The 72,089-nt window shown below is 41.2% G+C and overlaps 2 protein-coding genes and 1 long non-coding RNA gene across 24 annotated transcripts in view; 1 reads left to right on the top strand and 2 right to left on the bottom strand.

Moving 5' to 3' along the window:
* Positions 1–8,316, bottom strand: part of LOC138746983 (uncharacterized) — a 10,176-nt gene extending 1,860 nt beyond the window's left edge. The window contains exon 1 of one of the 2 annotated variants that reach the window (XR_011347222.1): positions 7,825–8,316. This is a non-coding gene — a long non-coding RNA (uncharacterized lncRNA). The remainder of the gene's footprint in view (positions 1–7,824) is intronic. The other variant, XR_011347221.1, reaches the window with a different exon arrangement.
* A 21,046-nt stretch (positions 8,317–29,362) lies between these two features.
* LOC138746976 (zinc finger CCCH domain-containing protein 10-like) lies at positions 29,363–40,353 on the bottom strand. Of its 2 annotated transcripts, XM_069905736.1 has the most exons (3): positions 40,300–40,353; positions 38,860–38,919; positions 29,363–34,250 (listed from the first exon to the last, which is right to left on the bottom strand). In XM_069905736.1, exon 3 carries the CDS (start codon positions 34,200–34,202, stop codon positions 32,565–32,567), a length of 1,638 nt encoding a protein of 545 aa, XP_069761837.1. In that variant the 5' UTR covers positions 34,203–34,250; positions 38,860–38,919; positions 40,300–40,353; the 3' UTR covers positions 29,363–32,564. The 2 variants fall into 2 exon arrangements, with proteins under 2 accessions (XP_069761837.1, XP_069761838.1); XM_069905737.1 differs by lacking the exon at positions 38,860–38,919 and having other exon boundaries at positions 40,300–40,331.
* Positions 40,354–40,356: 3 nt separating this feature from the next.
* LOC138746977 (zinc finger CCCH domain-containing protein 10-like) lies at positions 40,357–60,755 on the top strand. Of its 20 annotated transcripts, none has more exons than XM_069905743.1 (8): positions 40,358–40,605; positions 41,818–41,945; positions 44,109–44,314; positions 46,630–46,794; positions 50,013–50,175; positions 51,622–51,802; positions 53,095–53,228; positions 56,430–60,755. In XM_069905743.1, the coding sequence occupies exon 8, from the start codon at positions 56,477–56,479 to the stop codon at positions 57,677–57,679; it is 1,203 nt and encodes a 400-aa protein (XP_069761844.1). In that variant the 5' UTR covers positions 40,358–40,605; positions 41,818–41,945; positions 44,109–44,314; positions 46,630–46,794; positions 50,013–50,175; positions 51,622–51,802; positions 53,095–53,228; positions 56,430–56,476; the 3' UTR covers positions 57,680–60,755. The 20 variants fall into 20 exon arrangements, with proteins under 20 accessions (XP_069761855.1, XP_069761853.1, XP_069761856.1 ...); XM_069905742.1 differs by lacking the exon at positions 40,358–40,605 and adding an exon at positions 40,639–41,107; XM_069905754.1 differs by lacking the exon at positions 41,818–41,945 and having other exon boundaries at positions 40,357–40,627; positions 53,095–53,178.
* The last annotated feature ends 11,334 nt before the right edge of the window (positions 60,756–72,089 follow it).

Genomic DNA, 72,089 nt, shown 5'->3' with positions numbered 1-72,089 from the left:
TTAGGGGTGTGAGCGCTCCAATGGATGTTGAGGATGGAGCGGAGACAACGCTGGTGGAAGCGTTCTAGGAGCCGTAGGTGGTGCCGGTAGAGGACCCATGATTCGGAGCCGAACAGGAGTGTGGGTATGACAACGGCTCTGTATACGCTTATCTTTGTGAGGTTTTTCAGTTGGTTGTTTTTCCAGACTCTTTTGTGTAGTCTTCCAAAGGCGCTATTTGCCTTGGCGAGTCTGTTGTCTATCTCATTGTCGATCCTTGCATCTGATGAAATGGTGCAGCCGAGATAGGTAAACTGGTTGACCGTTTTGAGTTTTGTGTGCCCGATGGAGATGTGGGGGGGCTGGTAGTCATGGTGGGGAGCTGGCTGATGGAGGACCTCAGTTTTCTTCAGGCTGACTTCCAGGCCAAACATTTTGGCAGTTTCCGCAAAGCAGGACGTCAAGCGCTGAAGAGCTGGCTCTGAATGGGCAACTAAAGCGGCATCATCTGCAAAGAGTAGTTACACATGCCTATAAACTCCCCTTTGATTCTTTTTGCTGCTTACCTATGGCAAAGAGTGGTCAACCTACCAGAACTACTTTGGGAATACAAGAAGAAATCAAAGAATCTTGAACCCAGGACCCTGGAGCTGATAGGCAGCAGCACTTACTGCTATGGCACTGCACAGCCCTCAAGGGCCCTGTCAACCTTCCCACAACTGTTCTGATGTAGGTCCACAAAGTCAACATCAGCCAAGGATTAAAGTTGAAATCCTACTGGTTACTGGGCTCAATAATTATAAGCACAATATTTCATTTAATATTGATCCTTAAGGATTGCAGAATTGGACTAATGATTAGTAGTCTTTGCAAGATGAGCAAGGGAATTATGGCCACTGAAGAAATGAAAAACTTGCAGCATTATTAGCTCAACAGCTCACCACTGTCACCATTGGCCCTATCCACAAGCTATCCTGGAAGCACTGCAACAATCACATAAATGTTCCATGGAAGAATAAGTAGCTAATCTACCATCAAATCAGAACTTTTCTATTTCAGCAGTTATTCCCAGCAATACTAATAAAAACCTTTAAGCAGATAATAAATCTTAGGTTGCATTCATAAATAATCTATACAGCAGTTGAATGATACGTCTGCTTAGAAATTAATTTACAATTAAATTTTATTCCTTCCTTATAAAAAGATAAATTAGGAAAAAAAGCTATTGAATAACCCAAGGAGAACTTGTTCTTTCCCTAAAACATGGAAAGCACATGATATCAGTGTTGGAGGAATGGAAATCAAGTGACTTGTAGCAGCCTGGATAAACCACTTAAAATTAGTTTTAAATGAACAAAATTGATGCATTTTCATAAAACAGCAAGAATAGTGAGAGAAACCTATGAATTTTTGTTGATGCTTGCTGAAAGCACGCTATCATTTTCAGGACCAGTCAGATATTGCAGAAAAAAAATTTGCGCACATGACGTTTAGTTCAATTGATCAGTATATTAAGCAACTTTCTGCATTGTGATAGTAAAGATAAACACAAATGCAACTTATTTTACATAATGCCACCGTTCTTAAAACTGTTAAAGAAGGTAAAATGCCAGCTGTTTTGAGAAATTCCAATTGACCACAGAACACAAGCAGCACTAATCCAGCAATGCATGAAAACCTGACACACCATTTAGCCTAGTAATTTGGGAGTACTGTGGCAGTTGCAAGTTGTTTCACTTCAGACCTTGCCAAATCTAATCTATAAAAATATTTTGATGGAACCGCACACATATAATTTCACTCGATTCCAATATTTAACTTTCATTGCAAACAAGACAAAAAAAAGTTTTGTTTTAAACAATAACTTTGCACACCCAAAAACCAGATCTGAAGATTACAAGCAACAATGAAAGACATCATACAAAAGAAAAATACATTTCAGAAGTGCAGTCGTCACTTACCTGCACATGACATTCAATAGAAACACACAATTTAGATGAATCATGGCAGGATCATACTTGCAATCCATTCTCCATCCCCAACTACCCTACAATTGTTTGGTGTATTGTTCCCAAAAGAAACCAATACAACTCACAAGAGGCACAGCCAATTTATACCAATAACTGTAACAAATGACTGCAGATTATGGTAATGAAAGCAATTTCCTGTGGAGCTGCTCAGTCAGAAATTATTTTTTTTATATAAAAAAAGGATATTGGAATGGGAAGTGCTTCACATTTCCACTGGGAAAAAATGTTAACAATTAAACCACAGCAAGCAACAAACTTTTTTTTGACTGGTTTCCCCTTCACACAAGACAAAGTGGAACAAACAGACAGAAATGGTAAAAAAAAAGCAAGCAAGAAGCACACAAGAGCCTCTCAAAATTAAGTTAGCATGAAACTCTTTCCACACTACTACCAAAACCACATTTTGCCTTAGGGATCATGAGACTTTTTTTTAACTCAACATAACTTTAGTGGAAAGAGCAAAGGGCCAAAAAGTTTACTTGCAATTTAGCTCAAATATATTTATCCAGAGGCAAAATAGTTATTGATGCAAGCGTGGGGGAGAAAAAAAGCCCCATTTTTAAAATATCATCCAGGTCAGGGGTGGGAAACTTATTTTTAAAACTCACATTTCCACCATAAGTATTCCTTATGCCATGAGTGCTCTGTGATGAGTAAGGGATTGCTCGTGGGTGGAAATAAAAAGTTTGAAAACCACTGTTTCAATCGTCCCTAATTGACTCGTTATGTGCATGGTTTCATAACTCCAAAGGAAATGGACCAATAAGAATTTTTCTCAAACAAAATATTTCAGTAACAATCGGGTCTAGAGCAGTGATTCTCAACCTTCCCTTCCCAATCACATACCACCTTAAGCAATTCCTTACTCATCATAGAGCACCGATGGCATAGGGAATAGTTAAGGTGGAATGTGAGTTTAAAAAAAAATTGCCCACCCCTGATCTAGGCCCTGAAAAGATGTGGCCCTGAAGTAAAACCTTCACAAGGCATTAGAAAAATGATTGAACAAGTTTAACATCATTGTAAAATCAAATTTATAATTTAGTTGAAGCCGCACAGATATCCTATAATCTAGTCAGCTCCTCAATGCAGTTCCAAGATCCTTAACATTACATCTCAGATAACAATTTAAAACAAACTTGAGGAACAAAAAAAAAATCATATTACTCCAGGACTGCCTCAAATCTGACAGCATGAACATTGATTTTTCTCATTTTAGATAATCTTTACTCCCATCTGATTCCACCATTCCCACCTCTTCGTTACCTACCCTTGTACTTATTTTTCCCACCACCACCCCTTCCTTGTGGTTTCTCCCTCTACCTATCTCTCCATTTTGCACACCTTCTGTCTAATACTCTATTGCCTCTGGGTCCCTCCCCCAGCTTTTATATATACACACACATACATATAGTCAAACCACTGTAACCGGCAACCTCAAGCAACCAGCAATAAATAAATAAATAAACAAACAAACAGATAGATAAATAAATAAATAGATTGAAATAAGTTTAAAGTTGTAAAAGTAAATGTTCTCTAAAGTAACACATAAACCTTGGGTGAAGATGGGAGCCAATATCCAGCCAGCGGAGGGAGATCCTTGGTCGGGCTTTGCTCGTAGCAGCTGTTTGAATAAAGTTGTGTGAAATAGTAATGGGGGTCGCCCAAGATGAAGAGCTGGTTAATGCCGCTCGCCTTTGGGGTGACTCTCTTAAAGTGTCTCCTTATCTCTGCTGAGTAAGAGTCGCCCCAGTCAGAGGCTTTATCTGTAAACTTGGGGGATGGTGGGGAGATTAATTATCTATAATATTATTGTTCATCTTTCCGGCAGTTTCTTGGAGGGGGTGGAACCTGCAGATCCAGCAATGGTTAAATGTTTTCAAAGAATGTGACTGAAAATAAAATGCTTTAAGGTTTATATATTCATGCAAGTGCAGTTTGTTCAGTACAAGTTCAGAATAGTATTTGTCTTTGAAATTGTTTATTCTTAATGCAGATGTATTAGTTAGGCATTGTAGGAGCAAGTCTCAAGCAACTGAAAAAATTCACTTATCCCCATAGATGCCGGATACCAGTGGTTTTACTGCATGTAATGTCACCTATTCTATATCAGTCTTGATAAAGGGCTCAGACCCAAAACACTGATTGACCATTACTACTCATGGATGCTGTTTGACCTGCCGAAATCCTCCAGCAATTTTTTGTTTGGTCATGATTTCAGCAGCTTTTTGAGTTTCTCTTTATCAAGGACCCAACTGCTTGTAGGGGAGCACAAAAGTTCACATTTGTGACATTCAAGAAACTACAAATTCTTCTAGTAACCAGAGCAACATTGTCTTCTCAACGAACATAACCAAAAGAAGATTATTTGATCTCATTACTGAAATCTACAACTTCAGGTAACTCAATTTCTCCTTGTATCAGAATTGGCCACCTCTATTGTAATATTAACTCCAATTTTCCTTTCCCCAGTAGCATAGCTTGACCTATCGGGCATTTCTTCCATCTTAGCATTTCATATTTTATATATCTTAGTTTGTATTTTCACTAACTGCACTTATTTCACTTATTTTATGTTCCACAGAGAGTATCCTGTCTAGATGCATCACAGCTCAGATCAAGAAGCAAACGAACTCCACCAACTGTCTAGATCTCCCACTGTCTTGAGAAAGCTATTAAAGGATCACACTCCAGTCTCCCCACTTCCAGCAGGCAAAAGATACAGGACCTTGAAAACACAAACCTCAAGATTCAATGAGTTTCTTTCCTGCAGATATCAGACTCCTAAATGGACCCCTCATTGGTAAAAAGATACCTTTGGACTGTTTTAACTACTTTTCCCCATTCCCTGCACTTTTGTCTTTGTAAAATTATGCCTTGTACTTTGACTTACCGCAACATTATAACCTTCACTTTTGTTTTACTAGTGCTCCTCATCTTACAATGGGGTTACGTTCTGGCAAACCGCACCTACCATTTTTTAATGATTAAATTTTGAAAATCTTTACTCCACACTGAAGAAACCATTAATGTACACAGCTGAAAGCACACTGGGCATGAAGAATGTTTGAAGCATTGAACTAATATTAATTGCTGGATGGTGGGGATGCAAGAGAGTAGCTTACCGCATAATTATAAGCATGGGAACAGATCGGAATTCAAAATTGAAAGTAAAGCTTCAAAAAAAAAAATTGCAAGTTGGATGATTGTAAGTAGAGGAGCACCTGTATATTGCATTATCTGCTCCAAGTACAGGTTCATTTGGTAGATTGCATGCAAAATGAAGCTTTTCATTGCATATTAGCACATATGACAATGATACTCCCACCTGCCCCCCCCCCCCCAAAACAACTGTCCACATTAACTGCTAATCAAATATCTCTGCAGCAATCCTGGTCTCACTTTATCAGATTACTCCTTCTGGAACTTTCAAACATGCTGGAATCTATAGCAAAAAAACAAATTGCCATAGGAACTCGGTGCATCAACCAGTATCTGCAGAGACCAGGAAGAAAGTCCCAATGCAGTCTCAAATTAAACTTAAAAAAAAAATTTAGACATACAGCACAGTAACAGGCCCTTTTGGCCCAGAAGTCCGTGCTGCCCAATTTACACCCAATTGACCAACAACCCCTGTACATTTTGAACAGTGGGAGAAAACCAGAGCACCCTGAGGAAACCTTCACAGACACAGGGAGAGCATACAAATTCAAAGAAAGCACCAGATTTGAACCCATTGCACTAAATCACTACACTAACTGTGCTTCCCAAAGCAAATAGCAACAATAACCCACTACCATCTTGACCCAAAATATAAATTATCCCTTTGACTTAGGGTGGCATGGTTGGTGTAGCGGTCAGTGGAATGCCAGCAATCAGGATTGGGGTTTGAATCCAATGCTGTCTGTAAGGAGTTTGTATGTTCTCCCCGTGTCTGTGTTGGTTTTCCCCAGGGTCTCTGGTTTCCTCCCACTGTTCGAAATGTACTGGGGGTGGAGGTTAATGGGGTGTAAATTTGGAGGCACAGACTGCGCCAAAATAGGTTGTTACCATGCTGTATGTCTAAAAAAATTTAAATTTGACTCCACAGATGTTGGCTGGCCCAAGTTCTCTCTCAGTTCCAACAGTCACCAACCTTCAATATTTACTTCCCATAGCTACTGAGAGTTTCCAGCATTTTAAAATTATATTTGATCGTAAATTTATTCATTTTTCAAAAATAACTTGCTGTTATTTCAAAAATAACAGTTTATGCTGTACTAAGTATGTAATTAATTGTCTTGAAAACACGTGCAATTTTCTTTCTATACCAGTGGATCAGACACTTCCACTAGTGCTTGATTCAAGGTTTTACTCAATGTGGAAATGCTCACAGGTCCAACATAACAACCATAGGTGAAATTAAGTCATCATTTTGTAAGCTACTTCAGTCTTGTAGCCTTTCTTATGCTGTGGACCTGTGAATAGTCTCAAGTGGTTTCAGTTTTAGAGATACATTATTAAACTTTCCTATAGTTTTTCTATGCTTAAAATGCCATCATTTAAAATACTCAAGTTAATTCACATTAATTCCAAAAGAGAAATCACCGATGAAGTAATCAACCAAAAATATTGGCTTTCTTTCTGCACAGATGCTGCCTGATCAGATCATTTCCAATGTTATTTTTTAAATTTAGCATTCACAGGTTTATCCATTTCAAATACAACTAAGTTACAACTCCCATCATGCTACAACTTCTAGAAATTGTAATAGGCAATATTAGCATATCCAGTGTTTTAAAACGTTGATCTTCCCCCTTCCAACACTCTTAGTAAAATTACAGAAACATCTGAAAACACCAAGAATACAGGACTGCATTCCATAAGCATTTTTGCATTTCTGCTTCACATTTTATAACTTTTTAAATCAAGTGAATAGTTGTAAACTGCAAATGGTTTAAAACTAAGAACTAGTAATTTGTTTAAAATTAAAAGCTTTTAAATATATTTGTACCAAAAAACCCCACCAATTTAAATTGTGCATGAAGACTCAAACATGCAATTAGCAGAACTTGCTTGTCTTGTGCACAGGGTTATTTTCCAGTGTAATTTTCCTAAATTAACACAAAAGATTGCATGTTGCAAAAATAAATTCTGAATACCGAACATAAAATTTCTTAAATTTGAGGTGTGGATGATTAGAAGCAAAAAGTTTACACCTCCTTGTCTTTATTCACCTTAGTGGCCAAAGCTGAAAGGGAAAACAGTGGGGCTACAGTATATGGCTAAATACTCTACCAGAATGAAGTGCAAGGATGACAGGAACTGCTGCATATTTTAAACATTCACTTTGGGAAGAGAAGTTGTGTTCACAGTTGCACAGCATGGTCACAACAACTGAAAATGATGGGATTACACTTACAAACGCAGAAGGTGCTTCAACTTTTAAAAAACACAAAGAAAGAATTGTGGAACAAAAGGCAGTCAATGCAAGCCTGTGACACAGTGGGAAAGATGAAAACAGAGAGGGAGAAAAATAGTTAGAACAAGATTTAATGAGCAACGCCAAAGGAGATCACCTGTAAATGATAGGAACTGAGAATTTACTCCCATTCTAAAATAAATACAAGTTACTGGGGTCTTGATTTACAGTTTTGGATATCCCAATTATTGCATCCTTCCTTCTTCCACTATCAACAGACCAATAGAAAATAAACTGCATTCGAAAATTAACAATTAAATGGAGTTAAACCCAATTATTTGCAAGATCGTGTGATTTGCCAATCAGGACTGAATCCCTCCAGATTGCAGCTGTTAGAAGCAGCAGGAACCTCACCAACGCGCTCCCTGCATTTCAGGCTGTAATGGCGCCTTTAGGCCTCGGCTTCCTGTTCCCAAGTAAAGCGCCTCCCAGCCCGTGAACAAGCCCGGACTCTGTCCGTGCAAGGAACACGCAGTTTCACAGCATCACCCAACCCAGAAGGTTAACGCTCACGAACATTAGAGCTCACAAACCAGGGATGGGTTTACCTATCCAGCACAGATCAGCTCCGTCCCTCACGGCTCCGTCACAAAGAGGTTCTACGCAAGTCCTCCCAGTCAAGGGGAACTTGGTGACAAAGACCGTCAAACCTGGTCCTCCGAGCCAAGAGAGGCTCCAACTCTCTCTCTCGCTCTCGCTCACTCACTCACACAGAACCCGGTCAATATCAAACAGCAAACGTTAGTTTTCAGTTGGAACCGGACGTTTCAGCGGACTTGGCACCGTTTGAGGAAATGCACCATTCTCTCCAAAGGACTTTCCAGTAAAATTATTAACCTTTGCATTTTATCTGGCGCTTTCTCGAGACTAAGATTCGAGACCAATTCATTTGGAATAGGTGATAAATTTACCAAAGTGCTTTTGTACACAAAATATGAAAACGTTGAGTAGACTTGTGGGAACCAAGGAGTTAAGTAATCATGGAAAAGTACAAAGAATGTCAGAGTAGAACAAAATGGATAAACCACATTGGTAGGAATGATGAGTCATAAGGGTACACAGGAGGTGTTGATTAGAACAGAAGATTATGGCCAAGACGAGAACAAAGAAATAATTGGAAATATCTGGGGTATGGATTGACTTCTGATCAAAACAACAGGATGTTCTGGCTTTGGGGATTAAGATAGGAGGTCTACACCATAGATAATTGCAGAGCAGGAAATTGCTTGAGATAAATCTTATGCAAGGAGCCTATCAAAGAAAGCCAACTCTTGGTTGGTGTGACAATGTTGATCTTTCTATATAAACAGAAGAGACTGGACGGTAGGAGTCAGTCTTGGGAAATAGTTCACTGAGAAGGTGACCTATGAACTAACGACTGAACCTTTAAAGCTCTGTTAAGCTTTATTCTTGTGCTATGTAATAAACTGATTGTGAAACCGAATACCTTCTCCTATCACTTCATTCACTGAGCACACTCAGCTGACACGTAGACCAAGTTGAGGGTAGGGTAAAGCTAGAGTCCAACAATTTGGTGATCTTGACGTGATGAAGATGGAGAAGTGATGGAAGAGAAAGAGACGAAACAACGGTCAATTGTGGTGTGGCGATAACAAGTGGCCACTTGACAAAAGGAGGTAAGCAGATGCCAGTTTAAACGAAGTTCTGCTATTGGCAATGATAAAATAGTGTGTTGTCACTACTCTGCAAAAGTCCTAGTAGAAGCCAATGAATAAAGCATAAGGAAATACAGGGGTTAGAGTCCCCTGGAAGGGAAAATGGGGGTTAGAGTCCCCCGGTAGAGACATAGAGGTAAGGGTTAAAGTCTTTTGCCAAATAAGAATTAGTTAACATATTGTATAACAGTTATTTGTTTTAGTATTGTGCAAATTTTTTCTTTTGCGTTTATGAGAAAGCGTGAAAGTTCAGGTAGGTTGACGGGCGGCGAAATTCTACCAGGTGAGATAATCATTAAATTACATACGAGGTCTGAAGGGGAAAAGTTTGGAACATAAGATGGAAGGAGAATTTGGGGATGACTGTCAAGAGTATGGGGGATGTGGATGGATTCCTCCATCTGTAAACCAGCAGTGGGGGAAAAAACAAGGAGTCAATTGGTGGGAGGCCTACCAAAGGGAGAGGAAGTAAAGGCTATGAGGCGATATGATCAGATATGGAAGGAAATGCAGAGTTAGGGGAAGGTGCCGCCAGGATTAGAAAAAATCAGGCTCGTTTTGTACCTAGGAGAAGCTGAAAGGGAGGCGGCAAAGGAGGTATAGGAGCATGAAAGGAATGGACAAGGGTCTATCTTAAATAGAAGAAAGATTAAACAAAAAAGGGAAGTGAAGGAAGAGAGGAGGGCAAATTTACATAATATGACATTGGCTTGCATGGCTGTGGAAACAAACCTTCAGCATGCTACTAAAAAGGGATCCCCTATCCAAAAGGAGAAAAAGGGGGAGGAGGAGGTGACAGGCGAGGTTAAGCCATCAGCCCCGCTCTATCCAAAGTTACCAGAGACGTTGCCACCACCTTATCCGATTTCCCCAGATGCCAATGATGCAGATAAATGAGGAAATAGTGAATGTCACTGAAATAGGAGGTCAAGAACTCCAGGGGTCGAAGGAGAGACTTAAGATATTTGTGCAGGAAAGTGTGGAGGCAATGAAGGAATTGACGAAGGGAACACAGGACAATGTAAAGTAAGGGAAAATAGCATGCGACTGGAAAGAATAAATAAGAGAGAACAAGCACTTGAGAATGCCTTCTTGTTAGGAATGCTAGAGGATCACTCCACCCCCCATAATAGACAACAGGGGGAAGGGAGAAAACAGGAAGAAGCGGAGGCAATGAGGGGAGGTGACCCAGTGAGTGTAAGATGGCAGCGGGAAAGAGTTCGGGATGAGAAAAGTGAGATAGCGAGAGTGGAGAGCGAGGATGAGGAACAGCCGGTCACCATTAGGGGAAGAATGATTACACACAAAGGACAGGGTCAGGGAAGAGCTCGCTCCCCTCCGAGATATGGGTGGCGAGATCGGGATGAATTATGTCCTCCAGAAAGGTATGGACAGATGCCGCTAATCTATAAGGAACCGCAAGTTAGGGAAAGGTATCGTTCACCGAAATGAATTGTGTTTTGGATAAAATGCCACCTCCTACGGAGGGTGGAGGAGCATGGATGGGAAAGTTTTGCTAACATACGATGGGACACAAGATTGCAATGGGAGATGGGAGAGCATTATTAGGAAAACAGTTGGGGTTATGGGAAATACAGCAGGTAGAAATGGTCGCAGGAATCACCATGTGCCCGGATGCTGAGCCATTTGCACGGCACGCTACGGCAACTAGGAGGGGCCATGAGGGATAAATTTCCCGTTCGACCTGGAACTATGCAATCATTGACATTCTCTATTAAGAACAATGAGGAAGTTTCGACTTTTTTGAGTCAGTGTAAAGAGATTTGGACGAATAAGGCAGGAGTCCACCCAGCCACAGGACCTCTACAGACGACGTTGTTTAGGTTAGCTGTAATGAGTGGTTTACAGGGAGGCATTAGAAAATAACCCTGATATTCCTGGTTGCTTGACTGAGCAATGGGAAAAGCATTTGACCCATCACATGAAGCGACATAGGGCTAAGCAAGAGGAGGACAAACAAACTATGGAGTCTGCACAGGTGCAACTCCTTAAGCTCCAATTAGAAGAGGCTAGGAAAAAGGCCAATGAGGCAAAAAAGTTTCCCTCAAAGGGTGCAAACCAGGTGGTTCAGCAACCGCCACAAGGGAATAATACGAATTGGCACCCGGCCCCAAATTGGGCACCGGGTCCCACCTATGGGGGCAGGACTGGGGGTCCAATGGGGGGATTCCGAGGAAGAGAGGTCGGGGTGTTCCACGAATGCCGCCATCCTTATGTTTTGCATGTGGTCAACCAGGACACTAGAAAAGAGAGTGCCCCCTAGAATGGGGTCCTCAGGGCACTAGGGGAAGGGGATATGGACCACCACAATATGAGCCTTGGATCCAGCCCCAGAGATCGTCAGTGCCACCCCCGGTACATCAGGCACCCCATGCGGCTATAGCTCTGACGGGACATTTCCCATTGCTGACGGAGGAGGAGCAATGGTACCAGCAGTGACGGGGCCCAAGCACCCAGGAGCAGGCTGGGTTGGCAGACCTCTTCCTGCAGATAAAAGTGATGGACATGGAAGTATCCTTTTTAGTAGATACGGGTGCTAGATTTTCGACTTACCAGCACTAAGTTCCAATCTAAAATATCATCCCTTAGCATCCAGTTGATAGGGTTCTCAGGTACACCAGAAGATCTACCGTTTTCTACGCCACGAGTCACTTCTGTGGCAGGACAGACTTTCGCACACCAATATATTTTGTTGGCAATGTGCCCTAATCTTTTGGGCAGAGATCTGCTGGTCAGGTATGGAGCATCGGTCCTTTGTGGACCCAGCGGAATAGAGCTCACCTTTCCAAATGGATATTCAGTGAACTGTTCACTAGCTACGCTTCGTTCCGGTTCTCAGATGTTGTTGTCAGCCGCTGGAGGATCCGCGTTTGAGAGACTGTGGGCTGACATTTACTGGGGACTGCTGGAACCAGAGGACCCACAGAGGGGAGGGGTGCTAACACTTTACAATCAATGGAAGCCGTGGATCCAGATGTTACACCCGTATACCCCTCTCTCGGACCCCCTCCATGTTACACTCTTTTACGAAAGAGATGGGGATGAGATTTATCGGCATGCCTTTTATGAGGAAGTAGAGGACATGCAATGGGAAATTAATTCGGACTACATAGTGCTGGGAAAGGAGGGAGTGGCTGCTTCGGTTGCACTGACATCTGAGCAGCTTGAGTGGTATGCGATGGCCGGTGAGGCCGTCCCTCATGTTACTCTTGCAATCGGCACTAATCACCAGGCAAAGGATCTGGGACCAATGTGTTGGAACTTGATGTTCTTGAGGGACTGGTCCGATACTCAAATACCGACGGTGCAGTTTTCTCCATTTGGTTAGGCGAACAGGATTTTGCACCCTTCGAATGATAACATAACATAACAATTATAGCACGGAAACAGGCCATTAGGCCCTTCTAGTCCGCACCGAACCAAACACCCCTTTCTAGTCCCACCTCCCTGCACAATGCCCATAACCCTCCATCTTCTTCTCATCCATATACCTGTCCAACCTTTTCTTAAATAATACAATTGACTCCGCCGCCACTATTTCTCCCGGAAGATCATTCCACATGGCTACCACTCTCTGAGTAAAGAAGTTCCCCCTCATGTTACCTCTAAACCTCTGCCCCTTAATTCTTAACTCATGTCCTCTTGTTTTAATCTTTCCTCCTCTTAACGGAAATAGTCTATCCACATCCACTCTGTCTATCCCTTTCATAATCTTAAATACTTCTATCAAATCCCCTCTCAACCTTCTACGCTCCAAAGAATAAAGACCTAATCTGTCCAATCTCTCCCTATACTCTAGATGCTTAAACCCAGGTAACATTCTGGTAAACCTTCTCTGCACTCTCTCCACTCTGTTTATATCCTTCCTATAATTAGGCGACCAGAACTGCACACAGAACTCCAAATTAGGCCGCACCAACGTCTTATACAATCTCAACATCACCTCCCAACTCCTATATTCCATGCAATGATTGATAAAGGCCAGCATACTAAAAGCCTTCTTCACCACCCTATTCACGTGAGTTTCTACCTTCAGGGAACGATGTACCGTCACTCCTAAATCTTTCTGCTCTTCTGTATTCCTCAATGCTCTCCCATTTACCACATATGTCCTATTCTGATTCTTCTTACCAAAATGAAGCACCTCACATTTATCAGCATTAAATTCCATCTGCCATTTTTCAGCCCACTTTTCTAAGCAGCCCAAATCCCTCTGCAATCCTTGAAAACCTTCTTCATTATCCACTATTCCACCTATCTTAGTATCGTCTGCATATTTACTAATCCAATTCACCACCCCATCATCTAGATCATTAATGTATATAACGAACAACAATGGGCCCAATACAGATCCTTGAGGCACACCACTGGTCACCGGCCTCCAACCTGACAGACAATTATCCACTACCACTCTCTGGCCTCTCCCTTTCAGCCAATGTTCAATCCATTTGACTATCTTAAAATTTATACCTAAAGACTGCACCTTCCTAACTAACCTTCCATGTGGTACCTTATCGAAGGCCTTACTGAAGTCCATATAGACAACATCCACTGTGCTACCCTCATCCACATTCCTAGTCACCTCTTCAAAAAATTCAATCAGATTGGTCAAACATGACCTTCCTCCCACAAATCCATGTTGAGTGCTCCTGATCAGACTCTGTCTATCCAGATGTTTATAAGTACTATCTCTAAGAATTTTCTCCATTAGTTTACCTACCACAGACGTCAAACTTACAGGCCGATAGTTGCCAGGCTTCCTCCTTGAACCCTTTTTAAATAACGGAACCACATGCGCAATGCGCCAATCCTCCGGCACTATCCCCATATCTAATGACATTTGGAAAATTACCGCCAGAGCCTCTGCTATTTCCTCCTTCACTTCTCTCAATGTCCTGGGAAAGATCCCGTCTGGTCCCGGAGACTTATCCACCTTTATATTCTTCAAAAGCCTTAAAACTACACCTTTTGTAATCTCTATATTCCCCATATTTACCCAATTTGCTTTTTTTTTTATCTCACATCTCCCAATATCCTTCTCCTTAGTGAATACCGAAGAAAAGAAACTGTTCAATATCTCCCCCATTTCTCTAGGCTCCACACACAGTTTTCCGCTCTGATTTTCTAAGGGACCAATTTTGTCTCTAGCTTTCCTTCTACATATTTGTAGAACTCTTTTGGATTAGTTTTCACCCTGCTTGCCATAGTTTTCTCGTACCTTCTTTTAGCTTTCCTAATTCCTCTCTTAAGATTCCTCTTACATTCAATGTATCTTTCAAACATCTCCTTAACTCCATGCTTCTTATATCTAATGTACGCCTCCATTTTTCTTCGAACCAAGTTTCCAATATTCCTTGAAAACCACGGCTCTCTCAAACCTTTTGCCCCTCCTTTTAACCTAACAGGAACATAAAGCTTTTGCACTCTCAAAATCAGGTCCTCCTCGAGCAGAGACAGATTGAATGCTTTCATGGGAGAGAAAGGATGGATCATCCCAACTCTGCCCCTATGTTAGATTCTCTCCCTGAGGACCTTTGGTCAGTGGGACCAGCAGACGTGGGTTTTTGCCAGCAGGTTGATCCCATAACCTTTGAACTTTCAGATTATACTCCCATTTGGCAGACACAGTATCCCCATGAACCCGAGGCTGAGGTGGGTCTGGCAGATACCATTGATGGCCTAATGTATTCAGGGGTGTTGGAGCATTCGTGTTCGAGTTGGAATACGCCCATCTTACCTGTTCCAAAACAAGACACGGGCAAATATCGGATGGCCCATGATTTAAGGTGCATCAATGGTGTTTTGCGAACACCCACATTTCCCGTACCAAACCCATATACTGCCATGACTGCTTTAACCCCTGACCACAAGTGGTTCTCTTGTATAGATTTGGCAAATGCTTTCTTTTGCTTACTGCTGGCCGAGCAATTAAGAGATGTCTTTTCCTTTGTGTATAGAGGTTGTGCTATACTCGACTCCCGCAGGGCTTTATCTTATCCCTAGGGATTTTCAATCACGTTTTGAAAGAACAACCGGGGGGGGAGGGGGGGGGCGGGGGGGGGGGGTGGGTGCTAGTACTTCCAGGTGGGGTTGTTCTGATCTAGTACGTAAATGACATCTCATTGGCATTACCTGATCATGTCTCCTGTCTGGAGGCTACAAGGTTCCTGCTAATACAGCTGTTCACGGCAGGTTTTAAGGTCTCTCATTTAAAGTTGCAATGTTGCAGACAATTGGTCTCCTTTTTAGGAAGAATGGTCTCAGGGAATGGTCTCAGGGAAAGGTACAGGGTCGCGAGTCAGCAGGCGGTTAAAAAGGTAAATGGTATGTTGGCGTTCATTATCAAGAGGGTTTGAGTATAGGAACAAGGATACCTTACTGCAGCTGTACAGGGCCTTGGTGAGACCACACCTGGAGTATTGTGTGCAGTTTTGGTCACCTTATCGAAGGAAGGATGTTCTTGCAATGGAGGGAGTGCAAAGGCGATTCATCAGGCTGATACCTGGAATGGCAGGAATGACTTATGAGGAAAGATTGCGCAAATTGGGATTGTACTCCCTGGAGTTTAGAAGATTGAGAGGGGATCTCATAGAGACATATAAAATTCTGGCAGGACTGGACGGAATGGATGCAGATGGGATGTTTCCAATGATGGGAAAATCCAGAACCCGGTGCCATGGTTTGAGGATAATAGACAAACCATTTAGGACCGAGATGAGGAGGAATTTCTTGACCCAGAGGGTGGTGAATCTGTGGAATTCATTGCCACAGAGGGCAGTGGAGGCAGGTTTATTAAATATATTTAAGAGGGAATTAGATCTATTTCTTCAGTATAAGGGTATTAAAGGTTATGGAGAGAAGGCGGGGACGGGGTACTGAACTTTAAGATCAGCCATGATCTCGTTGAATGGCGGAGCAGGCTCGAAGGGTCGAATGACCTACTCCTGCTCCTATCTTCTATGTTTCTATGAACAGCGATACTACATCATCCAAAACCAAAGACAGTTAAGGAGATGCTTTCGTTTTTGGGTTTGACGGGTTATAGTAGGCAGTTTATCCCATCGTATGGTGAGTTGACACATCCACTGCGAACTTTGGTAAATGAGCAGGGGATGAGGAATCTGGGGGCTACACTTGATTGGACTGCACCGGCCGAGATGAGTTTTATTCTACTTAAGCAAGCTCTTACAACCTCCATAGATTTGGCGATTCCAAATTATAGAGACCCTTTCTTTTTGGATGTTTCTGAAAAAGCACACACAATTAATGGTGTCCTTTTTAAGAAAAAAGGGGGTGGAAGATGTGTGCTCATGTATGTGAGTATCACACTGGATCCGACTGAAGACAGACACCCACCATGTACAAGACATGCGGTGGGGATTGCAAAAATTTTACAAAAGGTGGCACACATAGTAATGGGACATGCCCTGACAGTATTAACAACACACAGTATTGTGGCATTTGTGAACTCGACGGCGTTTACAATGATGTCACTGCGGCAGACAAGACTTGAGAAGATCTTGAATGCTCCAAATATTACGTTTACCCATGAAGGCATTAACATGGCAGACAATATGGGAGAGGGAGAACCACACTGTTGTGAGAAGAGGGTAGTGAAGGATATTAAAATAAGACCTGATTTACAGACCACACCCTTGAAAGAACCAGACGAAATCTTATTTACAGATGGTTGTTGTTACAGACACCCCAAGGACGGATTAAAAGCAGCCTATGCGGTAGTACGGAAAACTACAGAAGGATTTGAAGAAATTATTACAGGGACAGTAAGAGGAAAGGAGTCAGCACAACTGGCCGAACTACAGGGAATGATAGCAGCATTAGAATAGGCAGAAGGAAAGGAGGTAAATATATATACAGATTCGGCATATGTGGTAGGGACAATACAGTTTGAGCTTAGAAGTGGGATTTTAACAGCAGCAAGGACCCCAATTAAACACGAGAAGGATGTTAGGAAATTAGCTGAGGCCCTCCTGAAACCAAGGGCAGTAGCAGTTATTAAATGTAAGGGCCATGATAAAACGGATACGATGGTAGCTCGGCGAAATCAGGAAGCGGACACGGCTGCAAAAAGGGCAGCAGGGTACAGCCCTCAGTTTATTATGCAGGCAGAGAGAACAGCACATGACTTATTGCCGTCTTGTGAGGTAGGAGTAGTAATTCAGGAAGAAGTGAAAGCCTCACCCCAGGAAATGATGGTATGGAAAGAAAGGGGGGCAACCGAAGATCAAGGACTGTGGAGATCAATGGATGATAGGCCAGTATTACCATTTGGACTCATGAACCCCCTCCTGGAGGAGGCGGATGGGTTAACCCACTGCGGGAAGAAACAGATGATAAGGTATTTGATACATTGGTGGCACCCCTTCCTGCCAGCGATGGTGGAGAATCATATCAGAGAGTGTACCTCACAAGGGACAGTTTCCGTTGCCTAGGTTACCAGGACAGGAAATTATAATTGAGGGTAAGGGGATATCGAATCCTCTTAGTAGCAGTAGATGTGTATACATGTTGGCCGGAGGCAATCCCTGCCGAAAGAGAAGATGCAAAGACGGTAATTAAGTTCCTAATAAACCAGTATATTCCTATACACGGATTTCCTAGGAAGATTAGGTCAGATAATGGGACACATTTTAAGAGTAAAGATTTACAGGAGGTAGAAGCGGTGTTGGGATTAAAACACACCTTTGGAACGGTGTATCATCCACAATCCCAAGGGAAAGTGGAGAGGATGAACCAAACAATAAAAGGTAAGATCGGGAAAGTCCAGGCACGGACCAAATGGGTGGATGCGTTGCGATGTCAATAAGGAGTTCGGTAAGTTCTGTGACAGGATTTACTCCGTATGAACTACAAATGGGGCACCAGTTTCCTGGACCTGGAGCAGGGATTCAGACCACGAAGGAAGAAGTAAGCCCCATGAGATGTAAGCTTTATTATGATAAACTAACGGCTCTGGTATCAGCTCTTTCACAACAGGTTCCAAGTACCGAATGAAAAGGTGAAACCCCCGATACCATCCGTTGCTGAGTGGGTTCTGCTGAAGGTGATTAAAAGAAAGTGGTCGGAGCCCAGGTGGACAGGGCCCTACAGAGTGGTGGAAAGAATGTCCCACGCAGTCCGACTACAAGGAAAAGGAGAGACTTGGTATCACTGGAGTCAGTGTGCAGCAACGGATCCACCTACTCGGATCCTGGAAGACTCGAGCGGAGATGGCTGAGGCCCTGTGAAGAAACTGTGGACTAAGAATTTTTTACGGGTCCCTTTAAAGATACTATTGGATTACGGTTACTGTATATCAGGATTTGGAGTGATATATCTACATTGCAGTTGACAGAATGACGCGGTTGATTTTGATACCATTGGTGTTGACAATAGTAGTTTTGGTTAGAGCCATAGCACTGACACCGACACTAACGCAGCACAGGGGTGACATTGCGTGGGCTAAACAGAATACGAATAGAACGCATGGAAATTTGACGTGCGCAGCGGGAGAACATGTATATTGGGAATTAGAGTTAGAAGGCTGATTGCCACAGTAACAGGTTTGGTTGCTGAAGTGGAGGATTGTACTAAGTCGGTAGGAATTCGATTTGAAATACTCACCTTAAAACACGAGGGAGAAGTTTAATTGGTTGGTCTCATTTTCATGAGACCAAAAGGGGGACTTGTGGGAACCAAAGAGTTAAGTAATCATGGAAAAGTACAAAGAATGTCAGAGTAGAACAAAATGGATAAACCACATTGGTAGGAATGATGAGTCATAAGGGTACACAGGAGGTGTTGATTAGAACAGAAGATTATGGCCAAGACGAGAACAAAGAAATAACTGGAAATATCTGGGGTATGGATTGACTTCTGATCAAAACAACAGGATGTTCTGGCTTTGGGGATTAAGATAGGAGGTCTACACCATAGATAATTGCAGAACAGGAAATTGCTTGAGATAAATCTTATGCAAGGAGCCTATCAAAGAAAGCCAACTCTTGGTTGGTGTGACAATGTTGATCTATATAAACAGAAGAGACTGGACGGTAGGAGTCAGTCTTGGGAAATAGTTCACTGAGAAGGTGACCTATGAACTAACGACTGAACCAAAGCTCTGTTAAGCTTTATTCTTGTGCTATGTAATAAACTGATTGTGAAATCGAATACCTTCTCCTATCACTTCATTCAACGAGCATGCTGGACTCAGCCGACACATAGACTAAGTTGAGGGTAGGGTAAAGCTAGAGTCCGACATTAACCTTTGCGTTTTATCTGGCGCTTTCTCGAGACTAAGATTCGATACCAATTCATTTGGAATATGTGATAAATTTACCAAAGTGCTTTTGTGTACAAAATATGAAAACGTTGAGTAACTTGAGCATCGCAGATGCTGGAATCTTGGGCAAACAGCGAAAGGAGCTGCTGGAGGAATTCGAATTCAAGTTCCCCATCACCTGCCTGGACACATCCACCCAGATGAAACCGTATCTGCCCAGCCTCCTGGGCCCACATGCACGACGCTGCAATCAGCAGACACTTGGTCTGGTGTTCATCTGCTTTGTCTTCTACACAGAACGATTTTCCAGTGTGTTTTCCCCATTTTGCATTTGCAGCATGAACATGGCACACAAAGTTACTTAACTTTGAAGCATAAAGGTTCTCACATTTCTATCTAAAATATCAATTAAATGTGTATGAACATTTTGGAACTCGGTAAACTAAGGTGGAAGGGTAAAATCAGGATTTGCAAAAGATCGTTGGGGGAGGGGGGGCGGAAACAGAAACGTTGGGTGTTTTATATAAATGATAATAGATTAGAAATTACCGACGTTCAAAGGAGCTGTCCTTGTTTTCGACAGGAAATAAGAGTCACAAAATAAGGGGGTAGCCATTTAGTGTTTAGATGGGAAATTTCTTCACTTTGGAGGTTCAGTCTTAGTTCCAAATGGAGATTATATTTCTGGAATAATAAAGGTGTTGAGGACATGTACAGCAAAATCAATAATCTACTATCCAACATCAAATTGAATGCCAATTTGAGTCCCCATTTGCCAATCCATAAGCAACACCAAATCAAGAGACTTGCACAAAGGGTGGTATTGCTGCAGTCCTCTAACATGTTTGGGGCTCTTCAATGACTAAGGGATGAAGTGAACAGGAATATTACCTTCAAGAGTGACAGATTGTTGAACCTGAAATATTAGCTCTGGTTCTTGCTGAGTGTTTCCAGCATTTTTTGTTGTTTTTAAAGAAATCTGATTGGCAGAGAATGGCCTTAATAGCTGCTATGACAGCTCAACCACAATAAGTTGTACTCGAGTTCTGGTTTCCCACAATGCACATACCTGTATCTTGCTCACTGTGCTGATTTTCCTCTTCAGGGTCCACTTATTTATAGAAGTGGTAGTGTCTCAGCAGAGAATGTTTGAACTCATTGTTGAGTTATCTATTACCAAGATCACTGTTCTTCACGGCTATTTTATTGCCAATGTGGCCAACCATATAATGTAGCAGGGACTGGATCAGTTCCATAATAGCTGTGTTCCAATTCTCCCCAAATAGCAAGATCCTTAAACGGGTAACTGGGCAGATTACTCCATTCTAATTAAAGCAGGAAATACATCAGCTAAAATAATACATCCATGTAATGAAACTCTATTGGTTCAGGGAGACCAATTAATAAAAGTTAACATTTTTCAGCCTTTCTTCGGTAGCATTAATACCCAGCCATCAAATCCACAAGGGAACTTCATTACTGACCCACTTTATTCTACCAGTGTTGCAGATGAACACAAATCACATTCTCCATCTTATGACTTGATCTAGTGTACTGATGACAGGATTTGAAGCAACTCCATCTTAGTCCATCCATCCCATCTTAGTCAAAATTTTAGGTTAGATTTAAGATCAATCTGAAATAAAAGCAATCCTTAGGAAAGAGTCATATCCATATACCACCTCGGTCCGCAAGACCCTGCAGAGGATAGTGAAATCAGTGAAGAAGATCATTGGGGGCTCCCTACTATGAAGGACATCAACAACATTCAACGCAGATGAAAGGCAATAAACATTAGGCTTCTTCAGGTGCATTCTCTGCGTTGTCCGTCTGAAAGGGACAGCTGTACCTCGGAGTGCACTCCGGCTCCTGTCCCTTCGGGCTGTCAGTGCTGGGGTGGCCAGCGCGGGACGTCCCCACACTGATCCCGCTTTCTCCCCACAGCTCTATATCAGTCCCCACCAGCAATGCTGACAGCCCGCGCTGGCTACCCCAGTGTGGGGACTGATAGGGCTGTAGGGGGAGAGTGGGGCAGTGTGGGGACATCCCACACTGACAGCCCACGCCGGTGGCCCCAGTGTGGGGACTGATACAGGGCTGTGGGTAGAGAGCAGGGAAGTGGGATCAGTATAGGGACAGCCCGTGCTGGCTGCCCTGCCCTAACATCACGCGCCAGGGGGCAGGGGCAGCTGGGAGGGGGGCTGTCAGGCGCTCACCAGCTTTCAGGTGGCAGCATTAAGGTGCTGGGGGGGGGGGTCTTCAGTGCTCTGGCAATTATCCCTTCCGGAGGAGGGTTACAAAGTTTGCCTCGCTTTCAAGTGGCCTCCCGACAGCCGCATATGGGCATAATATGCAACTTTACATTTGGGGATTTTGGCCACCTGAAAGTGCCTATTGTGAAGGATTCCACACACCCTCACGTAAACTGTTCTCCCTTCTGCCGTCTGGTAGGAGGTACTGCAGCACTTTGGGCCCTCATGTCCAGATTGGGTAACAGCTTTTCCCCCAGGCCATCAGGCTCCTGAATTCCCAGAACATTTGCTCTGTGGTCCTGGAGAAACGCCTTTATCATGTGAACGTGGTATGAACGATAAATAAACGTGACTTGACTTGAAGGGAAAGTTGATTTCTGATGAGGTCAATGTACACCATTGGAGTATGGTATATCTGTGTGCAAGGATGCAGCTAGATTGTGTGATTATGGGAATATAATGACAGCATCATGTGTGTGATGGGATAAGCTCAGGAAGGCACCTTGAATCACCATGGGTGAGTTGGGCAGAATGGGCAGTTTCCTTGCTAATGATTTAAAATGCAGACCCTTGTTCTGAAGTTCCAGAGATTTACTGGCATTACATGACTGGATACATGGAATTGATGTTGCTCACCTCCGAGTTGTATTACTATGGCTGGTTCAACAACCACCTCCAGACAAATTTAGGTGGCGGCAACACACAGCAACCGCTCATTGGATGGGGCTGTAGTGCCATCTGCAGGATGTCCCACGTAAAGGAAGGCATCGTGAGAAGTTGTGGCTCCAGCCTTGCTAAATCCGAATGAATCAAACCTTTCATGAAGGAAATAGCACAGCAGAACATTGCATCATTCTAGTACTGACCAAAGAGATTTACAGTTGATTATTTTTCTCCATTCTCCTACACGGTGGAAAAGTCTTTTGACCAAAGTACTAAACTATACTTTGTGAGGAGATTAGGGTACACCACCAAAGACTCTTGAAAACTTCTACAGGTGTATAGTGGAGAGCATTTTGACTAGTTGCATCACTGTCCAATGCACAGGACAGGAGAAGTCTACAGAGAGTTGTGAACTCAACTAGCTCCATCATGGACATCAGTCTTCACTCCATCGAGGTCATCTATAAGAGGCGGGGTGTTAAGAAAGCAACTTCTATCCTCAAGACCCCCACCACCCTCTTCACAGGATGAGGTGCAGGAGCCTGAAGACGAACACTCAATGGCACAAGTACAGCGCCTTCCCCTCCGCCATCAGATTCCTGAATGCACAATGACCCACAGACACAACCTCACTTTCTTTTGCACTAATTTATTTATTTTTAAATGTAATTTTAAAGCAACATTTTTATATGATGCTGCCACAAAACAATGAATTTCGTGACATGTTCATGTTAATAAATTTGCATTCTAATATTGGAAATTCACTGGTTAAGCACACAGAACTATTGGGAGAGTTTACTTCATTGTACAAACTCCATATACACCAAATGGCATTGCATTTTTAAAGGGGAAAAAAAGGAACATTTTCAAAACACTGTAGTTCTTGTAAATCAATGCAAATATGCATACAGTCAAGAATCTATTAGTAACAGATTAATTATTGAAATCAATTAGCCAGTATGTTGATGAAACAATGTGACAACAGGAGCCTTTTTGACTCATTGCACTGTCTGAAGGGACATAATTCTTCCTTTGGTTTGTCACCCACCAAAATGTGTGATGGCAATAAGATACTTCTACCACGGTCTTCAGGCACACAGAAGAGGAGATTGCAGAGCAGGAATCCAGCCTGTTTGCTGTTTAACCTTTTCTCAATCCAAAGTTTGAAGCCAACCATCAGCCATCAAACCTGGCACTAAAATCATGGTCCATCAGGCAACAGTGAAGTCTGCCTTCCCATATACTTGAGACCCGGACTACCTGCAGCAGGCACTTCAAGGCACTGGAAAACACAGCCAATGCAGTTTTCACATAATCCTCCAAATTCAGTGGAAGGATAAGCAGGCAAACAAACACATTGTCCTCTCCTCGAGCGACATGCTGAGCATTGAGACCCGAGTTGCACTTCATTGATCACGTTGGCCAGACTAGATTGCTTGCATGACCAACACCAATCTCCTGAAACAGGCACTTTAAAAAGAGCTGTTGTGGGGGTAGATTTTACCAGATAAACGGAAACAAATATTCTCAAAATTCTCTTGAAGAAATGCAACATCACCATCAACTCCTAGTTCATGACCATTGAATGTGGAGTGACATTTAGGATGGTATTCAGAACCTCTCGGCCATACCTTGGTAGCGCACAGGAGCCCTGTCCAATCAGCAGAGGGAGTACATCACCTCTCACTCTGCTGCTATATCCACGATACTCACATTGGCCTCATCAGCTACCTCAAACCCTGCAGAACACTAATGAAAGCAAGTCATCTTCAATCTTGAGGGACTGCTCAAAAAGAAGAGTTGGAGAAATTCTGATGTTTAAAACCTACCACTATCAAGGTGCATTTTTGCTTAGATCTGGCTTTATCAAGACCTGCGTGGATGAGTGTGTGCCCACACGCAAAATAGCGGATGAATCAGAGAATTCACAACCTGCTGAGGGTAAGAACAAGGGTGTGTAAGGCCGGGGATCGAGATCTTTACAAGAAGTCCAGGTATGACCTGTGGAAGGCCATCCATGAAGCAAAGTGGCAATTCTGAAGGAAACTAGAGACAGATAGACGCCAAGGATTGCAGCCCATTATGGCCTGCAAAGCGAGGGCGAACACTATAGATGGCTGCGGTACTTCATTATCTGATGAACTGAACACCATCTATACCCACTTTGAGAAGAAGAACCCAACAGTGCCTACTAGAATTCCTGAAAAGGCTGAGGACCCTGTGATGTCTGTCTCTGAGGACAATGTCAGAACATAATTCAAGAGGGTGAACTATCTCAAGGCATCAGGCCCTGATGGCGTACCAGGCAGGGTACTGAAATCTGCGCCAACCAACTAGCCGGAGTGTTCACAGACATTTTCAATCTCACATTGTGGCAGTCAGAGGTTCCCACCTGCTTCAAAAGGGCATCCAAGAAGAGTAGCGTGAGTTGCCTCAACGACTACTGCCCAGTAGCGCTAACTTCTACTATGATGAAATGCTTTGAGAGGCGGGTCATGGCCAGAATTAACATGTACCCAAGCAAAGATCTGGACCCACTGCAATTCACCTATTGTCATAATCACTCCACAGCAGATGCAATATCACTGGCTCTCCACTCCGCTCTGGATCACCTCGAAAACAGCAATTCATACATACGACTGCTCTTCATCGACTACAGCTCGACCTTCAGTACCATTATTCCCTCAGTTCTGGTCAAGAAACTACAGACTCTAGGCCTCTGTACCCCACTCTGCAACTGGATCCTTTATTTTTCTCATAAGACCACAGTTTGTACAAATTGGAAACAAAGTCTCCTCCTCACTGATTATCAACACAGGCACTCCTCAAGGATGTGTGCTTAGCCCTCTGCTCTACTCATTATACACCCGTGACTGTGTGGCCAGGCACAATTCCAGGGCCATCTACAAGTTTGCTGAAGACACCACAGTTGTTGGCAGAATCACAAATGGCAATGAGGAAGTGAACAGGAGGGAGATAGCTCAGCTTATTGAATGGTGTAATGGCAACAACCTTATGCTCAACATCAGTAAATCCGGAGATGATTGTGGACTTCAGGAGGAAGTCAGGGGAATACGACCCAGTCCTCATCAAGGGTTCAGTAATGGAGAGGGTCAAGAACTTCAAATTCCTGGATGTCATGTTACAAGCCCAGAGGACCCCAAAACCCAGCAGCAATATTCACCAAGACAAATGTTACAAAAGTTGCTTTTAATTATCTTTAAACATGAAAACAGAACCACACTTTAACTTATCACTATTGACTTAACTAACCTAACTTAACCCCCTTCTAATTCTAAGTGCACGTGTATATAATGTATGTGTAAGTTCAGAAAAGTTCTTTGATTCACAATCCAATCTCACTTCTCATTCCTCTAAGTTCACTGGTTGCAGACAATTCTTATACTGTGCACAGAATTTAACATTTATAAAGTTCACTAGTGCTTGAAAGGTAAATGGTTATCGCTCAGGAAGGTTCTTGTCAGTTTTCAGAGATTTTGTTGTACGCTGGACACCCACAACTGATTTCTTTTTAATCAGCCACTTCAGTGTCTTGCCAAAGAAACTTGTCTCCTCAGGGTTCTCCAGATCATAACCTCTTTCTTTCAGGTCACCACAGAGTTCCTTTTTGTTTCTCTAATTTCAAGTGAAACATTAGGCAGCCAGAGCTCTCCTCCTGCATGAACCACAAGGGCTTTGACTAGGCTGAACTAAGCACTCACAACCCAACTGGGGGTTTCCATAAGCTTTCCAGCTTGTGCTTGTCCTGTTCCAGTCCCAGCTGCTGCTGCTGACTCTGACTGTAAAACTGTAGATCTGATATCACCCTCTCTCTCTGAGAGAGACAGTCTGTTTGACTCTCTCTGCTTGCAAAACCTCATGACCCTCCAAGAACAGCAAGTTCCACTCCAGACAGTCTGTGGCTCCGACAAGTTTTTTCATTTGTTGCCTTTTTGTAAACAACAATCCACTGGTGAAGTCTCTTGGGCACTCTCCAAAGCTTTTGCAAAGGCCCTGGGCACTGACATGTCTAGCATGAGCAGAGCTCCAGTATTTCAAATATGATCTGTTTTCATTTGTATGTGACCTACACTAAAAAATCTGCCCCAGTTTATCTCATAAAAACATATCTATATACAATACAAACGCAACATAATCTGTCATAGTCGACATCTCCAAGGATCTGTCCTGGAGCCTCTATGTTGATACAATCACAAAGGAGAGTATCGTGGAGAGCATTCTGGCTGGTTGCATCACTGTCTGGTCTGGAGGTGCCAACTCTCTGGACAAGAATATACTCCAGTGTTGTTAACTCGGCCTGCAACATCACAGGCACCAGACTTCACTCCATCGAGGACATCAACATGAGGTGGTGTCTTATAAAAGCAGCCTCTATCCTCAAAGACCCCACCGCCCAGGCCATGCCCTCTTCACTCTGCTACCATCGGGGAAAAGGTACAGGAGCCTAAGGACACTGAGCGGCACAAGGACAGCTTCTTCCCCGCTGCCATCAGATTCCTGAAGGATCAATGAGCCACAGACATGGCCTGACTTTTCATGCAGTATTATGGTTATTATTTATTTTAATAGTAATGTTGTAAGATGGTTATAATCTGAATGTTTGCACTTTGATGCTGCTGCAAAAACACTGAATTTCATGATGTTCATGATAATAAATCTTGATTCTGATTTAGAAATAAGGGCTGGGTCATACTAATTTCTGCTTGTCAGATTCTATACAAGCAGACAGTGTTCTATTAATTACTCTGACCAGGAAGCTGAGCTTATTGTCATCCTGCAGCACGCACAACTGCTGGAGAAATTCAGCAGGTCACGCAGCATCCATAGAAAGTCAAAGGCGGTCGATGTTTTGGGCCTGAGCCCTTCTTCGCAGTACCAAAAGTCAGGCACACACTTGAATAAAAAGTTGGGGGTGGGGGGTAATAGGGAGATACAGGTGGGAGGGTGAAGATGAGAAAGAAGGTGTGAAGAGACGGAGAGAAGGGTAGCTCTCTGACTGGAAGGGGGTGTAGGAAAGGAAACAGAGATGAGGGAACGAGACAGGGGAAGAGGGTTAACAGAAACTGGAAAATAAGGTCGATGTTAATTCCATCTGGTTGGAGACTGAATACAAGGTGTTTCTCCACTGCTTCACGTGGCCACAGACAGACATATCAGTATAGCAACCAGGTGTGGAATTAAGGTGGTTGGCTACTGGAAGGTCCTTACTGTTAAAATAGTTAAGATTTTTATGCAGACAAATCCCAATAAGAATGGATAGGAACGGTTAGATGGGCTGAATGCAGGCAAACGGAACCTGCTTAAGAAGACACCTTGGTCAGCATGGATGAGTTGGGCTAAAGAGCCTGTTCCCCAGCTGCATAGCACTACAGGAATTTTAGCACCTAAATATTTCAAATTGCTAACTTTCCTAGTAGTAAATAGGTTCGTTCATTTTGCCATTGTTTTGTTTACATTTGCTTATTTTTGCGCAGACTCATGGTTCTTGATTGAAATACCATTACCATTGTGTTGTAGAAAAGACAGCAACTAATTTGCACATAGCAAGATCTCACAAATCACAATGACTAGATAATGGTCTAAAAAAATCCATGCATAATAAGTTTGCTTTTTGGAATCTCCATCAAAAAGGACACATTCGAACAAGGTGTTGTTACATACCTCTTGAAGTGAACGGTTTTGTGGGGGGGGGGGGTGGAGAGAAAGAGAGGAGAGGAAAGAGGCAAGAGAGAGAGCGAGGAGAGTGAGAAAGAGAAGGCAGGGTCTTGGTTTCACATTTCATCCAAATGACACCTTTTATAATGTACTTTCCATCACTGCATTGAAGATTCAGCAGCAATTGTGCCCTTAAATCATAAGAATAGGTTTTGAACTTTTACCAGATTGGGGACATGAAGTACACTTTACATTCAAGAGTATTTTGTACATACACATTCACCAATTTGACATGTAAATACTGTAAGTTCATTCCAAGGTATTTTCCAAATTATTTAGTGTTATAATTATGTATTTAGGTCAAAATGATCAGGGTGAGTTGGGAATACAAGGGTAACATTTAATGTAGGCTTTTATGCAGACTTGGATTTAATATAATTTAGTTAAAGGTTAAAACTGGTCATTTTAGAGGAAGTAACATTATTGTTGGTTTTTCTCTGCAGTTCAGGCTTCTCTTTTTCTGACTGTGAGAGGTGCTGGGCAATTTCTGCTGATGGTGAATCTTTATCTGCCTTACAGTGGACTAAAGGAAATTTCATGCAATATCACACGTTCTGTTTTATTGCATGACAATAAAATAATCATGAATCTTGAGATACATTGAGACAGCACTACAATTGGTCGTACAATACAATGTAGTTAGATTCTATAGGAATTTATAATCAAGCACTCAGAACATCTTGGGGTTAAATCCTTCTACTATCTCCCTAGAATTCCAATGTGAGGAAGCAGTTGTTCGCTGTCCAGCTTCTTCCCTGCAATTACTTTGTTATGCAAGGAGAGGGCAAGTCCAAATTGCTGTCCTCTTTTCGTCCCCCCTCCCACCAATTTAGATCTTGTTCTGTTTAGTCCGTGGTTGTGCTCATCACCAAATCTGCCAGGGATTTCTGTAGGATGCCTCCCTCCAAAATCCTTAGTACGGCAAATTAAGTCATCCAATATGCATGAGTGATGGCCAAGGAGTTTTCTCCAGAGCAAGTACCCAGATTTTTACTCTTAAGACTAAAATACCCTTCATGAATAACTAAAATAATTTCTAATGTCAGGAGTTAAGACATTAACATGCACTATTGTGAAGGAGCTTTTTTAAAAATTTAACCACATGTGATGAAAATAAATCTACAATGTGCATAATATATCAATTAAACAGATTATACTGTTAATTAGAAAATAAAATTAACTGTAGCCCAATTGAGAAGCACAATTAAAGACATCTTCCAAGTCCAGTTTTGGCTCCTTCAGAAAGAATGTGAACTCACCAGTTCTATTCCTCAATCAGTTTTAATTCCAACAATACAACGGACAACACCACTGTACATTCAGTTTGATATATAGCTTGCAGTAATTACACTGTTCACCAATTGTACCAAGTGAAGGATACAAATAGCAAACGTATGCAGATTCTCAATGAACCACTGCTTTTTATAAACATCAGATATCATTGACAGTTGGCATCTACAACAACAATGTATCAGGTCAAGAATGGACAAAATGGGTTTTACTGGGCCTTTAAAACACATCTACAGTAGTTCAAGATTTTGCAATTTTTTGACCGCAGTTACTATTCTTGGAAGTTAACCTCTATGTTGTAAAATCTCTGGGATTCTCAAAACAGCAGAATTTACTGTATTTTAAGCCTTATGAAGGTTTTTGAGTGCCAAATTTCCCATATTTCCCTTTAATCCTTCCCTACAAAATGCATTTTCATTACTGCTCACCGACTGACAGAGAGAGCACCACCACATAAAATGACATTCCCATGTACATTGCAATAGAAATCTATTGTCTTCAAGTCAAAATATTGACTAAAATTTAAAACTAGAAATTTGTAAAACTTACATTATTGCACCACTATATGCAGATATAGGTTCATTTTCTTTATGCCTCACTCAGATGCCCCAACCTTTCAGACAGAGTGCAGGTCACTGATGCATCCAATGGTGTATTTTGAGTAAGGGAAAATTAAATGGGCACAATAATGTATCACTCATGCAAATTACAGTAAAAAAAACAATTAATACCCAAGCTGCCAAGCAAGGAAGTCAACAATCGAGTCCCAGGTTTGTTGCATTTCACTTTTTTAATCTATGAATAATAAATAACAAGATTTCTTCTCCCACTTTTTCCCTTTGCCAGTTATTTATTCTCATCTTTTTCAGTCAAAAGATAAAGGCACAATGCGATCAAGGGACCAACTGATATTTTAATTTAGAAGCCCAGGTAGCATATTACACATAGCCTAAATCTATGCTCAACATCTCCAAGCGTTTTTAAACAGTAGTTGGATAATACACTTTAATGCACATTTATATTGTGTGACTAAAATATATTTTAGTCACAAATCGTATATCTATATATTTACATATATAATCTATCTAGTAATTTTTTTTGAATGAATATTTTATCTGTTGGTTTGGCAACTCAATTGCTATGATATTGAACACAGAAAGCAGTGGGCAGCCTTGAAATCCTCTGACCGATAATGGACTAATGCAATAGAGCATCTGACAGATCAGCACCCTGGCCAGATGGGAAAATGACATGGAAATATAAAAGTGCTGAGCATTAACCTTCCAAGAATGTAACATCAAAGATAAGAAACCAGCAATTCTTTCACCACATGGTCTCCTGCAATATTGGTCCTGCTTATTTATAGACCAACACCCAATCACCAAGATCTAGGCACTAAATCAAATATATATGTACTACATATGCATTATTTCTCAGGCTTGAATCACATTTATCTGCAAATCCTTGCTTCACTCTAATAGAGACTGTTAATGGTGGATGTGTGCTCATTTTATTTCTAAAAACACTTTTTGTAGTCCAATCTATAGGTGACTTGTATAGCTTTGAAAGAAAAATATATGAACAACAAATGCTTTGATCAGAAAAATCTACTTAAAAAAACCAAAACATTTTAATTGATGACTTGAGAAAAGGTACAATGTAGGTTTAATTATTACAATACTTTAAACTATAGGCACATGATTCTCTTAAAAAAAAACTTTTCTTTACAGGTCTGCTTTGATATGGGATAGATACAGAAATACTTTTTTGCAAATAATGGAATACTTATACACAGCAAGGTATGTTGTTCCCAGTCATGACTTCATATACAATTTCTGATTAAAAAGGAAAATAAACTTTCTAGCATTGGATCATTGTTTAAAATTAAAAAACCCCAACTGTAATCAACCAAAAAAAAAACATCTTTAACAATGTTAAGGGAATTGGGAATGTTCCCATCGAATTCTTTGTTTTGATAGAGCCCATCACCCCATCACTGTTGTTGTAGCAGATTTTTATATTAAATACAAGTAGAGGAAGTCTTGCCATCAGTACCCCTTGTTCAAAAAAGTAGCTGTTTTATTGCTTGACATAACTTATTAATACAATTTGAACTTCAGAGTAATCAAATCAGAGGAACTTTGGAGCAAGATAGCTTGAACAAACTGATCATCAGTCGTGATCACCCAAGGAGGTTCAGTGATCTTATTTCAAATGCCCCCATCTTAAATTAACCCCATGTTATTACTTGGTTCATTACTGGATTTAAAGAAAGAGAACTATTACATTGCAGATTTGCATCCCCCTCAACCTGTGGGAGAAAGTGATCTACTTATTTCATATATTCTACACAGCAGTTTCACCAACAGAGGACGAAGTGGGAGTCATGGTGCCATTTGCTGTATACCCCAATTTCTGCTCTGACCATAATCAAAACAGCAGATAATTTTTTTTGGTGGTGTGGGGGGGGGGGGGGGGGGGAGTGAGTGGCTGGGATATAGGAGAGAAAGAGGGTAATTTACTTATATTATCATAACATTTCCTGGCTTAATAAAGTGATTTGAAACACTTCAATAACTGTAAAGGTACAATGCTCTTTAAGCGCACACACAAGTGTTTTAGAAAGCATTTAAAAAAAAAATGTTGAGTGAAACCAATTTATTTTACAAATAAAGCAGCCATATTTGCAGGCAAAACCTATTCCCACTGCTGCAGCAGTCAGAGAGCTCGAGTTGGTGTGGGCATTGCAATGCGCAGTCAAATACTTTGCTTTGCACCAGAGCTTATACTGTGAGCAAATCAAAAATCAAGGGTTCCGCTGACACCAAATGTTCAAAGATTTCAAAAACACGTGTTCTATTTAATTGTTTCTCCCCTGAAATATTTGCGACGTATATAGTGACAAATTGAAGCATGATTCAACTTCCATTTGCTACTATTTGCTTAGGTACATTTCTGCGCATTGTTCTCCTGACGAGTTCAACAGCAACTACTCTTTGAGACAGGAGAAAAAAAAAATCATTATTTCATTTTTTTTTAATGTTTTTGCAAAAGGGTTGGTGATGGTGAGACTCCCTCTTTGAGAATCATTCATGACTGTTTTTGCAAATGCCTTGGAAAGCACTAAGAATTAGAAATTTTTTGTAAACGCTTTAAATGAAATGTCTTGCAATCTCAACTCTCCTCTGCACGACAGAGGAACCTCATATTTTGTGATGCATTTGGATAACTGACCATTTGAGTAGCTGTGTAACTCATGGCAATTCCTGGGAGTGACTGCGTCACTGCCACCGGTGCAACTGGGATGGCGATTGGTGCTATTGAGACTGGTGAAGCTATCCCTTGGGTATAAGGTGTAGAAAGAGCAGCACTAAGAAGGGGTGGACTTTGGGATGTAGCTTCAGAGCACAAAGCATTATGAGCTCGAGCTTGCGCAATCAATTCCTGATGAGAAAGAGACTGTGATTTCAAGGTCTGTTTGCTGAGTGTAGTGTGAGTTTCTACTATACTATGATTATAATTGGTAAAAGTTGGTGGTTGAATTGGGTCGGTCCCTGTGGTCAGGAACCCCAGCTTCACTTGCTTGCGTAGATCAGAGTTTTGTTCCAGAAGTACCTCATTTGTAATCTTTAGGCTTGTCACCTGCTTCTTGAGCTCTTCATTGCGCTTTCTGAGTATATGGTTTTCCTCCTCTAAAAAATTCACTTCAACTGGACGTAAATTGGGTGTGCTGTAATCAAACACTTCAAACCGCAGGCCTTCCATTCTTTTTCTTTTTGGGTTTTGGTCGTAATCACATTTCTCAGTCTCATATAGGTCATCCAAACGGTCATATCGACAGATTTCAGGAGAGGCTTCTTTATTTTGTGACACTTTTTCTGTACTTTTGTTGTCATTGTCATCACGTTTCAAGTGCTGAAATTTACACTTGGACCCTCTTCGGCATTTTCCTTTCAGAAAGTCACGGCAGAACGGGACTTCCTTTGTAATAAGAGGCAAATTGGAGGGTGAGAGCCCAAAAGTCACAGCCACCGTTTTTTGCAAGTGAGCAGGAAGCTTTCCTGTTTTATTGTAGTAATTCTCCTCACTCTTTGTCCCATGAATGAACGTGCAGTTCTCACGGGTACATTTACTATTCTGAAAGTACTGACAAAAGATAGAATCGTGCCGCATCTCACCTACATCATAGGCCTCAATATTGTCAGGGTGAAAGTACCTGCAATTCTTACCACGGGTGCAGACATTGCGCAGAAAGTCACGACAAACATTCCGTTTGTTTTTGCTAGCCTCATATTTGCTATTATTGACTAAATTATCAGTATCCTCACTTAGGTCAGGATGGTTGGAGACCTCAATGTCATCTGGGTGAAAATACCTGCAATTCTTACCACGACTGCAGAGATTGCGCAGAAAGTCTCGGCAAATGTTCAGTTTGCTTTTAACAGCTTCGTCATTGCCAACGTTGACTAAATTATCAATGTTGTTCCTTATGTCAGCGAGGTCGGAAGCCTCAATGTCATCTGGATGGAAATACCTGCAATTCTTACCACGATTGCAGATATTGCGCAGAAAGTCTCGGCAAATATTCTGATTGCTCTTGCCGACTTCATCATTAGCAATGTTGACTAAATTATCAGCGTCGTTCCTTACGTCGGCGAGGTCGGAGGCCTCAGTATTGTCAGGGTGGAAGTACCTGCAATTCTTACCACGGGTGCAGACATTGCGCAGAAAGTCTCGGCAAACATTCCGTTTGCTCTTGCCAGCCTCATATTTGCCGCTGTTGACTAAATTATCAGTGTCGTTCTCGGACATGTTTCCAGATTATTTCTGCGCTACTCAGCCAAGGCTCTCAATAAACAACTGTAAAAGAAAAAGAAGCCAGGTCTTTTATAATGAATAAGAGATTAATCTACATAGTAATTTTGGTTAATCCCTTTCTCAAAATATTGCAGATGCACCTACATTATTAAATTCAACAGAAAATATCAGGAGAACATCAAGGTTTACATTAAGAATTAAGTCTGATTTTTATTTTTAATATTGCAGATACCAATGTTTTATCTTTTTCAGAAAAAGACACCAGCATAACAAATAAACATGCCTTCTTGATTATTGGATTCCAGATAGTACTGAAATTCATATTGCAAGTGATTTTTTTTTTAAAACAGCAATTAGTAAATGCAGGGACTTAGAATCAGCACTGGAAACAAATGATTGAAGAAACATGATTGAGAAATGGTGTTGATTTAGCTCACCAGAGTCAGTCTACAGCAATTAAATGGAACCATAGGCACTGAAAAGCTATTCTTCAACTTTTCCCATGGAGTTTCACAACAGATATAGTCAACTAGTTTGGAAAATTTCTACTATTCAGCAGAACATATTGTTCACCTTTCAAAATAGACCCCTTAAATTTTACCTTAAAAATAACAAACACATTTTGTTCTGGCATTCATGTGTAAACACGATGTCAGAAATGCCAAGCTAAATGTTTGATACCAACTTTAACAAATCCAAAATGACAGGTGTGTTTCAGACTGTAAATTAACATCCCTCAAATCAGCACATCACAGACATATATCTGCAGAAATGAGTATTATTGAAGTTATGCCATGAATTAAGGCTGGAGGTCACTATTCAGCCCATCATGCCTTGCTAGTCAAAGGGGGATATTAGGTCAATCCCATTTCCCTGCTTTTGGTTCAGTTTTACTCATCAAGTGCTCCTCCAGGTAGCTTTAAATGCAGGGAGGGTTTCTGCCTTCATTCCCCCCTTAGGATTTAATTTATTTGGATTTTCAAAAGCTGTTCAACAAGGGCCAGACAAAATAAGGCTTTGGATATTGGAGGTAATATATTAGGATGGAAAGAGAATTGGTTAACAAGCAGGGAGCATGAATTTGAGGCCATTTTTCAGGTTGGTAATCTGAAACCTGTGGTGTAACACAGGGATTAGTGATGAGACCAATTGTTTTCAATATATTACTGATTTAGAATATCCGTACAGCCCTTCAGCCCTCTGATGCTGAAAATAATTTTTGAGAAAAGAAGTTAATTGTACTGTAGGTAAATTTTCAAATGATAGGGAAGTTAGAAAGACAATATGTGAGAAAAGTACAGTTTTCAAAGCAATATTGATAGTTTCAAAGAAAAGGGAAAAGGATGCAAAATGAAATATACTGTGTGGAATGTACGATTTGTTCACATCGAAAGGAATAATAATTAAGCAGTTTATTCAAAGGGAGATAGAGTGCAGAAAAGTTGCAGTAAAAAGGGATTTGGGGGGATGACCCCTGAACATGAAAGGCAAAAGGCCAGTGTATCGGAGCAGCGAACAATCAGGAAGGCTGATGGAATTTCATTTCAAATTGCTTTAAGTAGGGTAGTCTAGATGAATGCTCAGCTTCGATCCATGGATTTAAGGAAAGATAGGTCATTGGAGGTTGTTCAAAGAAGCTTCAACAGAATTATCCTGGGAGCAAAGGGATTGTTTTGTGGGGAAAGAATGAACAGGATGGGTTGACTCAATGGCTTAGCAGAATGAGAGACAATTTTATTGAAATATCTATGGTTCTTAGGAGGCTTGACGGGTAAAATGTTAAAAGGATTTCCCCCTCTTGGGAGAGGCTAGGATCTGAGGGTATCATTTCAAATAAAAGGTACACCCATTTAATTTCTCTCAAAGGATTTACACCTTTTGGGATTTCTTGCCTCAGAATGCTGGACACTGAATTGTTGAATATTTTCAAAGAGGAGAGAGATGGATTTTTAATCAATAAGGGAGTCAGTCAACAGTTATAGGGAGAGGGGTGGAGGAGAGTGAACTTGTCAAAGGTTAAATCCGCGATGATGCTATAGACTAGTAAGGCAGACTCAAAGGGTTGAATGACCCGCTCCTGCTTCCATTTCTTATGGTCTTTCAGGCAATGCATTCCAAAACCACTCGTTGGATTCTTTTTTTCTTCATCTTAATTTCCCTCCAACCTTTCTACCAATTGGTTTATATTGATCAATTTGCTCACTGCCAGTCAAAGCAACTGCCCTTTTTTTCCTTTTAAAGAATAGTACATTAGCAACCCTTTCAGTTCTCTGTCAGTACACATATAGCCAAAGAACAGAGTTAGAGCCTGCACTATTTCCTCTCCTGTTTCTTTTAAGGGTTTGTAATATATTTTATTCAGATCAAGCAATTTATCCACTTTTAATTTATCCCTATTCCTTTATGTTCATTGTTTCCAATACTTCATATTCTTAATTTAAACATTATGCCTTTCTTTGAAGGCATACTTCAAATTCTTACAGAACTTTATACATCTTCGACCTACTCTTTCCTTTTTGATTACCTTGCACTAGTTCAATTTGTATTCAGGAGGAATCTGATAACAGCATATCCAAGCAGAATATGCTTCACTACTTCCTTGTGTCAGAAGTCTGTTCCTGTCAGTAGCTTAATGCACAGAGACAGAATTCAGTTAAATATGTAAATTATTGGTCTATTTTCTCAAAACTGGATACATGAACATTACAACTATTTGGTAAACTGTTTTAAGTATCATATTTCAACCTTCCAAGAGTAGGATACTTACTTATTAAATGGTTATTTTTTGCAAAAATAACATTGACAAATTGGATTGTGCAATTTTTAAGTTGTGTTGGGTCCTTGAGTTTTGAACTTTCAGTATTTTGGTAAATAATCCTAACCAGTTCCTGGTCCATTACGTGACTCTGAACTCACACCAGGCAGGGAAACATCATTTTCTCACTTGAGAAATATAGATGGACAGTATTTTGTACTACTGTACTTTCCTGTGAGTTTTTTTTAAAAACAATATAGCAATAAAACCTGGTCAAAAGCATGAAGAATCCTTTCTTCTTTCCATTTTCACTCCTGCTAAAAACTTAGAAGCCATAGTGTGGTAGTAAACAACAATGCAAAATAGCATAGTGTCGCTGATCTCAACTACAGCAACAACTGAAGAACAAAATAATACTGGGCAATGAAGATTTTGCTTCCTGAACACTTTTGGGTGCATTTTATGGATTTTGGGTTGCTGATCACGAATAGCACCTTAAAATTTTCTTATCACATACCGATTTTTAAGCTATAACCTATTTTAAGTCTACTTAAGCATACAAAATTATGAAGTGCACTTCGGACTCCTTCCCTGCTGATCTTGGTGCCGTCAGTGACGGACATGGTGAAAGGTTTCACCAGGACATTGCGATCATGGAAAAGCAGTATCAGGGCAACTGGAATCCATCAATGCTGGCCGACTATTGTTGGACACTGACTCAAGAGGCATTAGATGCTGAGTTCAAATGAAAATCAACGGCAAAACATTTTTTGGTCAGTTGAACTAACGCAATGTGTCAGCATCATTATGTGATTAAACATGCTAAATGCAATAAAAGTTAATTTAATCTTTATCCAACTTCCTACATGATACAGCAAATCTGAAATTATCTTTGTGTTCAGGTTGAAGTTGTCTGTCGTAATCCCCAATTTTTTTTTCAGGAAGTAAACCTTTTGGAAAAAATTTGTTGTCTCGTGGAAGGATTTAAAGCCAGTTAAGTCGTTTTTTTTGAAAGAAAGATCAGGATCCAGTTCAAACAGGATTAAAAATGTACATGTTTGGATAGATGTATTCTAGGCTACTTCCAGCAGGACACAGTCACTCAGAAGTCCTAGAATACACTGAGTCCATCAGCAAGCATTCACTATTAAAGTAACAACATCTGCAATGGAGAAACCACCTATGTCAGACATATTCCCAATGACATTCTGATTGGTGAACAGGCCACAGGCTCACATCCAACTGGATGTCCATATCCCCACAACAGGACAACTGTAAGTGTGTTATGAAGGTGGCAGGCACCAGCAATTGAGAAGTAGTCACCAACACTCATAACCTCCAGAGGTTAACTGTTCAGGTGAGCATTGGAAGAAGCAAGGAGAATTAGGAAGTTCAGCTTGCTAAGAGGTGAGAGAAAGCAGAGATGAGAGTACATTTTGCACCTCACCCCACTGCTTTTATCTGCCTGGCAGATACTTAGGCCAAAGTGGGATCCTGAGCCACACCAAGCAACCTTCAATATATGTCCTACTATAGTCAGAAGGCTACCACACATGTGGACACTGGGCAAAGACAGGATTAAGTCTGGCTGTGGACATCTATAACAGTCAATCTTTACACCTGGGTTAACCACGATTACTTGGATAAACTTCAAAATGAAAGATGCCACCTATCCGCTGTACATTGGTGTTCATCAACGTCAAGCAGGTTAAAGAGACAAAACTGGCCTGGACAAAGAGGGAGGAAGAATGGAATTGTAAAAGTATTCACATCATGATGTGAATTAACTGAAATAAAAAATGGAAGGGGGGGGAATAAAAAAAAAAATCACAAAATCAAAAATCTTGTTTTAAAGAAAAGCAAAAAGAACATTTGATCACTTGCCCTCCCTCATACCTTTAAGTAGTCAAGTGAACCTTGCTGATATTCCTCTTGAATGACAAAAGATGCAGTGACCTAAGGAGGAAGATGGCAAATAATATCATAGTGACAGCATTTTGAAATAAGATTTTAGAATCCAGTTGCCAACATTCTTTTTAAAAGATAACTGGTTAAAACATTTATTTTTGAATCACATCTACAGATATACACCAGAGTTCCATTCATTTAGTGGTTCAGAACAACCAAAGTGAATACTTCTCGATATGGACTGGAAGGTTTCAGCTTTTCAGACACTACTGAATTATATCAGGGCAGACGGCGAAACGTCCAGTCTTTCATTTGAACAACACATTCTGAATTAGATTCAACCACGTTGATCTTCTCTTTCCCCAATCTCACCTCGAGCACCAAACTGTGGCACAGCCACTTCGTTGAAGATGGGCAGCATGGTATCAGAAAAGGAAATAGCCTTCTGGAACAAATGGCTTCATTTAAAAATGGAAATTTTAAATCAGGAATTTCAAAACCCTATGGGAGTTTTGTGATGGAGAAACTATAAATTCATCTTGAATGCTCTTTAATGTTCCATTCATTGGACTTTCATTTTGACATCAGCGAACTGCTACATTTTTAACCACTATACTTTGTGAAGAGTTTGAGGATATTCGATATGTCACTCTTGAAAACTTCTACAGGTGAACCAGCATTCTGGCTGGTTGCATCACTACCTAGTACGGATTCACCAACTCTCAGGACAAAAATAAATTCCAGAGGGTTGTGAACTCAGTCTGTGACATCACAGGCACCAGGCTTCACTCCATCGAGGACATCGACATGAGGTGGGGGTCTTTAGAAGGCAGCCTCTATCCTCAAAGACCCCACCCCCCCAGGCCATGCCTGCTACCATCAGGGAAAAGGTACAGGAGCTTAAAGACGAGCACTCAGCGGCACAAGGACAGCTTCTTCCCCGCTGCCAGCAGATTCCTGAATGATCAATGAAGCACAGACACTGCCTGACTTTGACTTTTTTTTTCAAATTTACTTTTGTAAGGTGGTTTATAGAAATGTGACGCTGCCACCAAACAATGACTTTCGTGACTTGTTCACGACAATAAATGGTGATTGTGCCCGGAATTCATAATACCCCAGAAGCTTCAACCTCAGCACAAGACGTGAACTTCTTTTGCTCCAACAATTCTTGTTCTTGCGAGATTGATTCCAAAGGGAGACGTTTTGGAAGCGTCACGACGGAAAATGCTCGAACTTGATCGGTGCCCGACTCCAACTGCGCTCCTAGGCCCCGATTCCACAGAATGGTACAAATTTCAGCTCACAAATGAAAATAAACAAAAGCTGGGTCCCTTTTTTAAAGGCGTGAAGAAACAATCCCCGCGTCACCAAGGCCAGAATCAACGCGATAAAGAACAAAAGATGAAAAGACACACATTTACTTACACTATTTCGCCTTCCCTCCCCTCACTTGGTCCTCCAAGCACAACGATCTTCCACTCAGGTCCTCCGAGGCAAGAGCGACCATCGACCTGTTCGGCAGCGTCTGGCGTTCAGTCAGCATTGTGATCTGTTCCAATTCTTTTCGGACGTTTCACTTCAAAATTGAACTTCTGGGCATTCAATTTGAATGGCTTTTAATTTGAATACCGCGTTGTGATTTTTCATTCAAAAGAAATTAAGTATTCCGAGCGTAGTTTTATTTTTCTGCTCAGCTGCTCTTGTCTGGGAGGACCAGTTGTGTTTAGAGGAGTGAGTAAAGGAGCTGAACCGTGTATGTAAATATATCCCTATATTCTGTACATTTTTTATCTGTTCCAATCCACTTTGGTATTTCCGTCTGCAGTTAACGTATTCTCAGTCAGCATTTAATTTTGTTTGCATTTGTTCGATACAGCCCAACGTTGAGGCCTAGAAATCCCATATCAGCCTACCTTAGCAAGTTTGTTCCTGTCTATGGAGTGATTCACAGTAACAGGCTTAATAAACATTGTTTTGCGAATTATTCAATTGCCCATGAAACAATAACGATTTAATATTTGTTTTAATATGTTTTTAGTAAGACTTTCTAGGCTTTAATTCCTTTTTTTAGTACGTTAGTTTATTTTTTTTAAAAACCCTTTTTAATGGAATAAAGTGTCCCAAGAAAATTTATAGAGAGGATAGGGCTCACAAGGAGAGTTAAATGAGCTGACCAAAGATGTGATTGAAGCAAAGTTTTCATCAAGGTACTGAAGCTGGGGAAGATAATAAGGTGAAATGGATTTTTGAATTGATGCATATTGGTATTTATATTTGGGGATTGTGTCACTGGAATAGGCAGGCTTAAAGTTGCAAAACATTTGGAAAGAAAGGTTGAACTTGCAAACATTCTTAAAAACTGTAGATGTTGGAAGTGTAATAAATACAGAAAATGCTGGAAGCACATCATTCACTGACCATGGAAGGAGAAACTGAGTTAATGTTTCAAGTTGAAGGCCCTGCTTTGCTTGGTGGGCATTTCAACATGTTCTGTTTTTATTTTAGTCTTGAGAAATTTTGGAGCTGAGGCAATGGAAGATTTCTAGATGAAGATTTTGAAATCTGTATGCTGTGATCTGATATATATTGTCAACTGGGCTTAATGTGGGCAATGCACAAGTGTGATGGAGAAACTCAGGGGTAGAGTACTGGAGCATCTGGAAACGGAAAGAAATGTTGAGAATCAAATTAATCAAAATAATTGTTTCTCTGATACTGCTACACAATTCTGAAAATGTATCTATATGTAGAAGCTGTCATTTATTTTGTGCAGTTGAGATGTCAAGTATCTCAGTTACATAAGATAATAATCTCTGTGCATCATTTTATTAGAATAGCTCTTAAGCAGATTGTATACCCATGGAAAAATAAATTAATCATTAATTTGTGTCCTGAAAGTAATAATAGAATAATATCATAAACCTGATAAAAATTTGTCATGAGGTTTTGAAACAGCTACTTAAAAGCTTGAGTCTGAGGAGACCACCTAGGAACATCAGGTGTGCTGTAGGTTTCTGTGAGGGGTGCTGGACAAAGTGACAACTCTCTGTCTGCCTCACGGTGGACAAAAGGTAAAGAATTTCATGTATGTTACATTCTAAATGTAGTGTTGCATGACAGTAATGGAACTATTACCTTTAACCATTTATTTACCCTTTCCCTCAGAGAACCATAGAAGTTTGTAGCACATAAAGAAGTGATGCCTATTGTCCTTTTGTGAGCACCCCTCACAAAAAAACCTCACTTTATTTTGTAGCCCAGTAAATGGTGGGACATTGAGTGCTCCTTCAGATTTTTTAAGTGTGAGGGTGTCTACCTCCTCATACTTTCAGGTAGGAAGTTTCAGGCTGTTGGCAATCGTTTAAGGCAGAAAAATCCTCCAATCCCTCCTAATCCTTCCTAATCTACCTTGAATCAATATTCACCACTTACTATCCTTGCTGCTGGAGAAAATTGGTCCTTCTTATCTAGGTCTTGCATATTATGCATCTTGATTAAATCATTTGGTTTCTTCTTCCAAAGAGAACAACCCCATCTGTGTCGATATAACTATCCTCATTCTATCCTGAAAACAGTGTCTTATCTGGACATGCTGTTCCATAAGTGTCTGGATGCATTCTTCATTGCTGAATTCAGTGTGGTTTTTGTGATCAGTGTTGTACCTGCACATTTCTAGCATTCTTCAGAATAATATTCTGGAAAAGGAACATGGCCATACAATGTTTCCACTCTGGAGATACTACTACTTATATGATCAAATTTTAAACCTGGGATGCTACTGTTAGCATGTTGTATTTAATAGTGAGACACATTTTCCTTTTGGGCTGCCTAAAGTTGTCTGCTAAAATTCTATTTGGAGCTCCAGTGCAAAATTTCACACTCATTTTTGTCCTTTTTTTCCCCTCTTCCTCCTAAGGTGGTGGTTTGCTGTTTGTGAGGAATTTAATGTAAAATGTAGTAATGGAACTGCATCATTAAAGTGTACATTGAATTATATATAACAATACTACAAAGACCTTCACCTTGGCAGATCCAATGATAGGAGGAATGTGACAGTGATATATTTTCTGATATTTCTTTTTTCCCCTCTTTCATTCTGAGGGAGACTCCGGCTTTTGCTTGATAGATTGGGAAACTTTACTTTTGTAGCATTTGCATTCTGTGTTTCAACATATTGGTGCTTTGTGTTGATCAATAATTAATTTCACCAGATTTTCAGAGGTCAATCATACTTCAGATATATTATTTTGTATTTATAATTATTCCCTATTTGGGAGCAGCTAACTTAGCACAGAGTAGGGGCCAATCCTCAATCTTCACTTTTCTCTGTGGTTCTACTGATCAGTGAATTTGGACCCATTGAAGGAGTCCAAAGTTTACTCAATCTGTTTATCTAAACTTTCAGTCCAGTTTACTCACTGGAAATGTATTTACTTACGTGGCATTTCAGTATATAGCAAATACTTTGCTGAATAGTTACTTAGCCTACTGTTGCATATTTCTTAGTAATGGTATTTCACTGGTAATAGCCATGCAAAGGTTGTAAATTCATTGTGCTACCTTGGACAGTGAAGTTAATTTGCTCAGGCGATGCTCAAGGTAGGTAATGTCTTGATAAACCCTGTATTTCTTTTTTAGACATACAACATGGTAACAGGCCCTTCTGGCCCATGAGCCTGTGCAGCCCAATTACACCCAATTAACCTACAATCCCTGTATGTTTTTGATGGGTGGGAGGAAACTGGATCCCCTGGGGAACACCCTGCAGACGTGGGGAGAACGTACAGATAGTGCAGGATTTAAACCCCAGTCGTTGACACTGTAATAGTGTTGCGCTGTGCCACCTGTGATGTTTTTTAGAAATTATTTTTGATAATCATGTGATGCAATTGAACTTTATTCACTTCTTGGTATCAAAACATGGTCTAAAATTTAAGAGATTTTGCTCTATGAATTCAAAATGTAGGTTATCAGGCTTGTATATTAACATTTCATTTGCTTATGAGAAAGCTTAATTTTAAAGTCTGCTTTTAGAACTTTTTCTGATTATGAACTGTAGAGTGAATTCAGACAATGGGTTTGTCTTTCCAGCCTCTCCCATCCCAAATCTGCATGTATTTTGCTAATGAAGATAAATTCATAATCAGCCAGTTGGTTCCATGTCTTGAGCAAGTGTTGCCATTTAAATTCTTCTTTACAAATCTACAACAGTAATTTTTAAATTGTGTTGATAGTGTTGAAAACTGACATGCTCTATTTCGACTGGATTGAATCTTGCAATGGGGGAATGAGGGCACAGAATCAGAGACCCCAAATTTGCTGGCCTCTTTTTAAGAGACTACACTCCGAATGTTGGACATCTCATGAAATCCTGCAGCAGAGTGCAAATATGTTGTAAATTCTCCCAAAAGGGGGTTGTGAGAGGCCAAGGCAGTACAAGGTAATTCACAAATTTTAAAAATTAAACATTTGCTCAGTTATTTTAATATTTAAATAATGTTTTCATATTTGTATCGCTTTTGAATGTTAGTGCGATTCAGAAGCATTTAGTTATTGCAAATTTGACAGTCAGCTAATTCTGGGTGTGTGATTTAGCTGGTTGCCATCTTTCTCAGTTGATGCATGTCTTTACATCTTGGAAGAATGTGACTGTATTTTGTGGAAAGACTTCTTGCAATGTACTTACACAACAGTACAGGTAAGGAAGACAGGTCAGCCCATCTCACCCACAGGACAGCGTTACCGAGCGCATTGCCCTGCTGCTATTGCAGGGCCTCACGCTTATGGATCAGGACAGGCATGGAGAACCCATGACCTCAATCATAAAAAAGCAAAAGGACAGCAGGCTTATCCAAACATCTCTGCATCTCATTCCAGCCTGACTTTGATGTTTCTTCAAATCACTGGGTCTAAATCTTGGAACTTGCTCCCATAAACATTGAGGGATTATTTTCACTTGAAGGGCTCCAGAAGTTTAAGGTGTCTCATATCTACCTTCTTGAGGAGTATTACGACTGAGCAGTAAATGCCAGTGATGCTCCAATCCTATGAATTGATGTAATTTTTAAAAAGGCAAGTTGGACATTAGCCAATCTAGAAGAGGGAAGTTGAAATTTGCCACAGAGGCCAACAGTGTGCAAAGGTAGCTTCACTGCCAGGAAGCTGACGAATTGTGGTTTTCTAGCAACTGCTTTGAATTGACTTTTTCATTGTTGAATCTTATATTTTGATGTGCTGTTTATTTCCACAAAAATGAATATGGAACTCTGCAGCAACTTTCAATTATTCCCCAAAATATTTCCTGTTATTATAATTCATTGAATTCTTAATTTTAAATTCTTAATGACTGACATGAGTCAGGCTTATTTGTCTCCAGTCAGAAAGGAAAGGCAAAGGCTGGAATACTGTGTAGTCTGGGAAGGCTACTTGCTGTGCATTTAAGCAGAAGGACAGATAAGGAGGTAGATCTTGCTGAACATTTTAAAAAAATCTACCATTCCAGCTGCCTCAACATTTCACTATCCCTTGAGTGGGTTTTTGCCTCCACATCTTGAAGATTTTAGCTGTTGATCACAATGCAGGTGCTTTCTAACATGAGTCCTTTGATATCTTTATTCCCCTTGTTCTGGAACTATAGTTTAAATAAAACAGTGCACAAGTTGATCATTATTCCTATTAGTGTTTTAAGTACAGTGCAATTCCGATTGTCTGAAATCGGATTATCAGAAATCTTCAGTTATCCGAAAATTTTTTGGACCAGGAAGTGACGTCTGTTCGGTTCTGAAATTTTTTTTGGATAATTGAGGGTTTCAGAAAAATCAGAAATCTTCAATTATCTGAAATTTTTTCAGAGCAGAACTGACGTCACAGGTTGAAAATTTTTTTTGAATTTTGTGAAAACCTCTCATTAGAATTTCAAGTTTTTGGTGTTGAATTTATCTTGTTTAGGTTTTTTGGTGAGAATTAAACATTATTTCATGTTTAAAAAGCCTTCCCTTGTTTGTTGTTGTTTAAACACTGTTACAAGTGATTTGCTCTTGCTACTGGGCTGCTTTTTAAAAAAAAAGACCTGATATCTGAAAATACCGTTTATCTGAAATAGGCCCGGTCCTGACCATTTTGGATAATCGGGGTTGTACCAGAAGCCTGGTTTTTCCAACTTTTTTGCTGGTATCTCAATCATCATGTCAAATATGTAAATACGAATGTTGGAAGCAAAGAATGAGAGAAGTTGTTTGAGGCCAAAGTGTCATATATTTATCTTCATTAACAACCTAGCTCATTCTCATCTTGAAGCTTCCCATTTCATTAAATATTTCCTTTCAAGCAGCTTCCTAATTCCCCATTTAACAATGAATCAGCAGAAAATTTCATGTAATCATGCCCAATGTGAAATTGTATTTTGCATAAGAGCATAAGAGCATAAGAAATAAGAACAGGGACAGGAGTGGGCCATCCGGCTTGTCAAGCCTTGTCCACCATTCATCCACCTGCCTTTTCCCCACATCCCTCAATTCCCCTACTATGTCTTGAATATGTTTACTGAGGTTGCCTCCACTGCCTCAGTGGGCAGCGAATTCCACAGATTCACCACCCTCTGGGAAAAAGAAGTTCTTGCTCACCTCTGTCTTAAATCTACTATCCTGAATCCTGAGGTTGTCCCCTGGTTCTAGTTTTCCTCACCAATGGAAACAACTTGCCTATCTCTATCTTATCCATACCTTTCGTCATTTTTCTCATTCTTCTAAATTCCAGCAAATGCAGTCCCAGACGACTCAATCTCTCCTCATAGGCTAACCACCTCATCTCTGGTGAACCTCCTCTGGACCGCTTACAAAGCCAGTACATCCTTCCTTGGGTAAGGAGACCAGAACTGCACGCAGTACTCCAAATGTGGCCTTACCAGTGCCTTATACAGTTGTAAGTATAACTTCCCTGCTCCTAAATTTGATCCCTCTAGCAATGAAGGCCTACATCCCATTTGCCTTCCTGATAGCCACCCTTTCGATATTCATGCAGCAGCATTCAAGTCCTTCTGCCTGATTTCATAACATAACATAACAATTACAGCATGGAAACAGGCCATTAGGCCCTTCTAGTCCGCACCGAACCAAACACCCCTTTCTAGTCCCACCTCCCTGCACAATGCCCATAACCCTCCATCTTCTTCTCATCCATATACCTGTCCAACCTTTTCTTAAATAATACAATTGACTCCGCCGCCACTATTTCTCCCGGAAGATCATTCCACACGGCTACCACTCTCTGAGTAAAGAAGTTCCCCCTCATGTTACCTCTAAACCTCTGCCCCTTAATTTTTAACTCATGTCCTCTTGTTTTAATCTTTCCTCCTCTTAACAGAAATAGTCTATCCACATCCACTCTGTCTATCCCTTTCATAATCTTAAATACTTCTATCAAATCCCCTCTCAACCTTCTACGCTCCAAAGAATAAAGACCTAATCTGTCCAATCTCTCCCTATACTCAAGATGCTTAAACCCAGGTAACATTCTGGTAAACCTTCTCTGCACTCTCTCCACTCTGTTTATATCCTTCCTATAATTAGGCGACCAGAACTACACACAGAACTCCAAATTAGGCCGCACCAACGTCTTATACAATCTCAACATCACCTCCCAACTCCTATATTCCATGCAATGATTGATAAAGGCCAGCATACTAAAAGCCTTCTTCACCACCCTATTCACGTGAGTTTCTACCTTCACTCCAGATACCTCACTATTCTTTAATGATAGCTAAAGATTTCCCAACTACAGATATTAAATTAACTGGACTATAGTTCCCTGCCTTTTGCCTACATGCTTTTTTTGAATAGCGTCGTGACATTTGCCGTCTTCCAATCCACCAGGATCTCCCCAGAGTCCAGAAAATTTTGGTAAAATTATCACCAAAGCCTCGACTATAACTTCTGCCATTTCTTTCAGTACCGTGGGATGGATTCCATCAGTTCTGGGGATCTTTCATCCCTTGGACCCTCAAGTTTGCTTAGCTCTACCTCTTTAGTTATTGCATGCAGGTCCTCACCTCCCATCATATCCATAACATCTATCTTTGTCATGGTAGATGTGTCCTCCACTGTGAAGTCTGACACAAAATAGTCATTCAAAGCCTCAGTTGTTTCCTCGTTACCTAATATCAATTCCCCCTTCTCATCCTCCAAGGGACGAACCTTGACTTTTCTGCTTTATATAATTAAAAACTTTTACTGTCAGTTTTTGTATTTTGTGCTTATCTTTTTTCATAGTCTACCTTCTCTCTCTTTACTGCTTTTTAAAGTTTTCCCAATCTAGTTTCCTACTGCTCTTGGCAACTCTATACACACAAGCTTTTAGTTTATGCCTTCCTTTATTTCCTTAGTTATCCAAGTGTGGCTGTCCCCATCCTGACTGTCCTAACTTTTAACTCGAATATACTTTTGTTGAGCACTGTGAAAATCTCTTTGAGAGTCCTCCATTGTTCCTCAACCGTCCCTCCATGTAGCCTGTGTTACCTGGCTAACTCCTCCCTGATCCCCTTGTAGTTTCTCTTGTTTAGACATAACCCACTGGATTTTAGACCAAACTACTGTACCCTCCATTTGTATGAGATTGTACTATGATCACTCTTTCCAAGAGGATCCCTAACTACAAGATCAGTAATTTTACCTGCACAGGACCAGCTTCAAGATAGCATGTTCCCTTGTATGTTCCGTAACATTCCATAACCATCACATATGCATTTTATGAAGTCTTCCTCATGGTTGTTGTCTCGACCAACTTGATTCACCCAGTCTATGTGCATGTTAAAGGTCCCCTCGACAACTGCTGTTCCACCCTTACATGCCTCTGATATTTCTTGGTTTATTGCCTGTGCCACTGTAATGTTATTATAGACAACTCCCACCAGTGATTTCCCCCCCCCCCCACTTTACTATTCCCAATCTCCACCCAGATAGATTCAACATTTTCCTTCTTAGATATTACATCAACTCTCACTATTGCCTTAATCTCATACTTGACGAAGAGTTCTACCCTACTTCCCTTATCTTCCTGCCTGTCCTTCTGTGTTACCTTGGATATTTAATTCCCAACCCTCTCCACCCTGCAACCAGGTTTCTGTAATGGCTACTAAATCATACCCCTTTGTACTGATTTGTGCCACGAGTTCACAACTTTTTGCGATCATTTATTTATGCTTTGTCGTCATCGTACTGACTGGAAGCAGTTGGTGTGCGAATCGTAATCCTTCATAATTCTGACGATCTCTAAAGTTATCTGTCCCTCATCTTTCCTATCTTCAGCAAAAAGCTCGCTCTTCTGAAGACTTGTTTTATAATTGTTATCTTTTATGTACACTGATAAATGACACTGTAGTTATTTGCTCTGCATTTTGAGTTTGTACATTCTCACTGTGTCTACATGCGTTTTCCCCAGGGGCTCCGGTTTCCTCCCAACGTTCAAAACGTACCGCGGGTGTAGGCTAATGGAGTGTAAATTGGGCGGCACAGACTCATGGACCAAAATGACGTGTGATTGTGCTGTATGTGTTTTTAAAAAAAAAAGAAATTCCATAGCTTACAATAATGGTGATCCCTAAACCATAGAACACTATAGCACAAAAACATGGCCTTCAGCCCACCTAGTCTGTGCCAAGCTATTATTTCACCTTGTCCCATTGACCTGCACCCTGTCCATAGTCCTCCATACCCAAAATTGAGCCCGCATACACCACTTCAGCTGGCATCTCGTTCCACACTCCCACCACTCTCTATAGGCCTTGGTGGGGGAAAAAAAGCAAATGTAAAGGCAGATATTCTCCCCCTTTATGTCACTTCAGTTACCTTCATAAAAGCTCCCAGGGCTGATTCAGCAGGCAAACTCTGATCCATCGAGGGGGTACACTCAGAGGTGGAGCGAGGTCACTCCACCTCCTCCTTGAAGGCAATGCCACTGAAAGCAGCTGCGAAAGGGTGGGCTGATGGCATTGAGATGATGTTGTCAGCCCATGACCCAGGATCGCGATTTAAAAAAAAAATCATATAGTTAATATAGCTAATTACATTGCGCAGGAGATCTGCCTATGATTCCTTAGACAGATCTCCACCAGCGCTCTTACCTGCTCTTTCGCGCCATTTCAGGTATCGACTGCTTTCCCTTCTCAGTGCGTATGTTTTACATCTCAGCGATGGGCAGCGCTGCTGCACTACTTGCCCTGCCTCTCTCAGCTCCGGAAGACGGCTCCCGGTGCTGCTGAGTTGAAAGCAACGCTGGATCAGCCTTATAGGCCTTCTTCATAAAAAGGTAAATTAACCTTTTTTTCGTTGAGCCGCCTGTGATGCGGCCTTGCAACATACAAAAGTCTAACATGAAGAAGTTGCCCCCCCCCCCCCAAATGTTCCATCTTAACCTTTTCCCTTTCACCCTTCACCCTTGTACCCTAGTTCTAGTTTCACCTCCCCTCAGTGGAAAACACCTACTTGCATTTACTCTAATTATACCCCTCATAATTTGATACACCTCTATCAAATCTACCCTCTTCCTCACTTCAGGGAATAAAGTCCTAACCTGTTTATACCATATACAATGCCCAGCTGTTGCCTGGCAAAGATTAGTACCAGTTGGATATCAGGTCCATACTTTTTACTTTTGGTTTACTCTTTTGTTATGGCCTTAAGTTAATGTAACTGAAAATATTTTGATGGTGAATACATTTTATCTTAACTATAGAGTTAAATTTTTACAAAAGTAAGAACATAAATATAATCAGGAACAAGATTTTTGGCCTTTCACACCTACTGTCTCATTCATTTAGGTCATGGCTGACCTTTACCTCAGTACACTTTCCTGCCATAGCTGTATAACCCTTGATTCTTTTAATCTACTGAGGAGACAAAATGTAATGTATCCATTTTTTGCTGATGATGCAAAGCAAATGGCAGTATAGAATATAAGGAGGATGCAGAGAGGCATCAGGGTTGAAAGGACAGGCTAAACAATGGGCCGCTAGGTGATGGCAGGTGGTTTATAATTAGAAAACCAAATGGTATTTTGACCACTAACCAGGAGGATTTGAATGCAAACACCCGTGCACATGAACTAGGAGAAGCAAAAGGACAGACTGAAATCATTTAGAGCAGGAGTGGGCAACCTATGGCCCACGATCCAAAATTATCCGCCCCGATGCACGGCTGACCCGCTCTCAATGCGCAGCCGCCCTGCCCTCATTCCCCTATCTGTGCATAAATCCCTCTCTTTCCCTCTCTGTGAGAGCCTTCTCTGTGTGAGACCCAACTCTTCTGTGAGTCCTGTGACTGTGAGAATCCATCTCTCTCTCTCTCTCTCTCTCTCTCTCTCTCTGCAGCATCTCTTTCTGTAACACTCTTACTCTTTCAATTTCTCTCTTCCCCCCCCCACCATTTCTGTAATGCTTTCTACTCTCTCTCTCTCTCTCTCTCTCTTCTCCCCCCAACCCTCTCAGATGGTGTGTATGACACCATCTCTCTGTGTGGCTCCCTTATCTGCATAAATCCCCCTGTTTCCCTGTCACTTCCTCTCTGTGACTTGTCCTCTCTTTGTGACTTGCTCCTTCCTCTCTCTGTCTGATAGCCCCCCCCCCTCACTGCTGTCTGTTTTGGGGTTAGTTATTTTGTTCTCACTGTGACTAATTTTTCCCCTTTTTGATTGATTTAAAAAAAAAAAATTTTAATGACTAACTTGTGATTTTCTTTTTTTGTTGTGCATTTCCAGATTTGAAGATGCCTTCCCTGACCTGAAATGCATCATCTTATTAATTCCATTTATTTATTTATTCATCCCACCTATATTTAATTAATTTATGGTAGCATCAGTGAGGGCTGCTGTTCAACCACTGACACATCATCTGGCCCACGTGTGGTAAAAGGTTGCCCGCCCCTGATTTAGAGCCTTGGTGAGTGTAACTGGAATATTGTGCACAGGTCTGGCCTCTCTACTTGATGAATGGTATACAGTACCTGTACTCGCATTACAGCAGGGGTGCTGCTCTGGCCCCTTATGAGGCCGCTCCAGTCCCCTCATGAAGCGTCTCCACCTCCTTGTCATAGTTTTTGGTAGGCACCTCAAAAATTAGCCCTGCATCACTGCAATACAGGGAGTGCAACCAAGGTTCATCAGATTGATTCTTGGGATGGCAGGTTCTTGAATTAGAGATTAAGCAGATTGGGCCCTTTAGAATGACAGATAAACTCATTGCAATATTCAAATATATATATGTGACTTGAAATGGTAGATGTGAAGTTAATATTACCCCTGGTTAGAGTGTCACATTCTCAAAATGGTGTCTATCATTCAGGATCTGAGATGAGAAGAAATTTCTTCATCCAAAGCATAGGGCTTTTTTTTGTCATTCTGTACCTAGAGGGATTTGAAGATTTGGTCACTGAGAATATTCAAGATTCTTAGTGAATGTTAGGGAATTTGAGGAACATGGATTTCATGCAGCCACATGGTAAAAGGTTAGCCATGATCTTGAATGGGAAAGTGAAGGGCTGAATGTCTATAATAAATGGAGGGAAGAAGGTGTGCTTGACACAGAATGTTTCAATTAGCTTGACTTTTCAGTTGTGTGAATTTGTTCAATTGACTGACTGAGAGACTGGGACTTAAAGTCAATTTCTATTTAATATAAAATGTACCCACTATTTAGACCAGGGTTTCCCAATTTTTTTTCTTTCCACTCACATACCACTTTAAGTAATCCCTTTGCCATCAGTGCTCTGTGATTAGTAAGGGATTGCTTAAGATGGTATGGGAATGGGAAGGGAAAGTTGAGAATCACTGCTCTAGACCCAATTGTTACTGAAATATTTTGCTTGAGAAAAATTGTCATTGGCCCATTTCCTTTGGAGTTCTGAAACCATGCACATAATGAGTCAATTAGGAATGATTAAAACAGTGGTTTTCAAACTTTTTCTTTCCACTCCCATACCACCATCCCTTACTAATCACAGAGCATTGATGGTATAAGGATTGTTTAAGGTGGTATGGGAGTGGAAGGAAAAAGTTTGTGAAACCCTGATTTAGACAAATGGATACGCCAAAAAGCCAAAATAATGCTCAAAGATAGTCATGTTTATTTTCATTAGTATTTTTTTCTGCTACTCTCCATTTTCATTTTTTCATCTTTTGGCCTTTCACTGCATTTCTAGTTCCATAATTCTTAAACTTTTTCTTTTTCCTTAGGTTAATACTTCTTGATCATTATTACAAATATTGGATCTCACTCTCAATTTTGACCTTCTCCTAAAAGTGTGGATTCTTCCTGGGGTAAAGTTCCAATTGTCTCATCTTTCCCAAGCTAAGATGAATAATTATTGGTAGGTTATTTTATGGTGGGTACCACCTAGTGCTTTCCAAGTTCTGTCATGACCCCAAAATGTTATGCAACATGAGCTGTACAATTCATGGGCCATGCTTGGCCTGCTATGTTGGCACAGATATCTCACCCAATATTGAACCCACTGTCTTGATACTAATCTTGAGGCATGGCGGTGAAGTTCTCAAGATTATTCTGCTGCCTGAACAATTGTAGGTCATGGAGCTGAACTCCAAGCCTTGCTGCTTTGGAGTTGACTGAGTTGCAAGAGTCCCTATGCTGCTTCCACCTGCCCACTGGCTGGGTGACAAGGCCTTCTACCAAGTTTTGTTGTCCACTGCCAGGAATTTCTGGTAATTGTAGTTGATAAGTATCCATTCAATCTGCATTATTGTCATAAAGTTTTTTTTAAACTTTATTTATTCGTTCAAAAAACAAATAATATGATGTATACAGCAATTAAACATGAACAGGAACATTTTTATGTGTGTGTATATATATATATATAAAAATAAAAGAACCCCCCCTTCAGCCAACTCTCCTAAGGAGAACCATAAAAAAGAAAAAGAAATAATATTAAAAAAAGTTAAATATACATATTAAAATCTAATCAATATAAATTGAAATGTTAATATTCCGAGTATAACAGCCACTTATTAATAAAAAAATATTATCATGCGAAACATAGAGAGAGTGCAGAGAAGGTTCTCGAGACTGTTGACAGGATGTCAGGGTTTGAATTACAGAGGAAGGTTGAGCAGCCTGGGCTTTTTTCTCTGGAGCGTAGAAGATTGGGGGGGGATTTGATGGAGGTGTTCAAGATTTTAAAAGGGACAGAGAGAGTCAACGTGGATAGACTTTTTCAATTAAGAGTGGGTGATATTCAATCCAGAGGCCATGGTTTGAGATTGCAGGAGGAAAATTATAAGGGGAACATGAGGGGAAATTTCTTCACGCAAAGGGTGGTTGGAATGTGGAATAAGCTTCCGGCAGAGGTGGTTGAAGCAAGGATGTTATTTACATTTAAGGAAAGACTGGATAATTACATGGAGGGGAGAGGACTGGAGGGGTATGGACCAGGTGCTGGTCAGTGGGACTAGAGGGTGGGGATTTGTTCCGGCATGGACTAGTAGGGCCAAACTGGCCTGTTCTGTGCTGTATATGGTTATATGGTTATACATGACCAAACAGCATGAAGAAAAGTTCCAACTATATCACCACATCTAAAACACAAATCTGATTCATTAAAACCATATTTTTTTAATTTTTCAGGTGACAAATATAATTGATGTAAAAAATTGTAATTAATCATTGCATAACTATCATAACAGATATCTAACCAATCATCCTTGGAAAAAATAAAACCAATATCCGCTTCCCATTTAATTTTAGATCTATCCCAAACCTTTTTATCCATACCATCCTGTAATATTTGATACATAAATGAAATATAACCCTTTTCTGGTACCTTCATAAGAAAAGTCTCAAATTTAGTCATTTTAGGTAAAATCATATCTCTACCAAACATACATTTTACCAAAAATCAAATTTGATAATAAAGAAATAAAGAGTTCTTATCAATACCAAAATCTTCCCTCATCTGATTAAAAGATAAAAACTTACCCTCTTTAAAACAATCTCCCAAATTTTTCACACCTTTAAATCTCCAATGCAATAAACTTTGATTATGTATTGAAAAAGAAATAAGTTGATTATTATACAATGGAGTCAAAGCCAATAATTTACCCCTAGAGCCTATCATTTTATTTTTCTTTATCCATAACTTCATTAAATGTTTTAGTATAGGCACATTTATTTGTTGTAACAAATTCATATTCCAAATCAATGTATTGATCCAATAAAAAAAATCAAAATTAAAAACTTTTTAAAATAAATAAATAATAAATAAAGAAAAAAAAAGAACCCCCCCCCCCGAAAAAAAAACTACCGAAAGGTAGTAATCCCCTAAACAAAAATTGGATGTGGGTCACCCACCAGTGGCTGATGACTAGTAAAGAACTTAGTGCACATCTCTCCCTCCCCAGCCAAACAGTCAGTAACATTAAAATCTCATAATAACAAAACAAAAAATAGAATTAAAAAATATTCTTCCTTTCATCCAGAAGATCCCATTTCAGAAGAAGTTGAACTCTTTCCATTCCCGTTTTTCCCATCTCTGCCATTTCTTCCGTTTCCAGAGCAACCAGATTTTTCTTTAGGAGATAATGGTGGACTACGTCTTTGTCCTCTTATATCTGGCAATGAAACAGCAAAAATCATTGCTCACGATCAGATTCAAAAAACCGAAATTTTGTCATAAAGTTCATCACATTGCGATTTGTTTAAGCTTATGCTGCAACTTGCAACTTGATTGCTGTTTTGATTGACTTCTGGGGACATGTTAAGTTTCAAGTTTTAAAATGGAAATAAGGTATTGGAAAATAGTTTGGGTAGCTGTAGTCTGGGGATGTACATTTTCCACCAGAAATCTCTGTGTTGAAATTGGAAGTGGGAACGCTGGCTGTTTTTACCTCTTTACTTTGGCCTAAGGGCAACTCTTTATTAAATCAGTACAAGTTGGCCTCATTTTTTTATTCATTCTATTTTTGCATCATTTTTAGAATTGCCACCATAATACTAAAAAAAATGTTGGCTAAAGATGCAAATGTTTTCTCCTAAAGCAATATCTGGAGCTGTAAGGGGATTAAAAACAAGGTGATTACTGCCTGATATAGTTGAAAATGTGCACATACATTTGGTATAGATTAGCAATTAATAGTGAAAATCTTTAATCTTAAAATTGCTCTTTCAAAAAGCTTTCATGTAAGTCTAGTTGTTTAATGTGCCCCACAGCGAAGATAGGAGCAATCTCCTTTTACTTTGGTTGTGATGTTCAAAATAAATTAAATTTGAAAATTTTAATTGGGCATATAAGTTACTGTACCAAAACTAAATTCATTTAAAAAAGCGCACTCAGAATTCCTAGATTAAGGATTATTGGGGAATGAAATGGTGTCATGGGTGCAATGGGGTCTGAAGTTCTAGAGTAGAAAAATTGCAGATTTAACCTGTAATAATATTTGATTCAGATGCCAAGCACATTTAGAAATCTTTATTTTTCCCACACTAACATCATTCAAGTGACACTTTGTGGGTTAATTCCTCCTTCGCTGTAAAGACATACCTTGATTTTCTTTTTCAGATGTTTTTATGTACAGTTGCTGAGAAGTACAATAATAGTCTGTGAAGATGCCGGATAAAGATAATTTATTTAACAGTGGTAATGACGAAGCTGGCCACAGCTCAGATGATATTTGCCGTGACTTCCTGCGCAATGTCTGCAAACGTGGCAAGCGCTGCAAGTTCTACCACCCTGACATTAATGAGGTGTCCGACTTGGGTGTTAAAAAAAATGAGTTTGTCTTTTGCCATGATTATCAGAACAAGGAGTGCACTCGTATCAACTGCAAGTTTATTCATGGGACAAAGGAAGACGAGGAACATTACAAAAAATCAGGAGAGCTTCCTCCACGCCTCCGCCTTACAGTGGCCATGGGTCTTGGCCTTTCACCTTCTGACCTTTCTTTTAAAAAAGGTGAGGTTCCAATCTGCCGAGATTACCTGAAAGGGGACTGTCAAAGAGGATCTAAATGTAAATTTCGGCACTTAAAACGCGATGAATATGATTATGAAAACAGAACTTTAGAGAGATTGACAAGAGACCAAGTGCTTTCTCCTGTAGTGCGACGATATGACCCATTTGATGACCTCTATGACACTGATCGCTTTCCTGATTATGACCATGTTCTAAAGAGGAGAAGAGTAGATGGCTTGCGATTTGAAAGTTATGATTTTAGTATCTCAACCTCACGTCCAGTGGACTATCGATTTCTAGAAGAGGAGAATCTGATGTTGAGAAAACGTGTGGAGGAACTAAAAAAACAGATCTCAAATTTGATGGCAACTAATGAGGTGCTTTTGGAGCAAAATGCGCATTTCCGCAACCAAACTAAGGTGGTGACGCTGACCTCCACTCCCACAGCCACAGAGCAAATCCTGGCAGCTCCAACTGTGGCCACATTGACCAATTACAACCATGGTGTAGCACAGACTCACACTACTTTGAGCAGCCAAGCTCTTCAACCACGACCAGTCTCCCAACAGGATCTAGTGGCCACTGCTGCAGCATCTGCTGCACCACCTACCAATGCTGCCCCAGCAGCACAACACCTTAATCCTGAAATTGCTTCTCTCCCTGCAGCACTTGCCCAGACCATTGCCCAGGGAATGGCACCTCCGGTTTCCATGGCCCCAGTGGCTGTCTCAGTTGCACCAGTTGCAGTATCAATTGCACAAGCTCTACCAGGAATCACCATAAGCCATGCCACCACTCCAATGGTTACTTATCCAATTGCCTCACAGAGTATGAGAATAACAGCAATTCCTCACTGAAAATCCTTGATAGAAATAAATAAGCCTTTAGATGAGATTCTGTGTCCCCATGTTGCTTTCAATGGCGTGCATTAAATAAATATGCACACCAAACACAGAATTCTGACACAGCATTTATTTATTTTTGAGTCTATATATTCCTATTCAATTCATTGTACAGTATATTTTAAATACTCATTCCCTTATATTTTTCTCAGCTGACCAATTCTTGCAAATCCATTGTTTCAGTTATCTTAAAATGAGGGGAAAATGACACAAAAGCATTTTTTAATAAAGATTTTTTGTGTTCAAACAAATAAATTACTGGGCCATGTTGCTGCGCAAATATTGAGATCTACTTTACACCTTTGTCTCCCACACTTGACCATTTGCTTTTTTGACGCAAAACTGAAATTAAAAACATACAAAACTATAAACTTTTCTGGGCAATAACGAGTATTTTTTTTTAAAAAAAGTATTATTTAAACTTTTTTTGTGTATGTTGCTGGCGCTGAATGACTGCTGTATTTTCCCAGATGGTGGCCATTGCACTTCAGAAAGTAATTCTCCGTGTGAAACTTTTTGGGGTGCTTTGAAGATGAGATGGCACTAGACAAATACATACATTTTTAAGCTTTCAGAAACATGCAATTTAATCATCCAACTATGAGAAAAGTACATTGCAATATCAAAGTCTCTAATTAACTTGGAAGCCATTATAATAATTTGTTTCTGACTGAACCTAAAATGTTCGTACACCTTTGACATTCTTGTTGCATTGAATGCCAGTGTATGAAAGAATCTGTTAAAATCCTAAATATTGGAGATTAAAATCTTAGCTCTTTGCCAGCTTCAAGAATGATATGTATGAGGTAAAAGAATTTGAATGCTTTTTCTGCGGTACACAGGTTGGCAGTTGTACTTAGCCAGTTTATTGGAAGAAATAGGAAGTGGATGGGGAGTGCACCTATTTAGGAAGGATGCCTTTCTGAGCATGAGGTCAAGAAAATCTCATTGCTATGTGACTCTGCATCTCGCTTGCAGTTGCTTAATGCTCTGGTGTAACTTCTCTTGAGCTGTGAACCAAAGCATGCTTCCTGATGGTTTCAGTCAAGACAGAAAGGCAAATAAGGATAGGATAGAATTGGATAAAGTAGGTGGGGGGAAAAAAACCCCAAGTACCAAAAATGGTCCCTCTGCATGCAGCTTGAGTTAGCAATGCAAGATGTTCAAATTCCTTGTGCGAAAATTAGTTTATTTCAGTCAAATTTGTATACAAGTTAAAGAAATACACAAATTATTCAATAAGAAAATCTGCAGAAGCTGTGATTGTAGTTTAATACACAAAAGTGCTGGAGAAACTCAGCTGGTCACGCAGCATCCATAGGAAGCACAGTTATATAACCAATGTTTCGGCCCTGAGCCCTTTGTCAAGGTATGAGCAATATCAGGCCATAAATGTTGGTTATATATCTTTGCGTCCTATGGATGCTGCGTGATTGTTTGAGTTTCTCCAGCACGTTTATGCATTAAATTATTTGACAAGGTGTATGAAACATGTTAAAAGCTGATAATTTACAGTACATCTAAGACTGCTTTAAAGGCTGTCTTACTTGGGACCAGAATAGATGCATTTGCACACTACCTTTTGAAATTTGCTGAGACAAGCTTTAACAAGTAGGGTAAATTTAGCAAAGTAACAAACCCTTTTGGCCCATGAGCCCGTGCCACCCAATTAACTTACAAGCTCCTTACAGATTTGAACCCCCGTCGCTGGTGCTGTAACAGCGTTGCGCTAACCGCTATGACAACCGTGCTGCCCATGCAGTGCTGGTTCATGTACATTCACATTGAAAACCTTTTGTCCTTTTCAAAAACTAGCCTGTATCCAGCTCTATTGGGAACAAGGCATGCCTTTCCTGGCTAGATGGCTTCAAACCAGTTCAGAAATGTAAAGGCATTTTTTTTTTCTTTTTAACTTTAACTCCTGGAAATCCATGGATTAGGGTAAAATTTCATGTTCAAATGCTCTGACCCACATGACTAGATGATTCATTTTCCTGAAACTTGCTAAAATGATCTTCCAATTAGTTAACGAGTGAATGGCTTTTGTATATTCACTGTTTAAAATTTCCTGATGTAACTGTAGCAATTCAATTTCGTTACTCCAGGTACGTACTCATTTTTAAGAGTATTTGTGACATTTGAACCCAAATGTTGGTTACATTGTTGTTTAATCAGCTAATTATTGGTGGTATTTAACCTCATTTCCCCCCTTGTTAACTATCTCCAACTTGTATATAGTAGCTGTTTAGTCTTCAAATATGCACGTAATGCTTGTCAGGTTGTTCTGAGGTCTAGAAATTAGAACAAATGATCTAATCTTGCACAATTGAAAGAAGCTTAAATGATCAAATGTGTTATTTGCAGTATTTCCATTGTTATTCTACTAAATATTTGTAAAAGCTCTTCAGTTGCTGTGCTCCAATTTATATTGAAGCAGTGGAGGAGGGGAGGAAACCTACATTTCTCTGGTCATCATTCCTCCGCAACACCTTATACTGCCACTGTGAACTTCCAGGAGTCCCTTGTCTGAAATTAATCAAGGACAGTATTGTCTAGACAATTGTTAAACATTCAAGAGCCCTTCAAAACCTGGAGACTGTCCCAGTTTATTTGACTGGAAAGCTAAATGGGCTCGACAGTATAGTAAACAACATCGTCAGGAAGATAGCAACAGGTAAAATGGTGCAAATGTTAGATCTGCATTATTTTCAAGGAATTTTCAAACTAGTCTGTGGATTCAGTTATAGGATTGATATATATGAATGAATTAAAGCATTATTCAATGTGCCATGGAATCCTCTTGGATGTAATGAATTTGAATATGACATATTTGCAGAAAGCAGGAATTGCTATATCAGTACTGACTAAGTCAGGAAAATGAAAACTTAATCATTTGCTTATATTAATGGAGTTTTTTTTATGTATCACATTTGTAAATATGACTTGTGTCTCGAAGTTGAATTCTGTCAAAATTAATGATTTTGATATAACCTGCTTATGAAAAAAACAAGTAACCATTTTATAAAGGAATCTGTGCTCCAATATTTGCATTATGTAATCTTCATGAATACCAAACAGGGATGAGTATTAATAACTTTATATTTGTATCATTACTGATCTCGAGGTTTCCCAATAATTTGGCATAACGATGCACTGAACAAAACTGTGATTTACTCCCTCATTTAAAAAAAAATCAACCTTGCCCAGTTTGGCGATTTGTTGCTTAAAAGATTGCTTTAGTCCTGCATGTAGGCAGTGGTTTTCAAACTGCCCAACCCCCACCACCCAAACTCACATTCCACCTTAAGCAATCCCTCTGCCATCGATGCCATGTGATTAATAAGGGATTACTTAAGGTGAGATGTGGGTGGGAAGGAAAGGTTGAGAAGCACTGCTCTAGACCCAATTGTTACTGAAATATTTTGCTTGAGAAAAATTGTCATTGGCCCAATTCCTTTATAACTGCCAAAATGTTTGGCCTGGAAGTCAGCCTGAAGAAAACTGAGGTCCTCCATCAGCCAGCTCCCCACCATGACTACCAGCCCCCCCACATCTCCATCGGGCACACAAAACTCAAAACGGTCAACCAGTTTACCTATCTCGGCTGCACCATTTCATCAGATGCAAGGATCGACAACGAGATAGACAACAGACTCGCCAAGGCAAATAGCGCCTTTGGAAGACTACACAAAAGAGTCTGGAAAAACAAACAACTGAAAAACCTCACAAAGATAAGCGTATACAGAGCCGTTGTCATACCCACACTCCTGTTCGGCTCCGAATCATGGGTCCTCTACCGGCACCACCTACGGCTCCTAGAACGCTTCCACCAGCGTTGTTTCCGCTCCATCTTCAACATCCATTGGAGCGCTTTCATCCCTAACGTCGAAGTACTCGAGATGGCAGAGGTCGACAGCATCGAGTCCACGCTGCTGAAGATCCAGCTGCGCTGGGTGGGTCACGTCTCCAGAATGGAGGACCATCGCCTTCCCAAGATCGTGTTATATGGCGAGCTCTCCACTGGCCACCGTGTCAGAGGTGCACCAAAGAAAAGGTACAAGGACTGCCTAAAGAAATCTCTTGGTGCCTGCCACACTGACCACCGCCAGTGGGCTGATATCGCCTCAAACCGTGCATCTTGGCGCCTCACAGTTCGGCGGGCAGCAACCTCCTTTGAAGAAGACCGCAGAGCCCACCTCACTGACAAAAGATAAAGGAGGAAAAACCCAACACCCAACCCCAACCAACCAATTTTCCCCTGCAGCCGCTGCAACCGTGTCTGCCTGTCCCGCATCGGACTTGTCAGCCACAAACGAGCCTGCAGCTGACGTGGACTTTTACCCCCTCCATAAATCTTCGTCAGCGAAGCCAAGCCAAAGACAAGATGAAACCGTGCACATAACAAGTCAATTAAGGACGATCAAAATAGTGGTTTTCGAACTTTTTCTTCCCACTCACATACCACCTTAAGCAATCCCTTACTAATCACAGAGCACTTATGGTATAGGGATTATAGGGGGGCAGTTTGAAAACCACTGATATAGGGCAAGAGAATTCTTTTGCGCAATGGTCAGTATGAACCAACTAAGTTTTCTGTTATGTTCACAGATATTAAGGTGTAGTTTCAACCACTTCCAGACTCTGGATTGTAAAGATCAACAAAAACATTTGTATGTAGTTTGAAGCAAAATATCCTCGGGTGCCAAGGAAATCCTTAAACTCACATAATGTTGAAAAGAAGCATCAGCCAGATGAAAGAATATCTTTCAAAATTTAGTGTACATCATGTACACTCAACCTCTCACGAGAAATGCATTGTGTTTTCTACCTTCTGCTCATGTAGCACTCAACTTTTACTTCCTTATTTGATGATAATATTTTTAACAAAGGTTTCTAGTTAGTAAAAATTCATGTGAGAATTTCTAATTTCATGCTTTTTTCATCTCTTGTGGAAGGTATGGCATTCTGCAGCCTTGGTCAACTGTGCTATAATATTGGCACATGCAACCTTTCATCTGGTAGATTGATCTCAAAAGTCTTCTCAGTACTTGCTAATAAAGTCCTAGGATGGCCTGTGTGTAACACTAACTTCCTCGATATCCATCTTTCCTCTTTCTGGCTGAACTTTTCTACATTTTTCCTAAATAACAGTAGTTACCATGAGAAACCACAGGTTCTCACGGTAATAGATTTATTTTAAAAGCACCAATTGAATATTCTTCCAGTCATGCTCTGCCCTGATCTCTTTCTACATTTTTTTTTCTGTTGCTGTCCATGTTGGAGAAATTGATCAGTCAATTAATTTGCTCTTGCCCTTCGCATGTTTTGCTTACTTCCTTGATACAGTTTCTGTTCTTTACTAAATGTCTGATTTCTTCCATAGCTACCTCAATTATACTCCATCCAACAAAGTCTGCGTTGAAGCTGTTCTGATGATGCCAACCTTGTATGACAAAGCTTTTGAAATGTCTTCTAGTTTCCTCATCTGGAAGGTGCATTTTATTAAATTTAGAATTCTCCAAAACACAAATCTGTTCTAATTTCTGCACTTACTCCACTTGTCTATCTGGGAACTATTACCAAGTTTATCAGAAACACCACCACCAATTAATAGATCAGTCTCTGCCACTTCAAAAATTCTCTCCTAATCCTGTGCCTTCCATAAGATTTTCAGCCCTGCATGCTATAATATACTCTAAACCACAACTCTACACCATCCCTAAAATATGTTCATATTTCCATTCAAATGTAAGAAATGTGACATTGGCGACGCACATAATTGTAGCAGCAAACCGGCCCCACTTGTCACACGCGGTCAGTGGGGCAGTCGCAACAAAGGTGGCATCGCAGGACCTTCTCCAGGGTCAGACCAGAAGAGTGCGAGTGCGCTTATGTCAGCGTGATACAAATTCCAGAATGCGAGGGGTGGGCCGAGGACAGCCTTAAAGGCTGCTGCATGAACTTCAAAGTAAATCGGCTGTGCTGAACAAGCTCACAGCCTGTTTTTTGTCTTTTCACTGCGCTCACACACAACGTGCTACACTGGAGACCCCGACGAGTCTCCACATTCTGAAGACTCAGCACAATGGACCCCACTACTGTAGGTGGAGTTGTGATAAAGCTGCTGACCTTCTGAACCAACAGGCCCTGCACTTGGTTTGGCCCAGTTCCAGATCAAACAGACGAAATGCTTCTATGTCGTCAGCTCACTCGAGCAGGAAGCCACTTCACGGGTCGACGACCTCATTCAGGCACCGGCAGAGGAAGGTAAATGGCTCTTAAAAACCTCCTCATTAGCATGTACAGAATTTCACAGCATGAGAGGGCCACTGGCTCCTTCACTTGGATGGCTTAGGGGATAGGACTCCGTCCACCCTCATGGACGAGATGCTCACCCTGGCAGAAGGACCCAAGACCTGCCTCATGTTTGAGCAGGCGTTCCTTAAATAGATGCCCAAAGACATTGGGCTCCTTTTGGCCAACACGGATTTCAGGGTCGCGGCATGAGCAGATGTTCTCTACCACTCAAGCGCGAGCACATAGACAGTCAATTGCATTACACGGCCGCCCAAGGCTAGTCCACTGGGTGAATAGGCCACCTCCAACCATCCAAGAGCTGAAAGGTCTGAGCCAAGATGATGCTTCTACCATTAGAGGTGGGGTGCAGGTGCAGCCACCCATGCTCCTTTCCGGGAAATGATGGGGCCAGCCGCTGTTGATGGCCATGGTGGCTAGCCGACCGCACAGCCTACTCCACATCTGGGACAGGATCTCGGGCTTCATGTTCTTCATGGAAATGGGCAGAGATGAGCATCATTTCCCCCATGTCACTCGAGATGTGCACGAGACCTCACGGCCCTACCCTGTGTGCAGCCAGCAACACTGCCATTTAAAAACTTTTGGCAAGAGGTGAATTCATGTGCGTTTCGGCGAGACCACTTTCAATTGGTCATTCACACTGGCTTCTGTGGACAAGCATATGTTAGGCGCAGATTTCTTGTGTGCACATGCTTTACTGGTGGACCTCCAAGACAGACAACTGGTCCACCTTGACACATCTGACAAGCCATCCACCCAGCTCATCTCCGTGGAGACTCCACATGGTTAATACAGCTGCTTCCTTGCTAGCTATCCCTCCAACCTACGCTCCCAGTTCACCACCGTCTTGCCAAAGCACGGTGGACAGCACCACATTGCGACCACAGGCCCACCATTGCATTCTCGAGCCTGTCGTCTGGTCCCTGACAAACTCAACCTCACCAAGGAAGAGTTTAAATACATAGAGGAATTCTGTATCGTCCACTCATTCTGACAGCCCATGTGCCTCATCCCTCCACTTGGTGCTCAAGTCCAACAGCAGCTGGAGACCCTGTAGGGATGACAGCCGCCTCAATGAAGTGACGACACCCGACCACTACCCACCTCCCCACATTCAGGATTTCACAGCAAACCTCCATGGTGCACACCTTTTCTCTAAGGTCGACCTGATCCCTGTGCACCCAAATGATGTCCAGAAGACTGCTATCATCACCCCTTTCAGTCTTTTCAAGTTTCTTTGCATGCCATTTAGCTTGCAAAATACAGCCCAGACATTCCAGTGCCTCATGGATGCAGTCGGTAGAGACTTGCCTTTCCCCTTAATATACCTGGATGATATCCTGGTAGCGGCAAGACACCTGAGGAGCATGTCTTACATCTTCACCAGCTTTCGACGGACTTGCTGAGTTTGGCCTCACCATTAACCCAGTGAAGTGCCAGTTTGGCCTCTAGGAGATCGACCTTTTGGGCCACTGAATCACCAAAGTTGGCGCCACTCCATTACCCAACAAGGTAAAGGCTAAACGGCAGTTCACCAAGCCAATGACTCTGAAGGGACTGCAGGAATTCGTGGGCATGGTGAATTTTTACAACAGGTTAATTCCCGCAGCTGCCAACATCATGCGCCCACTCTTCACTTTAATGTCAGGCTCCACGAGGAATTCGGGTGGACAGATGAGGCGCAGGCTGTGTTCGAAAAGACCAAGGAAGCCCTGGCTAATACCACGATGCTGGTCCACACACGCATGGACATACCCACAGCCCTCACAGTTGACGTTCCCACAGCGGTAAGCGGTGTCCTGGAACAGTTTGTGGACAACACCTGCGACTGCCTGCACTGAAGTACAGTGCGTTTGTCAGCTACTAGCCCTCTACCTCGCTGTCCGCCATTTCCACTACTTTTGGAGGGGTGACCTTTCATGGTCTACACGGACCACAAGCCATTGACACTTGCATTCTCCAAATCTTCCGACTCGTCGTCTTCCCACCAGCAGCGACACTTACATCTCCAAGTTCACCACCTCCATCCGCCACCATTTGGGCAAAAAGAATGTTGTTGCTGATGCACTCTCCAGGCCAGCAGTTAATGCCCTGTCAAAAGGCATCAGCTACCATGACCTGGCTCGAGCCCAGCAAAATGGTCCTGAGACCTACAGTTTCAGGACAGCGATCACGAGTCTGCAGCTCCAGGACCTCCCACTGGACACCATTGGTGCGACTTTGATGTCTCCACGGGCCAACTCCGACTGCTCATCCCTATCCAATGGGGAAGAACTGTTTTCGACATGATAGATGGCCTGTCTCATCCCTCCAGCTAAACAACTGTGCGGATGATATACTCCCATTTCGCCTGGCACGGGCTGCGCAAACAGGTTACAGAGTGGGCGAAAACCTGCCCAACAAGCCCCACCTCCAACAGTTTGACACACCAACTCACAGGTTCCGGCATGTCAACCTCTACCTAACCTGTACCTAATGGACCCCTTGTCAGTCTCCCGGGTATTGCGCTACCTGCTCTCAATGGTAGACAGGTTCACTCGATGACCAGAGGCCATATCCATCCTGGATGCCATCACTGACACTTGCGCCGGGGTCTTTCTCTCTGCCTGTGTCTCCCATTTTGGAGTCCCAGCACACAGAACCGAGGAGCCCAATTCACCTCCGCCCTGTGGAATGAGCTCACCAATTTCCTGGGCACCTTGCTACACTGCACCACTGCCTACCACCTTCAGTCCAATGGTCTAGTCAAGAGTTTCCACTGCCAACTTAAGTCAGCACTGATGGCATGGCTCGAAAGGCTGAACTGGGTAGATGAACTACTGTGGGTCCTCTTCGGTATTCACAGTACCTGAGGACACCCTCAAAGCCTCCTCAGCTGAATTAGTGTATGGTGAGACCCTTGCAGTCCCAGGCCAGTTCCTCCCTACAGCACCAGGCCAAGCCCCCCAACACCGCCATCGTACTCGAAAGACTGAGAGGCGAATTAGGCTCACCCGCGCCACCGTCACCAGCACGACAGTCAACCATCCTCCAATTACTCTGCAGACATAAACTCCTGCGCCTACGTGTTTGTTCGTAGGGGCCGACACAGGACACCCCTCCAACGTCCCTTTGAGGGACCCTACAAGGTGCTCCAGAGAAATGCATCCACTTTCCCTCTTGACATCGTGGGCAGGGAGGAACATTTCACACTGGACAGCCTCAAATCAGCCCACCTAGACTTGGCAGAGCCCATAAAGGTCCCTCCACCAGTCGTAGAGGTCTGCCACCAAAGAGGCAGATCTCACCCATGACGCATCATGAGCACTTGTACCGGGTGTGGGGGTTGGGGGGGGGGGGGAATGTGGATGTGTGGCAACGCACATAGTTGTAGTGGCGAACCGGCCCTGGTTGCCATGCGTGGTCATCTGGCAGCTACGGCAAAGATGGTGTCATGGGATCTTCTCTTCCGATGCTGACTTGTGCTTGTGCACTTAGGCCAGTGTGATGGCCTCAAAGGCTGCACCACGAACTTCAAAGTAAATCAATTGTGCTAAATGAGCACACAGCCTTTGTCTCAGTCTTTTAGCTGCGCTTGTGCACAACACACTACAACACCTTTGTTCTGCTGTCCATATTTTCCAAATGAGTGAGTTTGTATTGCAACATCTATACTCTTTTTGCTTTCACAATGGTTGGGGTAGATGCAAAGTTCTTTTCTATGTTGGAAAGACTTGGTTCTTCATTAACCCTCACCCAAAACACCGAATTTCATGACTTGTTCATTACAATACATTCTGATTCTGAAATACTTCCTTTATGCCTGATCTTGTGGATCCCGAGCCCTTTGTCTCTTGAAACTTCCCTCCTACTCCTATTCTGATCTCTATGCAATTGGCCTCATGTATTCTTTTTCTCCCACTGATGCTGTTTGACCCAGTGAGTTCCATGAGCAGATTGAATTTTAGCCTTTTGATTTTTGGTTCCATTGAGCCAAATGCAAGGTCGAGAAATAAGACCTCCATTTTTCTCCTCCACATTTAACAGCTGTTTTGGCTAAATATTTGTCTTGTAACTTCAAAACTTAACCACTGCTTTGATTTTTCTCTCAGACAATTGGTGCTGGCCATTTAGGATGAGTACACTGGCACTTCTGAGAATGAGGTGGGGGGTGGGGGGGGGTGGGGGGAGGTTCTGTCCATGTACTTGAATAGGGAATTGCCAAATGTGTGCCGAAGACCGGTGCTAGTTTGCACCTTTGGTGTCTACCTGCCTTTTGCTTCCGTTATTGTTGCCAGATCTTCCATTCTCTCCCTCTGCGATTCTGCTTTTTTATCTTTTGCACATGGTTTGAGTCCTAGATGCATTTTTTGTTTCTCTAATTTATTTTATCATTTCTCTCATTGTTGCACACTTCTTGGGTTTTTAATTTTGCATCTTCATGACCACCTTGTCTCCAGCTCATCATCTTCCATATGTATGGACATTTCTTTTTCGCCTCATTCCTTTTTCCCTGCTCATGAACTCTTGTTCTGTAATGCCTTTTGGTTCAGATGAAAGGTTAGAGATTCAACATGATACAGTACAGACAGGATGTAGAGTTGGGTGTAAAAAGTGGCAGATGGAGTTCAATCCAGATAAATGCAAGGTTTTTTTTTTGTTTTTTTCACACCATAAATCACATTAGCCATGATATACATTATTTCTTTTTCACACATATACAGTGACTTTTTCTCCCCCCCCCTCCCTCCTCCCAAGCCACCCCCCACCCCCGCATCTCATCCATTTTAGGTATACAATCTAGGTTGCATTAAGCCAGTCAGACAATGTTGTCATTCAACAAAAATACACCAGAAATTCTACTGAGTCCATTCTTTTCTTTCCTTCTCCTTCCATCAACTTAGGTAATGTTTGTCCCCGGTAGGTTTTCGCTATTGTATTTAATGTAAGGCTCCCATACTTGTTTGAATATTTCAATATTATTTCTTAACCTATATGTTATTTTTTCTAATGGAATACATTTATTCATTTAAATTTAGTAGTTTCTTCCTTTTAATTTGGTTATGTATTCCATTAATATTTAAAGTCATATAGTTCAGCGTAGCCCTTTTATATTTTGTTTATCTTCTCTTTCCGTTTTTCCATCATTACCTTTCCTCCTTTTCCATTTCTGTTTTCTTATTTTCAACTCTTTATAAGACAACATTTCTACAACATCCAACATTTTCCTTATTCTCCTATTTCTATCTTATTTATCCCCAATCTCCCCTTCCCCTCCTGAGTTGTCCTTTATCCCTTGTCGGACAACCACATCTCCCCTCTCCATTTGGATTTGCGAATCCACTCGCAAGCGTCAACTGATTTTGCAGTGACCGCTATTTCCCCCCACCCCGCCCCCCCCCAGAAAAGATTTCACTTTTCATATGTCACAAAGGTCACTCTTTTAATTCCCCCCTTATTCTCTCTATTCCATTACCTTCCCTTATTAATTCTTGTCTATACTATCTATATTTTCCTCTAAGTACAGATACATTCACGTATGCACATTGTCTCTATTCACTCTTATACCTCTTTACCCGCATACATATCAATCGTGATCATTTTTACTCTCATTACCCGTCTTCATCCCTCAGTCTATTTTTGTCTTTACCCACATACATATCAATCGTGATCATTTTTACTCTCATTACCCGTCTTCCTCCCTCAGTCTATTTTTGTAATTGTTCTGCAAATTTTCGTGCTTCTTCTGGATCCGAGAATAGTCTGTTTTGTTGTCCTGGAATAAATATTTTCAATACCGCTGGATGCTTTAGTATAAATTTATACCCTTTCTTCCATAAAATCGCCTTTGCTGTATTGAACTCTTTTCTCTTCTTTAGGAGTTCAAAACTTATATCTGGATAAATGAAGATTTTTTTGCCCTTTATACTCCAGTGGTTTGTTGCCCTCTCTTACTTTTTCCATTGTCTTCTCTAGTACATTTTCTCTTGTAGTATATCTTAGGAATTTTACTACAATAGATCTTGGTTTTTGTTGTGGTTGTGGTTTAGAGGCCAATACTCTATGTGCTCTTTCTATTTCCATTTCTTGCTGTAGTTCTGGACATCCTAGGGTCTTAGGGATCCACTCTTTTATAAACTCCCTCATATTCTTGCCTTCTTCATCTTCCTTAAGGCCCACTATCTTTATGTTATTTCTTCTGTTATAATTTTCCATTGTATCTATTTTTTGAGCTAGTAGTTCTTGTGTCTCTTTAGTTTTTTTATTAGATTCCTCCAATTTCTTTTTTAAGTCTTCTACCTCCATTTCTGCTGCTACTGCCCGCTCTTCCATCTTCTCCATTTTCTTTCCCATTTCTGTTAAGGTCATCTCTATTTTATTCATTTTCTCTTCTGTGTTGTTTATTCTTTTTCTTAAATCCTTAAATTCCTGTGTTTGCCATTCTTTAAATGACTCCATGTATCCTTTAATAAGAGAAAGTACCTCCTTCATCTTGCCTTTCCTTTCTTCTTCTATTTCACTGTACTCTTCCTCTTCCTCTTCTTTTTCCTCTCGGTTGGCCATCTGTTGTTTCTTTGTTGCCCTTTCCTTCTCTTCTTTCTTGTTTCTATTGTCTTTTGTGGTCTCTTCTTGCTGCAGGTGTTCTGCAGCTGTCGTTGCCGGCTGTGGAGATCGACTCCCCAGCTGGTCCCCCCCTCCCGACGGTGTGTTTTTTTTCATGCGCATCGCGCATGCGCGAGGATTCGCGCATGCGCGGTTGCGCACTTTTACTCGGCTCAGCGAGCCATTTTTGTAGTCCATTATTTACCGACCTGAGGGAGCGGGTTTCTCTCTCCGCAGCGGGCCTCTTCGGACAGGTAAGGCCTTCACCTTTTTCCTCCTTTGTCTTCTCTTCCTCTCTTCTTACCGTTGCTTTCGATTTTTCTTTTTTTGTCGCCATCTTCTTTCCACCTTTATACTCACTTTTCTGTAACTTTTATTTCTGTGCCTTTGTGTTTTCCTTTGTTTTTCCCGACTTTTCTGGAGAGGGCTGGAGTTCACCGTCCGGCCACTACTCCATCACGTGACTCCTCCTCGATAAATGCAAGGTTGATGTATTTTGGAAGGTCAAACCTGAAGGCAGAGTACAGGATTCATTGTTGGATACTTAACCACACACTGAAATGCTGGAGGAACTCAGCTGGTCTTCAGCGTCCATAGGAGACAAAGATATATTAACGACATTTTGGGCTTGAGACAGTCTTCAAGGTATAAGGGCATTAGTTGAGGGACCGAGTTCAGAAGTTGTGAGATTATGTTGCAGCTCGATAATTCTCTGGTGAGACTACACTTAGAATATTGTGTTCAGTTCTGGTCACCTCATTATAGGAAGGATGTGGAAGTTATGGAAAGGGTGTAGAGGAGAGTTACCAGGATGTTGCCTGGATTGGAAAATGTGACGAAGTGAGGCTAGTAGGGCTGGGACTTTTCCCTTGGGAGCGTAGAAGGATGAGAGGAGAGTCTACAAGTTTCTGAGGGTCATAGATAAGGTGGACAGCCAGCCCCTATATCCCAGGGCGGGAGTAGCAAACAGAAGGGGGAGGGAGGTTTAGTGGAGACATCAGGGGTAAGTTTATTTTTACACAGAGTTATGGGTGCCTGGAATACCTTGCCTGGGATGCTGGCTGAAAAATGTGGGGCATTTTAGAGACTCTTAGGCACATGGATGAAAGAAAAACTAGAGAGTTTCGAGTGTCAGGTAGGGGACTGTCAGATTGTTGGGAAGGTTAAGAAAGATTGGCACAACATGGTAGGCCAAAGGGCCTGTACCGTGCAGTTGTGTTCTATGTTCTGTCTGAAACATGAGCCTTGCCTCTCTTTTTCCACAGATCCTGTCTAACCTGCTGTGTGTTTCCCTAATTTTTTGCTTTTCTTTTAAGTTCTTGCGCTGTTGTACCACACTGGGAGGTGCTAATGCTGAAACCAACTACCTCCTCTTAAGGAGACCAAGTCATCACATTACCAATATTCCAAAACCTGTGTCCTTGCTAATTTTAACATCCAGGGTCCAATGTTCAAATTGCTCTGT

This window comes from Narcine bancroftii, chromosome 12 (genome assembly GCF_036971445.1).
Source record: "Narcine bancroftii isolate sNarBan1 chromosome 12, sNarBan1.hap1, whole genome shotgun sequence".
NCBI classification, from domain to species: domain Eukaryota; kingdom Metazoa; phylum Chordata; class Chondrichthyes; order Torpediniformes; family Narcinidae; genus Narcine; species Narcine bancroftii.
Note: the sequence above shows the minus strand (reverse complement) of the source record. Positions and strands in the feature narration are given on the sequence as shown.

What these genes read in the sequence shown, in the direction of transcription:
- LOC138746976 (XM_069905736.1), bottom strand. Translation starts at nt 34,202, where the DNA reads ATGTCCGAGAACGACACTGATAATTTAGTCAACAGCGGCAAATATGAG.
- LOC138746977 (XM_069905759.1), top strand. Translation starts at nt 56,477, where the DNA reads ATGCCGGATAAAGATAATTTATTTAACAGTGGTAATGACGAAGCTGGC.